At 39.1% G+C, this 60948-nt stretch overlaps 3 protein-coding genes and 1 long non-coding RNA gene across 4 annotated transcripts; 2 read left to right on the top strand and 2 right to left on the bottom strand.

Moving 5' to 3' along the window:
- Positions 1 to 756: 756 nt before the first annotated feature.
- LOC136762783 (uncharacterized) lies at positions 757 to 2914 on the bottom strand. The gene is made up of 3 exons (XR_010820896.1): positions 2844 to 2914; positions 1666 to 2290; positions 757 to 1393 (listed from the first exon to the last, which is right to left on the bottom strand). It is a non-coding gene; the product is annotated as an uncharacterized LOC136762783 (long non-coding RNA).
- Positions 2915 to 2966: 52 nt separating this feature from the next.
- Positions 2967 to 13888, top strand: kiaa1191 (KIAA1191 ortholog). Its single transcript, XM_066716810.1, has 9 exons — positions 2967 to 3131; positions 4060 to 4182; positions 4858 to 4951; positions 5264 to 5451; positions 5558 to 5663; positions 6626 to 6750; positions 12119 to 12222; positions 12348 to 12496; positions 12890 to 13888. Exons 3-9 carry the CDS (start codon positions 4924 to 4926, stop codon positions 13096 to 13098), a joined length of 909 nt encoding a protein of 302 aa, XP_066572907.1. The 5' UTR covers positions 2967 to 3131; positions 4060 to 4182; positions 4858 to 4923; the 3' UTR covers positions 13099 to 13888.
- Positions 13298 to 19870, bottom strand: simc1 (SUMO interacting motifs containing 1). Its single transcript, XM_066716809.1, has 10 exons — positions 19506 to 19870; positions 17096 to 18238; positions 16595 to 16857; positions 15885 to 15954; positions 15542 to 15702; positions 15288 to 15404; positions 14892 to 15023; positions 14645 to 14801; positions 14456 to 14543; positions 13298 to 14365 (listed from the first exon to the last, which is right to left on the bottom strand). The coding sequence occupies exons 1-10, from the start codon at positions 19629 to 19631 to the stop codon at positions 14148 to 14150; spliced, it is 2475 nt and encodes an 824-aa protein (XP_066572906.1). The 5' UTR covers positions 19632 to 19870; the 3' UTR covers positions 13298 to 14147.
- Positions 19871 to 47685: 27815 nt separating this feature from the next.
- adra2db (adrenergic, alpha-2D-, receptor b) lies at positions 47686 to 50247 on the top strand. The gene has a single exon (XM_066716808.1). It carries the CDS (start codon positions 48213 to 48215, stop codon positions 49458 to 49460), a length of 1248 nt encoding a protein of 415 aa, XP_066572905.1. The 5' UTR covers positions 47686 to 48212; the 3' UTR covers positions 49461 to 50247.
- Positions 50248 to 60948: the final 10701 nt, after the last annotated feature.

Below are 60948 nucleotides of genomic sequence, written 5' to 3'. Positions count from 1 at the left end.
TGCAGTTTTGGAGATGCTCTGACCCAGTCGTCTAGCCATCACAATTTGGCCCTTGTCAAAGTTGCTCAGATCCTTACGCTTGCCCATTTTTCCTGCTTCAAACACATCAACTTTGAGGACAAAATGTTCACTTGCTGCCTAATATATCCCACACACTGACAGGTGCCATGATAACGAGATTATCAGTGTTATTCACTTCACCTGTCAGTGGTCATGTTATGAGACGCACCACTGTTGCTAGGGGCGTGTTCTAGCCCAGTACAGCCACGTCATTGGTCAACCGCTGGTGAGCGCTGATTGGATAGATTCTGACTGCCTCAAAAGCAAAGGCCTGACACAAGAGTACATTTAAAAAAGGCCGTTAATATGTATGTATGTATGTATTATGAGGTCCTTCATATTTAAAGTTAGTGCGCTTTATAAATCTTACATCCCATACAGTTTTTGCTTATGTGTTAACAGTATTTGAACGTCATATAACTTTGTAAATCAGCTTTCCTTATAAACATATGTAAACATGAGACATTATCTGATAAAACGCAGGAATTTAGCTTGTATTTTGTTTCAGATCGTCATCTGCCCCGGGAATTCGATTTGGGAGTGTTTTTGTTTACAGAATGTAAATCGTGTTTAGTCCATGTGTGTCAATTGCAACGAACTGAAAGCAGCAAACTAACTGTGCATGGTCCCTAAGTGTCTTAATTTAGTTAAGTAGTTAATTTCAGCTACATATAAATTCAACACAACGTCACTGAGTAACATTTATTTATGTATTTATTTGTTTATTGATCATTTCACCAGGAAATGTACCTATTGAGACAGGGGCCTCATTTACAAGGGGGTCCTGGAACACAGAAAAACAAACAACAAATTATCAAATGTGTGGTTTAACATTTAAAAAGAAAATTCTAAAACAAAATACAAATGAATACTCAATGAACTGTCACTATTTACAGGGGCGGTGGTTCATTTTTGATGAGAGCAACATAATTGGACAGTCAATGGTGACCAACCATGGTTGCTCTTCAGATTGCTTTGCTGAACAGTAGGGGTGCTCAGGACCATTGGATTGTAGCTTTGGTCGTCCAGCAGTCTGACGCCTCTTTGACCCTGCCTTTGAGTTCCTGCAAGCAACTGCTGTGGGTTGACAGGGGATCATTGGACCTGGACATCGGGCTGCTCTTCTCAGAGAGGTAGCTCTCTAGGCTGCTAAGCTGCTTGTTTTGCCCAAAAAAAGAAAAGCTGACAGCAAGAGGGAGGGGTTTGTTTTTAACTCTCTGTATTTCCTTGCCATTGCCACCAACCCGACTGAAGTAGTCATCTTGGCTCAGCCTCATCATGCCCTTGACCATGTTCCTGATGAGCTGACTGGCTGGAAAATCAGGTAGAGTCTCTTTGGAGAGAATGAATAGGCATATTATAAGATGTAAAATAAAAGGGAGAGAGAGTCTCAGTGACACTCAAAATGGAATTCACTGTTTTAAACCTTTTGCAGTTTTGCTACATCACACAGCTTTTTAAAATAATTGTACATTTAACTAAACCCATTCTTGGTCACTTATGACATGCTGATAGTCAGCAACAACACTTGAGGTTGTCTGACCCCTCTGAGAGTCATATTTTAAACCATATACTGTACAGTTACACACGCTTAGTCTACTTCACCTGTTGGATGTCAGATGCTTTGATGTTGCATCCCTGGGCAAGGAATCTCGAACCGCTGGAATGCGTCCCAGCAGCCAAGTGCAACATCCGTCACATGCGCCTCATAGTAGGCTTCCACATGTGTTGTTAGGAGGTCAAACAGCTGGGGCAAATTTAATGCCTTTGTCCTCTGTAGGATCTTGTCCTTTCGGAGCTGCATGGCTGCCTCCACATAATTGTTCATGTCATTATCCCGGGTTGGCATGTCCTCTCTAAAGCTGCGACTGTAAAGTCTTTCTAGGTAGGTCATGAATTTCATGTATCTGCAATTAATTGAATACATGTTTTTCTACTATAGAATGTCAGAAACCATTTTTTGAAAAGTGAGGATATGGTAAGTGTGAATAGAACATAACAGCATGACAGACAGAAATCCCCCCCAAATTCCTAATTGACTGATTCTTAGCTTCCCCTCTGATATACTGCACTAACCTTACAGCAACTGGGTTTTCAAGGGGCTGCAGATAGAGGTGCTCCACCTTTTGCATCTCGCTGACAGAAAGCATGTCTTTTACAATCCTGAAGAGGGTCTGTCTGTCTGTCATGTCTATTCCATGCTCCTTACTCCACAGCCATCTCCACACTGCTTGGAGTAGGTGGAATGTACAAAACATTTATGTGCATTTATGTTTTTGTTCATTATAATATGGACTATCAAAATATGACAGTGCATTTGTCCTAGATAGAAAGTTCAATATGAGAGTTCAAAATGTCCTGATTTCACCTAGAAGAGGGATTCAAAGCTGCTTTCTGACTTCAGATTCTGAAAGGGAATCATACTTTTGCATTTTTGGTGTTTAAGAGATTTTAAGTATAGTATGTTCTTTGAACTACTTTCAAAAACAAGACCAAACCAAGTGGCATACACAATGGAAAATATGTTTAGTTTAAAATGTTGTATTCGTTTTATACTGAAACAAAAAAAAAGGAAAATCTGAAATAGTGCACCAGGAAGTCATTATAGCATATGCTAATCCTTATATAATTTTAAACCAAGTAAGCTTCCGAAATTACTATTAGACATGCTCTGTAGTGGTATGATGCAACCATAGATATAAAATATTTTTGGAATCTAGATAATCAAAGATGCTCTATATAAACATACTTACAAATCAGCCTATACACACATGCACGAATACCTTTTTCCAAGTCCCTGCAGTTGAACGCCCACCTCACAGCCCACCATGTCCGTCCGCCTCCGCGCAGCCACGCCCCCTGTCTCGTCCCCGTCGTGCGTGCGCGTGTAATCTCGCGAGAGCTGCGCTTGCAATGGCCCGCTGTCGCTTCTTTGTGGAAGTCATGGCCGGCCAGCATCATCACCATTATTGTTGTTCGCAGTACACTAAAAAGGGCGACTTCAGTGTGCGGATGAAAAACGTCTCTAATCTGGATTGTTAACCTTAAAACGCTTGGGTGCAGACCGCCAGGTTAGTGGACAGCGTCACGTATGTTGCACTTGTTTGTATGGTATTGATTCATGTAACGGGTTGTTATTGCTGTGATTCATTAGGCCGCTTGACTCCAGACCCGGAGCACCCGGCCTCGGATACTGAGTTTAACAGTGTCGTTGGCAATGTCGGGGATGACGAGAATGTAATGTTTGTGGAAATGCATGGTATTTCTTTTAATCCAGTCGTCTGGGTATTCAAGTCAAGAAACGTTATCATGATTTATATTAACATGCACCTGCTATTAAGGCAGCTATTTATAACTTGTGTGCACCAAAAGCTTTAATATAACATTTCATTATAGAATATTAATATTAGTTATGTTTTCACATTAAACAAACAAGGTGGCACACACTTCATGCATGATCGCAAAGTATAGGCCTACGTATTCGTTTGAGATACAAGTGTCTATGAATGATTGATTAAACTCGAGGTGAACAACCCCCCCACCTCAGCCATTTCTGGATATATCAACTTATATCTGGCAGCACTCACGCCAGGGTACTCTCTGCTATCCGTGACACATCACTTTCTACATGATGAGTTGCCCTCTCTGCTGATCTAGAAAACGGATGATTCAAATATGATCCACATGCATTATCAGTTGTTCCCACCAAGTTGTTCAGAGAGCCGTTTTCACACCCAGCACCTTGGTTTGCAGCTTTTAACTTAAATTTGCATTAAGTAGGGTGAGGCACTGTCCATGCATGCTTTTTTCTGTAACACATTTGTGATAAAGTAAGAAAAGTAAAGTATTGCTATGAACTATGGTTAGGTCATGTATTTGATCAGTAATGCATTTCGTAGATGTTGCATTACAGTCCAGTACTGTATACAGATACCTGTGTTGTCTCCCTGAGCTGTTTCGTGAGACAGGCTGACGTTGCTGTTCGGTCTTTCCCCCCAGCTCATCTTTCCATCCCTGTGGTCCGCGGCTCCCTCACAATGCTCTGGCAACAGGCCCCTCCTCGTCGTCTGGATCATCATCATCAACTCCTCCTGCAGGGATAACTCCATTTTTACCAGTTCGGTAAGTGGAGCTTCAAGTTCGAGTTCATGGGGCATGACCCTCTGTGTATCTAAAAGGAAACTCCAACCATTGATGTTATTGACATGAAGATAACAAGCATTGGCTGTCTGCCCTGTTAATAAGTGACTTAAGGGGCCGTTACACCACCTCTGTAACCTGAACCCTGATTATTCATTAGTCTAGGCTGTCCATATCTCGCACAACACTTCATGCTGCACTGTAGTTTTAACTACTTAACTTACAATGTGTTCTTTAGATTTGTGTCTTAACTAATAGTGCATATTTTTTCTGTTTGTAGATCTTATCTTTTTGGTTCCATTGTTGAGATTATAAATATGAAATCTGATTTTCCACTGGTGGTTTATTTTAACACTAAATAAAACCTGTGTATAGAGAACAATCTATTATAAGAAGAGGCAGGTAAAACTGCTTGAAGAACAGCAACTATCACATGTGAAATTAATGTTATTTATTACCTCACTTACTTTATGTGGGTAGGCTAAAAGTAAATATTACAAATCTGTGTCTGTCTATCTATATATATATATATATATATATATATATATATATATATATATATATATATATAATTTAAGTGTGTGTTAAATGCTTGCTTGTATAAAATGTAAACTGTGATTTAAGTCTTTTAAGTTGAAATTGATGTGTTCATCTTAGGTAAATTTCATAAGGGTTTGTTTGGCACCCTTATTCATCTGCTTCAGCGGGGTCTTCGTCGCAGCCATGGCATCCAGACCAACTGATATGCCAGGTGAGACAGTGGTCTTCCTCAAAGCTAAGTGCCTGTTACTATTGAAGGTGATGGCACAGAAGCATTTTCATGTTTGTGTCTTTGTCAGTAATGGTAATGTTTGCAATGACAGTGTAATACAGTCTATATTATGTACATAAGAGGGGGAACAATTTGAGAGAATATGTTGTCTTGTGCCAGGACTCTTTCCTAGATCCTACAAAAGAACACTTTGAGATGTAAAACTTGTTCTGTGTATTGAAGAAGAACAGTTTAGAGATTTCTCTGTCCAGGCAGTAAATGTTTTGTGTGTGTGTGTGTGTGTGTGTGTAGCCCTGGAATCAGGCACCTCAGAAGGGCTTCTTGGGCAGATGTCCCTCCCGATTGGCATGACCCGCCGTGCGTTCAGTTACGATGATGCCCTGGAGGTACCCTTGACACCCCCACCTTCTGACATCAGCACCAATGTACTGTGGAGGAAACCCCTCATTCCAGAGAGGAAATTCCAGCAATTGTCTGAGGTATTTCTAGCATTTTCTCCTATTCACCTTTTTTTAATCAGCTTTGAGAAGCTTGAGGTGTAAGGTCTAATAACTGTAATAATTGAATCTAATTATTATATTTTAGGTAGGAGAGGAATCCGGAGCCCTGTTGACCCAAGCTGCCGCTAAGCCACCGATTCCTGTAGTGAAGGCTAAAGCCACGTCCATCATTATGAACTCTCTCATCACAAGTAAGTTTTTATTTCGGGATAGATCAACTCAGCAGGCATTCATTCATTCTGCCTGAAACTTCATTCTGCCATTTTCCACCTGCATTACATTCATCAAATGCTTGAATACTATGACAGATGAAAAAGAAAAAACAAAAGAGCCATTAAAATTAAACATAAAATGGTCAAACATAAAATAGTAATACTTTGTAATAAACTTAAATGTTCTAATTCCTGATTGTTTTGTCAGATTTATAAAAATGCAGGTTCAAGAAAACCAAAAAATTTGATTTCCAACATTTCCATAGCATGTGAGACTTTCCACATGAATATTTTTGAAAGAATTTTTGAAAGAAAATTTTTGCTCCAGCTCCGGACAAAACCCTACAGCTCCGAAGCCCTGTAAAAAAACATGTATATACGTACATTTTTCACTTCTCTTCATCTGTAACTACAGCCTACAATATGTATCTGAAGGACAAATGTTACTTATTAGCTTAACATCACAGTTTTCTGGGAATATTTTGATAGCAGTGGGTGGCAATGCTCAGTATGTCTTGGTCTGTTTCTTTCCTCCCCAGTTTAAGGTTAATGCTACATTTTAAAGGGGTTATGGTGCCTTTAACAGCAAGGGTACGTTGTATTTATATAATAACATGGCAAACAAATCATTTAAAATGTAAAGTTCACCAGAATGTATCCAGCTTTACATCATAGTTATTCTTCTAATATTTTGGAAATGTTATTTGTATACTAATTCTTTCAGGCTTCTCATTTAAAATGATTACATTGGTGTGTTTTTAAATGTTATTCTTGTTGGAGAGATTTGCATTTTTCCATGTCAGTCCAAGAGCTGGCAAGAAGGATTTGGAGGGAATGGAATGGGGTCCAGTTAAGGGATTTAAGTGGATGGGATTGAGAAGGACTTTTTTGTGCATCAGCTATTTCTCTCCAATGTGGCTCATGAACTTGTGTTCTTTCAGAGCAGACACAGGAGAGCATCCAGCGCTTTGAGCAGCAGGCAGGCTTGACTGACGCCGGCTACACTCCCCACAAGGGGCTGACTGCTGAGGAGACGCGCTACCACCGGGTGGCCGAAGCGCTGCATGTGAGTATCGGCACTGACGAACCGTTAAGGACCAGCACCTGTTATTATAGCTGGTTTCCACTCTTGTTTGATCAATACATAAGCAATACAAATCTATTTTGTAAAGTATACGCTAGGGCAGGGGTCCCCAATAGCCCCACACTGGCCTGTGTGGCCTGTGTGTTTGGGAATACTCTGATTCTCTGCATATTGCATAGTGAAATAAAAAACAATACCGATTAAAAATAAATGTTAAATGGATGAGGGTAAAGTTTTTTGTTTACGTTGGGTGACTCACTCTCCTTGCCACCATGTCCACACTTCATTAGGAAAAAAACTTTGTCCATTGAGAAAAACAATAAGGAATGAATTGACACTTTCAGTCACCTGCAGTTTATGAATTTAGCATTCAAAGAATTCCAATAACATCAACTCAGTGTACACTCAATGAGTACATTTATATATGTAAAAAGCACAAAGTGCAGACTTTTCCATTCACAGTAAGGGTAAGGAACTAAGCAATCAAAATTTTGACCCATCCGCTAGTCACAAATGGATCCCTCTGTATTGACAGTTTCCCTCTCGAGTAGAAAAGGCAACATGATTGAACTTTCTAATTTACAACCAATTAGTGGGGGGAGTAAAACATCTTTGTAATCCAGGCTTTGGCCTTTTTCTTTTAAATGAATAATACAAATAATACTAGCACATTATGATATTCGTAAGTCTAAGGCATATAATTACATATTTGTACACAATGTGCTGTGCCTGCATTTTTATGCGATTTAAAATATTTTCATAAAATCTAAAACACCATAAATGAAGAGTTAGAAATGTAAATATTTTCTGCATGTAATCTGCATGTTTTAAAAGATTCATGTATACATTAGTGCAGTGAGGCTGGCTGTCTGTCTGACACTGACAGCTGCTGGGGTGTTAAAACATGACACACTGTATGGATTTTGGCTGCACACAACACAGTGGACACCGTCAAACAGCCAAATATCATCATCAAGATGAGGAGGAAGAAGTCAAATTATTCCCCTTCCCAAAAGATCGCCAATTTGCCAGTCAGTGGGCTGTCAACGTGGGTCCTAACATCAGACAGATCAACACATTTCTTGGTCGCGTTCAGTCTGATAAAAGGTCCAACGAATTCAGGTTGTGTAGCAGGCACTTCACCTCAGATATGTATCAACAGGATCTCAAAGCAGAATTAATGAGTGACTAACACAATTCAAGAAAAGTCGAGTCGGATCATACTCGCATACCGTTACAAGCTTACTGATAAACGCACACCGAGGTCTGATTTGTACTCTGCGATTAGCGGTCAAAGTGTTATTTAGTTTATAATAAAGTAAATTATTTGTCAGTGACGGTTAAAATGGGATGATTTACTCTGAGGTAGTGAGTGTCCAGTAACGCTATATTCAGTGAAGTGAGTTCATACACATTGTGATAGGTTTGTTTTTGAACAGGGAAAACGGTACAGAAGTACAGAAGAAAAGGTCCCTTCTCTCAAAGGTGTTTAATTTAGGCTGGTGTCAATGGATGTGGCGATTGATTTTCCTACTGCGAACACAAGAAAGATCTAAATAAGGAGATTAAAATTATCCATTTAATTTACATCCTACATAGATCTATAACAAGATGAACAGAACACCAGCTAAAATGCATATTGTCAAGCAATAAATTCACATTAAAGAAATCTTTACTCTCTCTGGTACACACACATTCAAATTTGAAGTGCTTTATTGTAATGAAAAACCAGTGTTTCCAGTGCTATAATTTAAATATTTATAATGTACTTAAAGTGGACCGTCTATGTTGGCGAAACAGTGTTGATGTTTATTTTGCTATGTTTTGAATATTGCTATAGGCTACCTGTACTGCTATATATTACATTAATTTGATTATTAATATGTTCGTTTAAGTAAAATGTTTTGTGATTTTTTTTCCCCCCATTGTTCAATATTATTTCTTATTTAAAATACGATGTAAAATAATGAACCGACTCGATTCAGATATTTAAAGTTATATACATACATTTCCTCCCCCTTTCTCTCTGGAATGAACAGAGATGCTGTTCGCTGCAGGAATCAAATTATTAGTGTTGCAAGACAGTCACTCCCTGAGTCACGGCAGAGCATTTAAAATGTAGCCTTACTGCTCAAAAAGGTAAAACCTGACATGGTTGCTAGGCCTATATTTATATTGAAACAATATTAATAAGATACAATTCACTTAAATCGGCTTATCCACTGCAATACCTTTTGCTTGTAGACACCAGGCTAGCCTGAAGGCAGTCCAGGCCGTAACTATGTCGCGTTTGTACATAACCTCCTTTTGAAATCCAAAAAGGCACTACCCATAGGGAGAAAAAGTGAGCCACAACCCATACAAAATTGAGAATAACTTTAAAATTGAACATACTGTGTCAGATGCCTAATAGCTGTATATATTACAATTACATACTAACAGAATTAAGATAATGCATTTATAGTACCTCTTAGTGATGGTAACAGATTATTTTGTGCATGCATTCCTGTTTAAAATGGTTTAATATACCAGATTCTGGTATAATGTGTAGGCTATGTATCTGTAAGGTATAAATCTCAAAAGGCCATGCGGTCTGATGGATGTATACCATGCCTGCGGTGGTAACCATCCCTAGAAGTGGTGAAGGGTTAATATGAATGATCACTTTTCTTTAATATGTGTAATCATTTCCTTTATTTTGTGTGTTAGAATAACTTAAGTTACGTGCAAGGAGCACACTGTCCTTTTGTTCAGTGTCTTGTGAACTGAGAACATGCTGAATTAGGTGGAAACAAGACCTTTATACCAGGGGCTGAGTAGCTCCTATATCCTGGGCTGAGATAAAAGGTTCTAGTTTGAGAATTGAGCAAGTTGTGGAATTTTCCCAGGCAGTCACTATTATGCAAAACTGTATTTTATTATTGGTGGTTTTCCTTCGGTATCACTGTCTACCCCAATGGGAAGACAGAGGACCGCCCTCTCCCTGTGTAGAAGGCCTCTTCTGGTGGGTAATAGACCTGCTTGTAACCAGGAAATCTGTGCGGTCCAAACCAGAAGCAGGGTCTCCGCGTGAATTCATCCGTACATAAAGCTGGTTGACTGAAACTCCTGTCGCAAGAATTTCTTTCCAGCAACATGTATATCCCAAGAACTGCACGTCTCGAAGTGGTTTATCCCTTATATATAAGGGCTACTTGCCAGTTGCGAATTGGGAATAAGGCAAGCTGCTTAGGTAAGCCTTCCTTGTGTCCTTACTTTTTTGGGTGGGAGGAAACTAACACACATTAATTGACCTCGTCAGCGCTCATCACTCTTGGTCTTGAAGAGCCACAGCCCTGCAAAACTTGATTGATTGAGTCAATAATTGGTTAATTTAAACAACTACTGTAGGGGCTCAAGGGATCTGAAACCCTGTAGACCCTGTGCCTCTGCAGGACTAGCGATGAGGACTAGTCTCACACTCAAAAAGTCAGTTTATGCTTTGCAATGCTATAGTATGTTTTATAGTGTTTTTTTAAGACGAATTTCCAAGTATGCAGTTTTTGCCTGCATCTTATTAAGTATAATATAAATATAAACTCCACTAAACGCATTAAAAACTGTACTCCAGCGTGCGAGCAGTACAAGTCGTGTGACATCTGTACAATGGCTGTGTGTTTTAGTTCTGCAAAGCCTGAGCAAGTGGGTGTAAGAGGCTAGTGCTGGTAACCAGGCAACCCCGTGGAAGGAGGCAGGTCTGCTTTGAAAAGCAGCAGCCAATCCCAGATCAGCTCGGGGACATGTGATCTGTAGGCCATTTCAGTGGCTTAGCTGAAAAACAGCACAAAAAAGAAAGAAAACATGAGCACTAAGAGGATGGCAATCTGGCATCACATGGAGGAAAATATGCATATTAAAAGGTTTATTTTTCAAATAATTTGATTTATAGATCTATATTGCATGTTCTGTGCGGGGAAAACATTGTTTTATGCAATACAATGTGAAGGGTTTACAATTATGGTCGAGGCCTAGTCTGTTGGTGAAGCCTGGGGCTTAAGTGGCTCATTTATCTGGGGATAGGGCTAGTTCTGTACACTGTGAGCAGTTACTGTTCGTCTAGTTGTAGATTTTCTTAATGATGCATGACAGGAAAATAGTGCATTGTGCCTTTGTTCTGGAACATGCTTATTTCAATGTCTTTAGATCTACACCCTATGTGCCATTATGTACATTTAAACAGAAATGTAGAGGTGTGCTTTTTCATATCTGGTTATGTATATCGGTATCTGTTAATAAATCAACTGCGATTTTCCATCCATGATCATGGTTAGAAGCAGTATGATGTATGTGTATTTAATGAGTAATTGTATGAGATTTGTATTTTTTCAGTATTTATTTTCCTCCTATGTTTAACTTGTGCCAGTTATATTCTGACTCTTTACACTATAGGCATAGGATACAATGTATTTTTCTCTGGTACTTTCAAGTCCAATACTGCTAACCACCCATTCTCTCTAACAAACAATACTGTGGCTGTCAGGATCTTTAAACTGCATTTCAGAGTCCAATTTTATTATAAATTGTAATTTTCCTTTTACTATCAAATATTATATAGTTTTACAAAAATACAAATCTATAAATTAGACCTTTTTAAAACAGTTTAAATAAATCATTAAAGCACATTGTACTATGCATATTCTGCACCTCTGTGTATTTTTCTTTGGTTGTCTCTAAAACAACAAACTTTAAAATTGCATTCCTTATTTTGTTTCACAAAACTACCTTTTGCCCAAATTAATATCTTGAATGTTTACGGACTAAGATATTTTAGGATATTTTTTTTGTTTACATTTGCGGTATTTTGAGGTAGACCTATAGCTCTTGTATAATTTATTCATCACCCCTGCTATATTTGAATGTGTAGAGACAGACTGTCAGAACTATGTTGAATACCTTTTTAAATCTGGATGCATATGTGGCACTGTCAAAATATAAGGGGGAAACAGTCTTTGTGCGTCTGCAAGGCACTCACCTGCTTAAATCGTGTTTGGAATAGACTAGCAATTATGGGTGGAAGATTGCATCTCATTCCTTGCACATAATCTGTACTGGCAGGAATTAATCAAGGTGTGTGCACATATGATCACTAGAGTTTATTTATGATGATTGGCCTGCCTATGTCAGAGTTTAATCTCTATCTTTGTCATTAGGATACACCTGCCAAGTTTCCCAATTATTCTGAACACAGGAGCTTGCTCTAGCAATGCCTAATTTTTAGATGGTTTTAAATATTTTGTGTGACCTGTTTACATTTCCCAAATGCCATCAGTCCCATCTTAACACATTTGTATTCTATTGTGCGTGAGAGCAGAAGCTGAAGATGCAGAGTGGGGATTCCAAAGAGGACAAGCAAGCATCATCAGCACAGTCTACCCCCAGTGGGACCCCCCAAACCTCTCCAAAACAGAAACGCAGGTACAAACCCTCACGTGCATTTTCAACCCACGTTTGTATTGAAATGTGATGTTATTTGCAAAACACCTTGTCCCAAGATTATGAAATGTACTGTTCTGTCTGCTATTCTTCTACTTGATGCTCAGGGGCTGGTTCAGCCAGGGCTCGACAACATCCCTCACCAGTTCTGAGTTCGGCAGTGCCAATTCCAGTGTAGACATGGGCGGAGGGGAAACCGACAAGTGGAGCATCTTTGGGCCTCGACCGGTTGTGCAGAAATCTACCACTGACCCAGGTATGACATTGGATCTGTTCAGTTTAAAACCCTACTACGATGTGCCTGAATCAGTCTGTTGTAGTTTTGGGGCAAGAAGCATTTGTCATGTATTTAAATGGACCCGAATTTAAAACCTCAGACATGACACTGTGCAGTAACATGGTAGAGCACTTTCAATGTAAATAACAGTTTAAATGGTAAATTCCAGTATATTTCATGGGAGCTGATAAAGACAATGTATATGTTTCATTTCTGCATTTAAAGGTGTTTAAAAATAACTGATGGAAATTTGGTTTTCCACTAATGCCATAAGAGTTAGTCCACCTTTTGACTGGTGTCCAGTGCTTGTGTTAGTTGCTTTCTAGGGTCTCCATAAACATACATGGTAATGGAGTGTCACTGTTCTTGCAGGAGGGTATGCCCTGCAGGCGTACCGGGGCGCTCAGAAGCCGACCCCCATGGAGCTAATGAAAGCACAAGCCACCCGGATGGCCGAAGACCCCGCCAACCTGAAACCACCCACGATGGATGTCCCGGGCATGGAGGGCAGGAGGCAAGCTCCCCGCTCGCACAAACTCAAGCCTCGAGACATGAATGTGCTCACCCCTTCTGGCTTCTAGCAACATTCCCTCTGAACAGTCACGCAGGCCTGCTGCTCCCCTCAAACACCCCTCCAGGAACTGCTTGGATACCCACCCTCGACACAAAAGGTGTTACCCCAACCCTGGTGCTTTGTCATAATTCCCATTTCATTCCTTGTCAATCTGAAAAGGATTCATCATTTAGATCTCTTCTAGGAAGCATTATAGATCACCAAAGTAAAAATAAAGTATTTATTTCTCCCTTTACAATGTGACTTTTTTTGTGTGACAAGTGACCTAATTGAATGGTCGGAACCCTCTCATTAATAGCGAGGTAGTGCAGCCAGCAGCACATTGATTGAGTGGTAGTCTCTCAGTGTAGCCGTTCCTCTGCATGGTGGTGGACCACTCGCTCATGTTCCCATTTCCCCCACAGACCCGTTTAACTGGAAGAGTAATTATGCTGATGCTTGTAACAATGACTGTAATGAAATGCTTAGTCAGGGCTACAATGTGGTCTGCTTCCATCTATTATTTAGGTTAGGTGGGGTAGCTAAAATAATTTCATTTATTGGTTGTCTTCAGCATCACCCAAATCGATTTTAGAGGGATCTCCTGTCTACCATTTGAAATTAGTTTTGTGTATATATAAGTGGTAGATAGTTGTGATGCACATAGTACTCTGAAGGATAAGACATTGTGGCATTAACCTTTTAATTTGGACTGTAACTAGTGCAGTTTTGTCTTAAGTGCTCACTTATTTTCATATTTGGTTTTTGAAATTGTATGAGATGTTTGTGATGTCCAAATAAATTAAATCCTAACATGACTATTCTCATTTATACTGTAGGGGAAGATCTGCTTGTGTGTTTATTTAAATATAGCCAAATGAGGGCGGGGGGGTTTGCTCACTTCAAGACTTTCCTGCCTTGAGGGAGAAACAGCCAGTAGATTTGATATGCAGCCATCTGAGTCTGCTCTGCAAAATGTATTCTTGTGTATGAAGTTTTAATTAGTGGTACAAAAATATACAATTTCCCCATTAGAGGTCAGTCTCCCTTCTCATATTAAAACTTTAAAAGCAAGCATTAACTATCCTTAAAAACGACTTCCATTAAGAGAGACTGGAAGAGAGCTGTACGCTCCTCCAGTTGTGAATTCATAGGCGCGCCCAGGGCGTCGGACACTCGGCTGTGAAACCCCCGCGTGGCATCCTGCACGGCACGCAGGCTGATCTTGTCGTGCTCTGTGACGATGGGCAGTGTGCTGGTGCTGGTGCGCTCAGTGACGGAGCATCTCAGGTGAGCTGGGGGGACAGGACACACGACAGGGTCACAGCAGTCCAGTGACAACACGCCCAGGCAGAAACCCTTCCAGAGAGTGTCAGCTTCCTTACCAGCGGTTACCTCCCCATAGCTGACGAACAGCATGAACAGCAGATGCAGAAGTTCATTCCACCGTCGCCACTGGTCTGCAATGCCATCCTGGGGGAAAAGGGAAAACATGATCAGGAAGACAACCATGCAGGTCAGTCAAAGGCTGCATTGCAATGGGTCACAGTGTGCCAGAGTCAGGAAACACCTACTGTAGGATCTGAAGGGAGGGTTGTGTTTTGGAAGAAGTGAAGCAGGAGATTCAGGGACATGGGCATCTTTGTTTTTTGTGGGCAGGCATGGTCCAGCAACAGCTCAGCCAGTTTGCACTGCAGTAACTTGCTCTCCATGGTCTTCAGCAGCAGTAATCTAGGAGCAGGAGAGATGAATGCAGAATTTAACCCAACAGTTAACTGTGTATCGGTTCTACATTGTTACAGATTTTTAATGTGTGCTGACCTGTGGCGTCGGTGGGGAACAATGCTAATGAGTGTGTGGAACATTTCAAGGGAGACTTTACTGGAGCTGCAGGTCGGGGAGCGGTCCACCTCTATGGCCAGGGCCAGCATCTTCTGGAGAAGAAACGCTATCCTGCAGAGGACGACAGGAGATGGGTTCAGATTGTGTAATCAGTTCCATGCATCAGAGAAACTACATTATTTTCAAAAAGTGCGCATTGATTTAGGATTTTAAAGATTACAAACCAGAATGGCCTTCATCCTTTATGTACTAAATACATAAAGGAAACTTTGGGTCATTACTTTTAATGTTTGTTGGTTTATTTACCCAGTACCTTCCAGAAGCCATTGTTGACATTTTCCCACCTCCCATTTTATAAAACCAGTAATGTCTTACTTTAGATTGTCATCTCTTTCCCGTTTCCTCCATTTATCCCCTTCATTGGTCGGTTCCTTGATCTCCGACTCGTTGGAGGCATTTATGACAGCGGTTATAAGCCAATTCACCACATCTCTGTGGGGGTAAGAAAGAAAAAATGAGCCCAAATATAAGAACGTTATGCTGTGTACTGGATCTTCAATTGAACATCATTGTTGGTATCGTATCCCAGTGTTGCTTTCACCGATCTCACAATGGAAGTGTCTGCGCACCTGACGTGTGGAAACTTCCTATCGCAAGAGAGCGTGGCCTTGGCGATGGAGCGGTGTAGTTCCTGCATTGCCAACCTCCTATGGAAGTCATCCTCCAAGGTTTGGACTACATAGGTCAGAAACATGCATAGAACAGCGGGAACTGGCTTTTTCACACGTTCCTAAGAGACAAATTGTAAAACACTGGGTAAAAAAAAAAAAAGAATATAGTAGCCTTCATAGATGTTGAAAGTGGTTTAAAATTTCAAAGCACTTCAGAGGCTTTTTCAGACTCCAGGTATGAGCAAATGAAAAGGGATTTGAATCAGCCAAGCTGGATAATAATTGGCAGGGTGGGTCCTACCTTTTCATCCATTACAGATGTTAGAAGCTCCCAGTCCCACTGTACTGTACTCAGCTTAGCTGGATGTAACCTACAACAGGAAACACAAACCATTTAATTCACTGGATATCTAGTAAAACTACAAAACAAAGCTTGTGCCAATCTTACTGGATATAATTTCCCTGTGAACACATACAGCTGGGTTTGACCTGAGATAGAAAGCAACAATATCTCAAGGCAGGGTTTGCTAGACTTGGGGGACCACTGTCTCTCCAGATTGCTTCATCACATAGAATAAATCACACACACTGTCTAATTTGCTTGGTAAGAACATTGTTTAAGCTAAACTCATTTCAATTGGCCCTGGAATATAGAATTAACCCCATATCAAGTACTGGGCACTTAGGTGAGCCGTTTCAAGAATCAAGGGTCTGGAATTCAACTCGAGTACACTTATGGGAGCGCTTAGATTGAGTGAACAGAATGATTTTCCAGTCAAACTTTTAATAAACGGTTGCTCTTTTCTCACTGACTGAACAATAACATGAAAGGTAGCCACTTTCAGGAACCAAGGACTCAACAGAATAAAGTAAAAAGTAAAGCTAAGGAAAACAGTTAATAATTCTAAACAATTAAGGGTTTGGTTAAAGAAAACTAGAGACACTGGTTGCTAAAGATTAGAATTCAGAAACCCTTCCCCAAGGCACCAAAAAAAAGGCATGTTTACTCACTGCTGGATCTTCATAATTAGGTTGTAGGCCTCAGTCGCCAAGATTTGGCAGTCTGAGTCCAGCAGGAGGTTTCGGAGAACATGGGAGACGATATCACGAGGCGGGTAAAAGCGGGGATGAAGGAAGTCAAACAGAAACTGCAAGGTGCCCTCAGGGTAGTTCTCCTCCATCGTGGTGTGGACAAGACGCAGACTCCGGAGAGACATCGGCTCTGGCTTGCCAGAGTCCTCCTCATCCTCAGACTGACTGAGATCACAATCCTCCTGCAACACCATCAAATAAATATGATCATTAGAATATATTCCATGATAGAAGACCTTTCATTTTTCCTTAGGGCAATTTGAAACCGTACCGTGTACTGGCATACAGGAGGTACAGTAGCCCAAAAGACCATGAAATAATTTCTGGTAATCAAAAAATAATGCAAAATTCTTCAGTTTTATAGTTTTTAAATTAGAACAGATGCAGAACTAAAGAAAATGCTAAATGTGCTCATCCTACCTCCTCTCCCTGAACATCACCTGCCATTCTCCCAGGATAGAGGTCTTGGACAGGCAATCCTGTGAGCAGCTTCAACTTTTTCAGCCCACTTCGGGAAACATAGCAGCGCTCTTTTCGCTTGACACCCCTCACACCCTGTTCTGACTCAGTGTCGGACAGCTCGACACTCCTACTTTCCTCCAGCTTTGGGCTCGGCTGAGGACTCCTACTTGAATGGCTACCACAAGAGTCAAAGACCTGGTCTATCCCATCAGTGGCGAATAAACTACTGGGGCTATCCAAGGTCAGGTCCACATCCTCCTGAAGCCAGTCAGGGGAATCGCCAGCTAGAATCTCAGTGGAGGTCGGGCTACTTGGTTCTCCAACTTTCTGCTCATCAGCAGGAGGACTGGCGAGGAAGGTTGATTCAGGACAATCCTGTTTTACATTCTCCTGCAACTCATCTTGCTTTGGAGAAGGCGTCTTGTTTCCGGTGAGCTCATATAAGCATGTCCACATGCTATCACTGCTTCCGGAGCAGGGCCTCTCAGGTTGACCCTCATCGATTTGCAGGCTTCCATAAGACTCTGCAGAAACTGTTTCCAGGACTGGTTCGTGATAAGCAGGTTGTGGGTTAAATAGTTGTTTGGTATGGTAGGGCTCATTATGTTGGTAGGCGCCCTCCCCTTGTCCTTCTTCCATATCATCTGAAAACACAGCCATGTCTCCATCGCTGGAGTAGCATGGGGTACGACTGCCCAGAGATGCAGAGCCACCGGAGTAGTTTGGGGTGTGCTCACCTATATGCTCAATCTCCTCCTTCTTTTCCTCCTCCCACTGTATGCTGGTAGCAGAACACCACTCCGGGTGCGGCAAATCAAACGGCAACTCGTCCAGGAAGCTGTACTGAGGGAGAGTAGGGGAGGACATGTCTGACTCCAGAAGTTCACTGAGGGATCGTACCGAGGGAATGTCGAGGTCTTCCATTGTCTTCTCGCTCGTTAACTCATCTAGGATCCCGTTCCTCTCCTCCACCTTCAAACACTGTGGTCCTGCATCGGACTTCTCAGGACTGCTCTCACTCAGGTCAACCAGTTCCACAGTTCCTCCTTTCCGTTTTGTAAAAGCCCACGGATGGGAATAATCTGTTAAATCGATCAAAGGCTTAAGGAAAGCACAAAACACAAGAAAGACATGTTTTTTGTTAGTAGCTACAAATATAAGTAACGTAATTATTGAAAGCATTAAAATGAAAAAGCATGTGTGTTTTCTTGCAGATTAACTACAATGAACTACAGGGCAAATCACAGTAATTTAATATATTTGTATTTCTAAACTGTATACTCTATATGATGTTTACAGAAATGTACTTTAAATATCTGAATCTGAGAAAAACCCAGTACATACATTAATTTAATTAAATTTAAAAATACAGCATTGAGGTATTTTTGTTGCAGACAAACCCAAACATGCAACCCAAAGACAAATAAGCGCTTGTTAGCCATAAGAGGACTCATTTAAACACACTACCCTTCCTTTCTTGGAGTTGTCTACAAAACAACATTTCAAAATATTTTCAAATGACACGGTTTCGCTTTTAAGGAAAACAGGTCATTCAATGACATTTGGTGCATTGTGGGCATCATAAGAGACATTCAGAGAGATGATCACTCGAATTTTAACTTTAGTCATGGTTAAAACGCCAGAAAAATACAGTAGCCTATATAGCTAGATCTACAGACTTCAAATTGTCCACAAAAAAAAAAAAAATCCTTCAGGAATTTAGGTGAGTTTCTGTCATCAAAACCATATTATTGAATCTGATACAGCAGTTAAATTATACATATTACAGTGAATATAGTATATTGTAAATCATTTAATCCTTGTCATTTGGACAAAAACAACGTATTCATTATCTAACGACCTTTTTTTTTTCTCTAAGTAATGGGTAAGGTCACTGATTGATTAATAATTCACTTCATAATACTAATATGCAACAGGCATTAAAGCGATGTAAACACCCACCTCTCGGCGCAGAGCGCAGACGCGTTCAAATGAACACGTGATTGCACCTGCAATGGCAGCAGGGTTTGAAAACCGCGGGTGCGAGAACGCGGCTGTTATTATTATAATGCAGAGCGACTGACAGCTGCTGCACAGAGGCCACCTTACTCACACGATTAGACTGAACCCACGACCCTGCACTCATCTGACCTCTTACCAAGACATGTATGCGCTGTTCCTGTACAACAACGGACCAGGGGATGCAGATCTATAATAACAATCATTATTGTTGTTGTTGTTGTTGTTGTTGTTGTCACGTCGCACGCGTGACCTCTGACGCATGCGTGACCCCAGCCCGGGCACTGCGGGGCTACAGCGGATCAATGGCAGCGCAGGGGGAATGAAGAGAAACACAAGCCGGGCTTACCGGAGCAGTGCGTGCCGCGGGGAGCTCGGGGGTCCTCTCACCGTCATCCGAGCCTCTCAAAATACTGAGCACCTCCACGTCCGAGTCCTCCTCGCTGCCGGAGCTGATCGCTATGATGTCTGCCATGGCACTATGCGGAAGTAGCAGGACACAACTTCATAGCTTACACGAAGGCCCAGTAAGAGCACAAACACCGGCCATGCTATACAGCTCGCGTTTAAAGGGCTGTGCGGAGCGGGTGACAGCCGGCCCGGCTCGGCTCGGCTCGGCTCGGCTCCCGGCGCAGGGCTGTCCGCCACGGTGCTCCTGCCAGCTGTCTGCCGCGGTGCTGTTTGGTGTCCCATGATCCCTTGTGAGGCAACAGCGCCGCCGACGCGGAAGGAGGCGACAGCGGGGAGCGGCGTCCTGATGACGAGGGCACTGTCAAAGACTGTCAAAGACTGTTTTTAATGTATACGTTAATTGAGGAAGCAGTGGCGCATGGATGGTGTTTTGGTATACTGATTTGCTTCTATTCTTCAATAGTGTGCTTTTCTATGGATGTTAACAATGGTACTAGTCTGGGGGAAGCCTCCGCAGCGCCATATACGGAAGTTATATGAATCTATATCCCTTAAACACACTGCTAACACTCATACTACCCAAAGTCAATTTTGTACCAATATACATGGCATTGTTGTTTGATTTTAACACGCATAACAAAACTGTTTCTTGAGTATTCATGAACATGTGTGGCGCGCAAAATCGCACAATACACTATACTGTACATTTATATTATGAAATAAGTTTGCAATAAGTACACATATTTCACCTAGATTTATAATTGATTAATTAGACACAAAGAGCCTGCTTGCAGAGGAAGTGTAATCTTTGTATAATCATTGTTTACCCAATAGACAACATTTTTAAACCTGCCAAATATTTACAAAAGGGTGTAATGCAGTGCATGAAACAATATTTCATACATTTTGTATACAGCTTCCTCTTTACAATGCAATGGTAGGCTACATATCAATTTATATTGTATATTGTTAATAATGATTTGTTAGGCATTGTGCTGTGGTGTAATTTGACAGGAGTGTTCCTGTGTATAAATTTAACATTTGAGTAAAGTCTATTGTATCTTAGTAATGTACGTTAATTATATTACTATACTTATAGTACTGTATGATTATAATTAACGTGTCTTTGCTCCAATTCCACACATTATGTAAACAGTGAAGTGAAGTGAAAAATGTATATTACATTATTAAAAAATAAAATAAAAATCAGGACATGAACAGACTTGGTTGGAAATGTTTCCAGCAGAGGGCAATATGCTACAGGACTCCAAATACAATCCCTTGTCAAACTGAGTCTCAGGATTGTGGAAGTGGAGTCATTTATAAGGGGAAAAATAACACTTGTTTTCAGAATTGCCTTTCAACGGAGCATGTTGGATTACAAAAAACTGAGCCTGTGAAGAAAACTGAGATCAGACTTTCAGAACTTCTTTTCAGATTTGAAAAACTCCAAATCAGCAGGAAACTAGGATATTGAAAAAAAAAATATATATATATATATATATATATATATATATACACTCACCTAAAGTATTATTAGGAACACCATACTAATACTGTGTTTGACCCCCTTTCGCCTTCAGAACTGCCTTAATTCTACGTGGCATTGATTCAACAAGGTGCTGAAAGCATTCTTTAGAAATGTTGGCCCATATTGATAGGATAGCATCTTGCAGTTGATGGAGATTTGTGGGATGCACATCCAGGGCACGAAGCTCCCGTTCCACCACATCCCAAAGATGCTCTATTGGGTTGAGATCTGGTGACTGTGGGGGCCAGTTTAGTACAGTGAACTCATTGTCATGTTCAAGAAACCAATTTGAAATGATTCGACCTTTGTGACATGGTGCATTATCCTGCTGGAAGTAGCCATCAGAAGATAGGTACATGGTGGTCATAAAGGGATGGACATGGTCAGAAACAATGCTCAGGTAGGCCGTGGCATTTAAACGATGCCCAATTGGCACTAAGGGGCCTAAAGTGTGCCAAGAAAACATCCCCCACACCATTACACCACCACCACCAGCCTGCACAGTGGTAACAAGGCATGATGGATCCATGTTCTCATTCTGTTTACGCCAAATTCTGACTCTACCATCTGAATGTCTCAACAGAAATCGAGACTCATCAGACCAGGCAACATTTTTAGTCTTCAACTGTCCAATTTTGGTGAGCTTGTGCAAATTGTAGCCTCTTTTTCCTATTTGTAGTGGAGATGAGTGGTTCCCGGTGGGGTCTTCTGCTGTTGTAGCCCATCCGCCTCAAGGTTGTACGTGTTGTGGCTTCACAAATGCTTTGCTGCATACCTCGGTTGTAACGAGTGGTTATTTCAGTCAAAGTTGCTCTTCTATCAGCTTGAATCAGTCGACCCATTCTCCTCTGATCTCTAGCATCAACAAGGCATTTTCGCCCACAGGACTGCCGCATACTGGATGTTTTTCCTTTTTCACACCATTCTTTGTAAACCCTAGAAATGGTTGTGCGTGAAAATCCCAGTAACTGAGCAGATTGTGAAATACTCAGACCGGCCCGTCTGGCACCAACAACCATGCCACGCTCAAAATTGCTTAAATCACCTTTCTTTCCCATTCAGACATTCAGTTTGGAGTTCAGGAGATTGTCTTGACCAGGACCACACCCCTAAATGCATTGAAGCAACTGCCATGTGATTGGTTGGTTAGATAATTGCATTAATGAGAAATTGAACAGGTGTTCCTAATAATCCTTTAGGTGAGTGTATATATATATATATATATATAAAAAAAAGGAATGCCTCTACTGTACCATGTTGATATTTACAACTACTTTCAACTTTATCATTATCTATTTAAGCGTAAACAAATCCAAAATTACAGTGTTTTCGGCAGAGATCAAATACATTACTATGAATATACTCTTTTAAAAATAATTCCAGAGGTCATGTAATCATACTCTGTCTGTATAAGTATTAAATTGCCTACCTTCATAAGATCACTGTTTTCATATTGTGAGTTAGTTTTCTTAGTAAGCCAAATGAAGAGAAAAATAAATAAATCTCGACATTATTGTTGTCGCATGATCACTAAACTGAATGTGACCTCTCTCTGGCTATGTCAGTTTCCTTTCTTTCAGATAAAGTGTTGAATTATAAAGAGTAGAGATTGAAAGCCTTATAAGCCTTGAAAATTCCTTTGTAAGGTCATACACTGTTGCCTTTAGGTCAATTCTACATTATTTCCAAGCAGAAAGAAACAGAAAGAGTGAGGGAGTGAGTATAAATGTGGAGACCTATTTATGAAAGCTGTACGAAAACATTCAATCAATGTACTTTAAATAATCTACAATACAACCACAACACTATTTGAATTCTGCATAAACACCTGCGAAGGCTTTAGACGAATAAATAAGTAACGCCTGTGGTTTGTATAGCAGCACAACAGAATAAAATCCATGCTTGAATGTGAAAGCAATTTAGGTGCTTTCTTGATAGAACACAAATGATAATTGCACAACATCTTTAGTTTTAAGGTGTAGGTCATGTCTGTCCTGGTTTTCTAATCCTTTATTCATACTTTTCCCCCAATTTAAGTGTCAAGAAAACAAGGTCAGTCTGTAATCTAAAGAAGTCTGTTTATCAGACAAATAAGAAACAACCCAGCTAGCACTGAACTGAACTGAACCCTGGCCTTGGGGTCACTGGCTACAGGGGTATACTGAGCTACAGTTGTATAACACTGGTGGGTCAATATAATGCCAAAAGCAACCTGATGTTGGTTCACATATTTATCCTTCTAATCCATCACTTACACAGAGGAGAGGCAAAATAAACGAGCACTGGCTCAGACCAACATCAGATGATCGAGAGCAGTCTCCGTTGTGTTTCTCAAGTAACATATAAAGGTTCTGATGGTGAAAGGTGCTTGCTTTATTTAAAAGTGTATAATATGATAACAGTGGGGTGGATTTCATTTGTATTGCCATCTACAAACTTTACCCCATTTTCCATGGGATGAAGACTAAGCTACCAACAGACTCATTCCAACAGACAACTACAGACATGGCTTTTATCCCTGAAATAGAGAAGCTGGACTGGCAAAGCATCAGAAAAAATGCACAGTACAGAGACAGAAAAAGACACATGCATATCCCAAGAATAAGGGATATTCAAGGTTCAAGACAATTAGTCTGTGAGTAAGAGGAAAACCAGAAACAGATGCCCTCAAAGTCATTTTGATTATAGTGTCCGTTATTGAGCTATCCAAATTAAATAAGGACACTTATCAGTACAGTGACGTGAAATTGAGACAGTTGCTATGAAGGCTAAAATGAATTTAAAATTCCCAGGATTGTCAAAAGTTATCAAAGTGTTCCTTTGAAGGAATATATGTCATAACCATGCAAGATATTTGTTTTTGTTTGTTTGTTTAGAAGATAATCCACCTTGCAAACAAGCCAGGCAGGATATTATTAATTGTGTTTATACATATTCACCCTTCCCAGTTAATGGTATATATTTGCAGAGATTAACTAAAGGTTTTAAAGATCTAAAAACATCAGACAAAGCAAAGCCACCGTCGTCATCTTTTAATTGCAAGAATATAATTTAAAACCAAACTGGATGAAAGAAATACTAAATATATAATTTACAGACTGAAATTGAAACTGTTGCAAACAAAAGATAATAGTTTGAGGGCAAGACTATAAGTACATTTTGCATATTTTTATTTGATATATAATTTTTTAAACGAAACTATTGTATTCATGAAAAATATTTCAATCCCCAAAAGAATACTAGCACCTGTTAAACTCTGAAATGTCAAAGCAATGAAATAAAGACATGTACAGCAAATATTCCTATCATGAATGCCGAATCTCCCCTGCAGTCCTTAAGCTGCTCAAATTGTTGCTTCAATTTTAATTCCTCTTCCCCCTTTTTATTAATATTGAACTCATACATTGGTACAACTGAGAGTTGCATATGAAGTGAACATTGTAAGAAAAGGCTTTTTACATGGTTAACAGAATTAGGCACAAATGACAGATAATAACTCTATATTGTTCACATGGAAACAGTCCAAATGAAGAAAAAACACAACATGAAATGATTACTGTTAATTGTACAGATACTCAGCAGAGGCAGATTTTTCTAGGACATTAAATTATAAGCCTATCAACTTTTTCTCCTCCCGAGTCCTTGCTGCGTGGGTCACAAATTACATCTTGCAGATCCCTGTTTTTCCTTATCTCAGATGTGAATAGCAGGGGTGCTCAGCTCAAGACCAAGGTGCTATTCACAGAGCTTGAATAGGACTCTCAGTGGTTGAGCTGCAGGAGACAGGCTTTGTGGTCACCATTAACAGCGTTCCTGTCCTTTCAAAGCAAAATGAGTAAATAATTGTGCAGTAATTATGTTGGTGGAGATAACAGTTTGTTTGGTTGGAGATTAAAGAAACAACAAAATAATTATGAGACCAGCCATTCTTGTATTATTATTGGAATACATTTGTTACCATTGCTTTCTCCTTTGGATACTTGGTTAAAATGTAACACTAAAATCAAGGCAATATTAGTGTTTTGGGTGCATTATGTAAAAGTTTTAATTTAGTAACAAATACTTTTAAAATTAAGCATTACAAAAAAATAATAATATGGGGAATGCAATAATTTCCCAAAAAGCACATTCTGAAATGTAATATTGGTTGAACAGCAACAGTTTCAAAAGAGACATGGTCTACATGTATCTCAGTGTGGCTGAAATGTCTTAGAATGCTCAAACGTACAGAGATTAAATTAAACTCAAATGAAATGTGAATTCATAATGATTTAAAGGCTCTTATTCATATGGAATTATATTTTAATAAATTTAGTTGATTATATATATATATATATATATATATTTATATATATATATATATATATATATATATATATCATGTCTTCACACATTATTTAATGTTTTTCACAACCTGGCTAGCGTAAGAGGGTATGAATTCATTATGATTCATGGTTTTTAAGGATCTTTTTTTCTCCAGTATGTTAATCATGTCAAATGGTGTTAATCACGTGTACAAATCGGGACTGGCTATATGAATAAAAGCAAACAAAATGTATGGATTAATCACAATTTTGAATTTTAAAATGTATTTGTTCTTGCAGTAATCGGCTTTATGCCAAGTTACGTTTTCTTGTAAAGAATCATGCTTATTTACAAGCTAATCACATGCACTTCATGTTTACAGCCAATTATTTGAAAGTCATGACTTATTCATGTTATTTCCTAATGAACACTGCATGAGCAGACTCTATAGTAAAGTCATACACTATGCATGGTATTTCCTAATTTCCTAAGAGTCCTATTCAAGCTCTGTGAATGCACCTTGGTCTTGAGCTGAGCACCCATTATTGTAAAGTGTTACCAATTAAATTAAATTTAATTTAGGACACTTATAAAATCTCAAAACTTCCAAGCTAGATTACCTTGAGTAAAGGTATAAAAAAACTTGTATTTTTTTATTTTTTATTATTATTTTAAAAATGTGGACATTAGTAACTCCATGCTTTACAATACTGTAACACTTTTCCACCTGCCATTGCAATAAGAAGAGCACATAATGGAATAGTCTATAAATAAATAAATAGCTCGAATGATTGTGGTAATTAACATACACAGTTTTATAGTAAGTGTTTGTTTTTTCACGGTTCCCTCCTCTCCCCCCTCTGTGTGCGATGGCTCTTGGGACACAAACTGTCAGAGAACTGTGGGTTTTCCTAAGCTGTTTCCAAAGCCATTATCTTTCCTTTTATTACTGTTGACAATTCCTGCATTTGTGAGCTAGTTAGAGTAACAGCAACCTGGGCTCTTAGGTTTAGTTAGAAAACCTCCATGTGAATGTGGTTTACTATGGAAGGATTATGTTTTACTGCCATATGGAGTAAAACCAAGAAGTTGCTGCTTTCTTAGTAATAGTTGTCTTACATTCAGGTATGAAAGGTGTCTCAGAGCTGTTAATCACATTGTACACATTGTGTTGATTACTTGATTACATTGTAAAAAGCTGCTTCAAAATATATTCACGTTAAAGTGAAGTGTGTGTTGCCTTTTTCTCATAATTCAATCTGAACAGCACTGACACCCACCGGTGACTTCAACCCCCTAAACAGCGCCGCCTACAGCCCAACTGCAGCACACAGTCAGTCCGTATGGGAACAAACCCAACAGCAAACGGGACGACGCTCTTCATCAGCCGAGACGGAAACAAAACTACAATGCAAGACCCAACACAAATCACATTAAAAACAGTCAACTTTTATAAACCTGTAAAGCTAACAAAAATGGAATGGCAAAATAACAACCAAAAGAGCCCACTTACCGTGAGACAGGTTGTTGTTCATGTAGCCGATACAGCTGCTTTTCACACAAGGCCTGCACTCACGGAATAAACGTGCAGTGCAGCTGCTCATGAAGCAAACACACTCAGGGTTTCAAAGAAAATGTTTGATGTTAAGAAACTACCCGCTGTGTTTTGCTGACGTCATCAGTGCGCGTCCCTCACCGCCCTGCCTGCAGCGCACCTGCGCGGGTGACGTCATCGCCGTCTGCCTTCTTCAGCGACGCGCCTACGGTAACAGCGATAAACGGCCGGTTTTTTACAATTGAGCAGATTGTGTTGAACCCACTTCTGAAAGCCCATTTGAAGCCCAGCTTTTGGGGATCCGCCTGAAAAACAGCGATCCCCTCAAAATCTGCCGACGTGGTAGAGAACCGACCGCCTCTGAAACTCACCCCATCAGAAGCCAGATCCCCGCCTGGGCCTCGACGTGGACCCTCATGGAGAGGCTCAGGGGCCACAGGGACCAGGGGCTCTACCTGCGAGTCCGTGGGGCTGGAAGCTGAGCTGAGTCCGCTGAGCCGCCACGCCAGCAGAGAGAGCCGCGCTTCTTTCCCCGAGTCCAGCTCGCCTTCATCGGCCTCTAATTGGCCTCTAATCCGTGTCTCTGACGTGGGGAAGTAGATGTCCGGTGTGAGAGAAGCGCTACTGTCAGCAAAGAGACATTATCTGTCAACAGAGGGTGTGATAGATGCACTACTGTAAAGAAAGATAAAGAATGTGTCACTAGAGCTGAAGACTGCATGAGATATAATTGTATCGTTGTTATAACATTTGACTAAAAGCCCGCCATGCTGTCACAGCTGAGAGCAGAGCTGATGCTCTTCTAGGCGCCGCTGCGGTCAGACTGAAGAGCGGCCAGACCTGCAGCACCCCGGGGAGAGCTGGAGCTGGAGCTGGAGCAAGAGCTCAGAGCCGTGCTGTTCAAGGGGCCGGGGGCATAAAGAAATTATGAAGTCTCCTCGAAATATAATTATTTTATAGCAAAACAACAATATGAAGTAAATATTGATGAAATGAAAATTAACATAAAGTGTCAATTGCAAAGACCTTACAGAGTTAGAGAGCTGCGTACTAAGTTGTGTACATGGCAATTCGCCCCATCATATCTGCACTTGACTTCACTGGTGACACGATGGTTAAGGCACAGCGCTGTGAGGTGGCCGTTGTGGGTTTGATTCCACAATACTAATAAGACTACTACTAATTATAATCATTTAGCCTGTTATGTTCATAGCGGTTTACCTGAGTAAGGTATTCAAAATCAAAATTATAAAGGCTACGTGAACACTATGCAGAAATAATAGTAGCCTACATGTCTTTAATGTCAAAAACGTAAATGTATTTTATGGCGTCACTCACATTCGGCCACACCTTGCCTACTAGAGGCAAATAGAACATATTATAGCATATGATGTACATAGCTTGTAGATAGCTTTAAATACCATTTGCCACTCATTAATAAGTGCAAACTGGAATGTTGTCACCTTCTCTATCTAGTTTTCATGTCAATGTATTGCAGTGTGATCCCATAACACCATCAGATATCAACACCTAAAAGCCCAAAGCTTAAGCAGGAGACACTAACTTTAAACATATTGTGAAAATAATGTATATATAAAGGCTATTGAGTCCACAGAGAATAATCTACTTGTTGAAAAGAAGACTTGAAAGAGAATATAAAACTCCCATCTACAAGGCCAATTGTAGAACCTCAGCAGCATGTCTGTGAGATATGGGAGGAAAGCAGAGGAAACACATGCAGGCAAACTCCACCCAGACAGAGCCTGGATCCTAGGAGCTGTGAAGCAGGAGCACTAATCCCACCTAAACTGAAGGACTTGAAAATCATACATATGGAACCTAAGCAATTATTGGAGCTGAACCAGAGGAATGTCATCAGGATATGGAATTAAAAACTGTTTGATTTGTATGCTACTAAGCTGCTTGTGGTCTTAGAATAGGGCATACCAACAACAAAATATTTGGAATAACTTAGAGGTAGAACAAGACAGACTCATATAATGGGTAATTTACATACTTTTAAAATATAATTCAATTCAATTGCAGCCATTATATGTGGTTGAGAACAATTTGCTATAATATTAGTAGCAGCTATTGCATTCAATGGAGGAGACAATTCTTTATGTGGAGTTTAAAATGTCACTGCAAGTTTTGAAAAGAAAATTCCAAAGTCAATAAAATAAAACACAATTCTGTGGATGATGTAAGGCACTTTAGAGCAACAGCAATTTATCTGCATGAAATCACAGAGCCCTCCGTTGGTCGATGTGGAAATTAAGCAAAGCCATTTCTTTTAAGAGGAGTAGGTGTATTAATCATAATGTCCTCTCTAAAGCTCACTTTTTTTGAAACTAGGCTAAATTCTCCCTGAAATGGGGCAAGTAATGAATGTTGATTCCACAACATGGTAATACTGCATCAACTGAACATAATCAATCTAGACCTGAGTTATCACAGGCTAGGCTTCAAGATGTCACTGCATATGTAACTTTTACATGAAATACATGAAATGTTCTTTGGGAGCATTATGTTGTCACTTGGATGTTTTAATGAAGGTATGGATACGCTATTGATTTGAATGAAATATGTACTTTCTATAATGATATAACATTGCAGGCATGTTACTGGAATATTTCACTTCTAATTATAATATTATATATATATTTATTTTGACTTCTACTTTTTCTTCACAAAATTCCCTTATTTTTGAAGATTAAGTGGAGATGCATCTTAGTAAGATGTCTGTAAGATTTTCCTGGCCTCAACATTTCCTTTTGAACTGAATCCTTCATTGTTTAACACAATATTAATATTGCAAGTGTTTCAGTTACTTCAAATACTCAGCCAGCATATTTATAAAGTAAAAAAACAAAACATGGTTAAAACTGTTCATAACAGTGATGAAAGAGGAAGTCTCTGAGTCATTGTTTGCATGGTTTGTGACAGTTATAACTTCAAAGAATTGGCAAAATGTTTTCTGGGGGGCTAATTATAATAATATAATGGGTTTATTTAGTTTCCTACTGGCACAGACATGCAAAGGATTGCTCAATTTGAGTTTTAAAGCTTAAGACATTATTATCAATATTGTTATTAGTAGTAGTAGTAGTATAATTATAAAAATAATTCATATTATTGTTATTGAATACACTCCAGGTCGGCTATTGAGATCCCAGGAAGCCAGTTACTTAGTGGTCCTTAAAATACAAAAAAAAAAAAGACATTGAGCATTTAGTTATAGGGCTCCGAAACTGTGGAACGATCTTCCAGCCTCTATAAGAGATGTCCCCTCTGTCTTAGCCTTTAAAGCCTGTAGACTCATCTGTATTTGTAGCCAATAATGCCACCAGTGCACTATGGACATGTAATGCACAATTGTATTTGGAGATGTCCTGCATTGCATGACCAGTACCTGAGCACAATTTTATTTTTGTCTTCCAGCAATAGCCTCCCCTGAAGGGCTGATGACGCACCTTGTCCCCCACCATGGAAGCCCGATGAGGCACAACCCTCCACAGAGCCACCCCACCACGGAGAGCTAACAGTACCCCCACACCCCACCAGAGGGAAGACCACAGCCAGCATGTTAAGAACTTTCTGATTTCCTTGCTGCTGTAACAACTATACTGCTTGGAGGGGTCTTTACACAGGTCCGTTATATTGTGACAGTGGGAGGTAGTACCAGAGGCCAGCAACACTGAGAGACAAGACAGCCTATACAATTCTGAACAGGGTTTATCAAACAACAAATTTAAACATACATAAAAACACCCAATAAATGGCTAGGGTGCAGAGTAGCAAAATAAAAGCACCCACTGCTTGGCTAAAGTAACAACAAAACCAAAAACACCATACAAAATTGATCAGCTTGCAGGCCAGCAATACATGTCCAGGACCAGAAGGTATGAGGGGCGGTGCACATCAGGGGCGTGCAAACAAAGGTGGTCCTTCACATCTTCAGCACTTCACCAAGAAAGTTTCTCTTCATTTGTACTAAAACCATACATACTAAAAAGAGTTAAAAAAATAAACGGGCCCTAATTAAAATAAGAAAAGATTAAAACACTGTGTAAATAAAAATGATTGCACAGCACAACTGGGAGAAATAAAAAGCAGCTGATCTAGCAGAGCAGAAATAAAACCGTTCTATTAACAGATCACGGGCTCTGAATCATCAGATTGAATTAAAGTTTCAGCACTTCCCTGTCTCCATATAGGCTCTCTCTGTCTTCCCTGGCTGGCCGCTCTATCGCCGCAATCTTTGCCCTTCTGCTCCAAGTCCTGAAGGTGCTTCTCTCATTTGCTCATGTAGTTTCTTCTCCCTGTTAGTTTGTGCATTCAAAGGGGCAGGGTCTGCCTGCCTGCCTACCTGTCAGTCCTTTCACTCAGCTACCAGCACCTGCGCTATCCTCAGACCTCTCCCTTTGCACATCCATCTCTCCTTCTGTTGGGTCCATCTCTCCGTCTTGCTTTCCCCAGCACTTCTCTGCGCTCACTTTCTCCAGATCATTGCGGCTGTTGATCTCTCCGTCCATCTGCCAGTCTTTCTTTTTTCTCCCCGTCCCTCTCCAACCTAAATACAAAAAAGCTCCTCCCCATCTACTTCAATCGACCTATCAATTAAAGAGTTATTTCACCTGGCCAATAATGAGCTTCAAACCTACATTCTCAGGTCGCAACCAAAAATACCCCAGTCCTGTCTGCGCACTAAAAAGTGATAAATCAAATGCAACGCATAATAAAAAGAATTTTATAAAACATAAGTATAAAACTGCTTAAATAATAACCACAAATAAGTACATTAATACAAACCACCGTGTTCAAATAAGAAAAGAAAGTGCTTAGACAGACAGTGGGATATAAATAGTCATTCCTGTGACACACTCCCCTACTTTTTCTGTTCCCATCCCGGGGACCACTCTTCCAACTAGAAGTTCAAGGCTATGGCTTTCCTCTTTACGACCAGAGTCAGGTCGAGTTTGCCCCACTACTACCTATGGCCGACAATCCCAGCGTTCAGTCAACTTGTCTCGTCCACCTCTGTGGTTAGTCCAGACCAATACTCGCTCACCTGGTAAAAGAGGCATGTCCCTAGAACCTTTGTCATAGCAGTCTTTATCCCGTTCGGCAGCTCTGGACGTCTGCTCCACTACTTTATCATAAGCCTGGGTCAGTCGTTCATGGTAGGATTGCACCCACTCCTCGGTGCTCACCTCTTCTTGGCCCACCCAGGCTCCCAGTGTCACCTCCATGGACAGTCGAGCTTGGCGGCCAAACATCAGGTAGAACAGTGTATATCCTGTAGTGGAATGAACTGCATTGTTGTATGCATGTATTCTCTCCGGCAGATGCCGCATTCCATTGGCCCTGCTGTTCTACCTGCAAGGTACCAAACATTTGGTTAAACCACTCAAAAGTTGCTTTGGGGGTGATGAGGTGTGGTACGACTTCCTACAGCCGGAATACTTGCAGAGTTCTGCCATTAGTGCGCTATCAATATTAGGGCCCTGGTCTGAATGGAAATGTTCTGAGCAGCCAAATGGCTGGATAATGTGCTACCACAGTGCTTGAACAGAAGTGCTGGCTGCCTGGTCAGGGTGGGGATGGCCCAGCGTACTTGGTAAACAAATGGTAGCTACCAAGATGTTCTGGAATCGGTCAGTGGGTCGACTCAACTTGAGGAAATCAACCGAGATTACCTGTAGGGGGCCTGGGTAATGATGGGACCAGTGGTGCTTTGCCCTGTTGCTGCTTCCTCAGAGTACAGTGCTCACACATGGTATCCCCATCTAATAGAATCCTCTCTGCAACATGTACAGGGTCTTCTCTGCTCCCAAGTGTCCAGACTGGACATGGTAAGCCTCCCATGTCAATTGTTTTTGCGCTTGGGGGACTAGGATCTGGCGATGTACCTCCCGTGTTCCTGGGTGTTGTAAATGCAGCACAAGAAACTCCATCGCAGAAGTCCAATTGGGACAAAAGCCTCACTATTTCTCGGGGTTCTCTGTGATGTTCTTCAGCAGTAGGGACCTCCTTGTGTCCAACATACAATCTGACACATGAGAGTGTTGGGTCTTCATTCTGGAGTACTTCCCATCGTACCAGATCCCAAGAAGACGGCAGCATATTTTGGCTTACTGCAGCCACTTGAGTGAGGGGGCTTTCTCCTGGCTCGGGGGTTCTCCCCAATTCTGTCCTGTAAATGGGACAGTTCGTCAGCATTTATATTAGCCTTCCCAAGCTGGTCCTCTTATTGATAATTTGCAAGTTGAGCAGCCCACTGCTACTCAGTTCCTCCCAGTTTAGCTGTCTGGAGGTGGACTAATGGATTATTATCAATGAAAACCTGGAATTTAGCTCCCCACTAATATTCCTTGAATTTTTCTGTAATAGCCCACTTAAGGGCCTCCAACTTGAATGAGCTATAATTTGCATTCTGTTTGGTAGGGTGGAGGCTTCGGCTTGCGTAGGCCACCACTCTCTCTCATCCATCTTGCACCTGAGCAAGCACAGCGCACAAACCCCACTTACTTGCATTGGTATATAACCAAAAGGGGAGGGAGAAGTCTGCAAATGCAAGTACAGGTGCTTCCATCAACCTTTGTTTTAATTTCAGAAAGGCCTTAACTTTCTTCAGCACGCCGGTCAATAAGGCACAGAGTGGCCTCGCAATCTCTGCAAAGCCTTCAATGAAGCAGCGGTAGTAGCCTGCAAAGCCTTGAAATTCCATCACCTGTTGTACAGTTTGGGGTACAGCCCTGTCTCTCATGCTGTCCACCTTCTCAGGGTCAGGGATATCTCATAATTTAATATATTAGTACCATAGCATTAAAACATCAATACATAATGAACATAATCTAACCCTAAAACCTAACCATAACCCTGTTATACATGTGATTAACATAAGAACTCAGATGAAGTGCATGACATATCCATATGTTTATCTTGTGGTATTCATATATTAATTCATGAGGAATCACAGTACCTTATCGTAAAGTGTGACCGTTTTTGTTTTTTTCTCCGCCGTCCCTAATGGTTTATTTAATGTTGGATTAGTTTATTTTAGTTCATTTAAACTGTTAAAGGTTCATTCATCTATTTTATTTTTAATTTTGTTTTAGTCTGTTTATCACTATGTAAAGCAATCTGTGACTACCCTCCGGAAGGCGCTATCAAACTTTAATATCATAATTTTAGCATATGTACTAATAAAAATATACCAAACCACAGAAAATTGTGTTGAGAATCTATATCTATCTATCTATCTATTGTGTTTTCAGAAGGTGTCTGTACTGTGTAGGTAGGGGGTGTTATTTCTCTGTTATGGGTTGTGTGGATTTGTGTGGAATGTGCATTGTGTTGTTTATATGTTTAATATTCATATTCAAATTATTTAATAAAGGTTTGTCTATCTTAATCATTTCAGTGTCAATATGTAGTCAGTATCCCACTCAGTCTGCACAGAGTATGTCTGTCAGAATCCCAGAGAGCATTGTGCCTGATAACAGTTTGGAAACAAAGGTCATCCCATCTCTAGTCCTGCTTGAAATCTGTTCTGCATCTTGTTAATTTTTACTGGGCTCTGAGCTCTGAGCTTTATTACATTAGACTGCAAAGGTTGTTACTTGTGGCGCCAGCATTTTCCACTTCGGCTCAGTAAGCATCGTCCCCCAAGCTTTTAAGAGTTCACAAATGTTACTGAGGTAGCCTTATTAGGCTGCCATACAGAGCTTCTCTTGTACTGGCATGTCCAAATCCTCTGTAAAGTAATATCTGTTGGCACATGCAATGTACGCATTTCAGGAGAATCAAAAACCCAATGTATATGCAGATTTGAAAACCAGGTTATGCGCATATTACAAAATACTTAAGATACTTAAAATAAAATTAAAAGTACAAAAGCTGCTCATGCTACTTTCCCCAAACCTGCTGAAAGTTGTTAAAAATGTAGTAGAGCTTTATATATATAAAGTTTAATAATCACTATGCTTACAGTTAATAAAATCCAAACAAAGCCATGATATAAAAGCTCTATATACTGTATTTAAGGCCAAGAAGTATTTAACCCCCCCACCCACCTTTTAATTAATGTCCAGCAGTTTTAATATCTAAAGACTTTGGACTTAAAGAAATAGTCATGGAAACTAAAACAGTAGCATTCGCAATGCAGATATCTGAAAATAGCTCAAGTGGCACAGTTTTGGACACTCTGTACCTTACATTTAATTTTAAGAATTGTTAAGTACCCCCATGTGGAGTCTGATTGGAATAAAAAGTTACTACAGACGGAATAATGAAATTATTTAATGACCCTAAAAAAAAACATCCCGGTACTTAATTCAATTCAGAGCAGTACTGTACATAAGAAATTGAATAATATACAATTTCATAAAGAGCCATAATGCTCCTCCTTGGTTTCTGTACAGAGGAATTAGGAAGGGAAATTAACTGCTGAAATGCAATTTTCAATTTCACATCTTGATATATTCATTCTCGAATATGACACCTACGCTGCCTCTTTATAGGATGCTCCAGATGGCTAAAGTCTAATTGAGCTGGTACAAAATATAATGCACATTTTGCAATATGAGTAACAGAGTTTGCCCATGAGAAAATACAACAACAAAACCATTTTGCAGCTATAAGAAGAGATCATTATCTCATTCTTCTGACTGGAGGCAGGCCTTCGTGAATCCAGTTCAGACACTAATCAAGTAATGCCCAGTCAATACCAGTCTGGACTTTTGTCAGTTGATCGCCTTGTGGATCATATGTTCATCAACTGAGATTGTGTTCAAACACGCTGATATTTAAAATGTAATTGATAGAAGCTGGCCTCATTGGCTTCACCTATAATACCTTGGAGTTTAATTTGTTCTTTTTTTGGGGAGTAAAGAAGTTTGAGAAGGAATTGGTGTTCAAGGCACAATAGACAATCCTCTATCTAAACTGTTGTGCAATAGAAAGTGTCCTGTTGACAGGTATTATTGTCACGGGTGGCAGTGAACACTGAACCCAAACCTAGTCCCGCTACGCCACCCCAGTTTAGTTTAATTACGCGAGATGGGAACTCACTACCACCCAAGTAGTCCCCCATGCAGGTTTGGCAAAATCTCATGACATACACCACGGACACAAGCAGTCAATAAAACAATGTATTACTCTAATTGATTAGATGATAGCCACAATACACAATCACAACAGGGGCAACTAGCAGGGCACGAAGTCTGTTAGTCCCACAAGTATTTTTCTCCAACAGTTAAAATTGCCTTTAATTTGTCTGGGCGAATAAAATATTAAAACCAATATAAAAGCTAAAAGTAGAAAAAAAAACTATACTAAAAACCCTAACTAAAACTAAGCCCAGAACCATACCCCCTAATCCCTGAGTTCACTAGCAGCAATATACAAGGGAGAATGAAAGGAAAAGAGAATAAATAGTCCTGATGCACAGTCCTATATACGGTAATGGCCACCAGTCCCAGTCCCAGTCCCAATCCGGCCTGTCCTGCTGTCCTGCTGTCCTGCTGCGGCTCTACGGTCACGATTACTGCTGGTGTCCACAAGCTGCCTTTCTTTGCTGCTTCTCTGCTGCTCTCTCTTCCTCTGGTCAGGGCAGCTTTCATCATGCTGAGCGCCAACAGGTGAGGTGGCTGTGAGTGAAGGGTGGGGTGCTGTTTAGTGAAACAGGTGTGCCACATTAGCTGTCAGTGTCCCGTGTATTCAAGCATAAGTGAAAATAAGTGAAGAATTACACAGAACCCCTGGCATCCTCTGTGACACTATTAACATTAATTACAAATCAATTTAAAGGATTATTTTATTGTGGGAAAAATGCTTAATTCACAATAATATTTCAACCAAACCAAGGATCATATACAGAAGAGTGTGTTTCGATAACAACGGCTGAGGTAAAATTAAAGTTAGAATAAGCACAATACTTTCAATGCAGTTGTTTCAATGTCACTCATGAATTGACAAATGAGTTCTTAAGTGGATTTTCAGCCAAAGCCTCCCTTTAAGCTCATTGTTTCAAGTGAAACGACGTGAAAAGGGTAAAATGATAATGCCAAACTCACTTGTTATGTTTAATATCTGAAAGCTGTTTAAAATATCATTGTAGAGCTATGAAGTGCAATTAAATATAAAGCCAACACACACAGAGATAATTACAGCAGATGACTCCTATGATAAGAACAAAGAAAGCACTTCAATGTTAGAATGATAAAGGAAGTCATCAAATAATCAAATACATGAGAAATGGTTTAACGATCTGATCATGTGACAGTGATATTTCTCAGAGAGGTTTGCAATTTTTACAATTTCAAACTGTATATATTTGTATTAAATTAATGCAATAATATATACTTGAGGGGAAGCTTTTCAAATTATGTGTTCTTTAAATGTGGTCACATACTGGTCAAACTGTAAATAAAACACACTTAAAGTATTTATTAGAAATCACACTTATTCCCATGACTGAAGGATAAATCACACTACAGAAGGGGTCATTTACACAAGCTACAAAGTACTCTTTGTCATGAATCTGACCCTTTATCATTGATTTTATCAATGTAATTTAAGTAACATGCTATTAGTGTAATTCAATTCTTCCAGTACATTGTAATTAGGTTTATCATTAATATTACCAGTATGTAGTATTGCAGTATACATTTGACTACATAACTCATCCTGTATTAAGGTGACTTTTTGCTTGAAAAAAAAAACAGCGATATATAAAAAGGGAAGTGTTTGCTTTAAGGACTTAAAAGAGTTTTACAATACTGGTACTTGTGTTATATTATTACACGTATCACATATATCAATTATAACATATCTAAGGTTAATAATACATATGTTTTATATGTTTTATGTGCAACAGTACAGCTTAAAATGGTTGAATAGCAGTATATAGTACATAGGATGGCATTTTATTGTAATGTTGATTGCCTTTGATCCTTTACCCTTATTTTAATACGTTTTACAAAGGAAGGTTAATGGTGGTTTTATAAGGGCTATTCCATTTAAAGCTGTGTGGTTTGAACCAGCAGTGCAATTCATTAGGAAGCGACTTGTGGACAAATACGGTGAAGGCTTTTGACCTGCCAGTTCATGGAAAGAAAGCCATGCTTTTTTTTCCTTCTGGTATACCCTAAATGATTAGTCACATAACAGTAACTCTTAAAAAAGAAACATTGATACAATACAGAAAACCTATTAGTTGTGGAATAGTTCTCCTATTTTCCTATACATATATTTACACCTCTTTGTGTTCATCCAACATTAAATAATTGCTTTTTAACTGCTTGTTTCATACACACATACACACAAAAACTCCAAAAGATAACCAAGCAAATAAAATAGGAAATAAATATTGACAATATAATCATCCAAAAACATACCAACTAAACTAACAAGAAAAAATACCCCAAAACACACTTACACACAAACAAGTTGATATTCTCATCCACAGACAAACGTGAATCTTAATGTACAGTAGTTTACCGTTCAATAACTATTTCTTATTTAATTCTTCACGTGTTGCATATTTAACTGTGTATGTTTTTTTGTGTGGTTTTTTTTAGCACTTTTGTAGTATATTTGACCATAAGAAATATGATTTGGATCAGCAATTCCCATAGGTGGGTATGAAGATACTACTAGTTTAAAGCAGTGAGTCATGCTTGAGTCATACAGCACAGAAAAACGAAACAAAAAACATTATAAATATTTCACTACCTGTCGATTTAAATGCATTTGTCCTTGGTCTCAGCCTTCATTAATCTTATGTCAGATTCATAATCCAGAATTGCCCTAACATGTAGGTTGAATTATTCTCCCACAATATTCTTTGACAGATCTCAAATCAGCATGTCTTATCATCTCCCTCTTGTCTGTGAGTTCTTGTGCAGTTAACACATCTGAATTTACTGCAAAAATATAAAAGTGGTCGTGTTGTGGCCTGCCTGGATTATTCATTTTAATGTGTTTGTTCTGAGGTCATGCTTTCAGTTAAAGTGATCTGAGAAATAATAATGTGCAAAGTGTAAAGGTGAAATCATTTTATATTAACTCTCATTCAGAAAATATGGATACTGTATAGCAGACTAATACTTTTGATATAACCTTAAACTTTATAAGAAGAAGTAGTCGTCATTTTATCTCATGTTTAATAGCTGGTTTTATGAGGATGACTAAAATTGAAACTATAACTCTTCTGTTACTTCTTTTCATTGCAGTCCTTCTTACAAGTTTACAAGGCATGTTAATAACAGAATGGATACTATCTATTTTAAACAGTTGTCTGGGATCAGTTTCACGTTTAAAAGTACTGAGGAAAACAAAATTAGAGAAATGGTCTTTGAATACTTGAGGTAAGCATCTAGACACACAAAGAAAACACCGTCTGTAATCAAATACATTTGTGCGGACAACTGAGATATTTGTGTGAGATAGCAGGTTGTTTTGGACTAGAAGAGTATTGTGCAATAGTCCCAGTGGTTACTATGTTTGTGGATTGAAGCAAGTTAGCTGATACACGATCCTCCAGCACCACGTCCAGCCACTCAGCTGAGTGTAAGATGTAAGATGGCACCAGACACAATATCAATACTATTAGTATTCCATAATACTGCCATTTCATTGAGTGTGACCTGAAAGTGGTCCACAACTGCTTTTAGCTTCTCCCTCTCTCCCTCTTTTTGGACATGTTTTGCCTGTGCTCCCTTATATTGAACATTGTCCTCATTATCAGGCACTGTGGTAATCTATCTACTTATGTTGTTCTTTGTGTGTTTCTAAAAATACTGCTTAATGAAAAACACCTTGGATAGATCAGCGGCAATATCCATTTCCCACACTTTAACATACTGAACTAACTATAAATAAGACAACAAATCTATCAGCATTTGGGAGTGCATGCCTTTGAAAGCTAGCAAGGTGTATTTCACTATGCAAGCATTTTTTGTTTGTTTGTTACTTAAGCCTTAAAAAGCATAACTCTCCCTTTTCTACCTTTAATGTAGATTTAGGTAACTGTAAAGCACAGGCATTATACAAAACAAATGGTACTGCAGCTGCAATTTTCTGATTTCTAAATGGCTTAAGGACATCATGTTTCACCTCTGTTTGATTATGTAATGACACTACCTTTAGGTTCCACCTTGGCTTCAGGACTATGAATCATGTTTCAAACATCCTGCCTGAAACATGTCTATTTATCTCATACAGGTTCCTAACAGGTAACATCCGTTAATAATCTTAATGTCAGTGCATTATGATGTTATACTATGCCTGAAGGTATGAAAATACAAATTAAATATCTGTATACACACTGGACGAGATTGCAGAACCGAGTTGAAAGAAATGAATTTGTCTGAGAGGGCGGTGCTGAGTAAGTTCAAGTAATGAATTGATCTTATGCTACGTAATTGATCTTCAAAGGATATTCATATATGGTGAGACGTTTTCTGTACTATGTAGTATTTCAGGTTATTTTGGAGCTGTTAAGTGTATGCTGTAAACAATTTAACAATTACATTCCACATTAAACATTTCTGACTTTGTAATTAAAATAACTTGTGGGCAAAGTTATTCAATTGACCTTTGACCTTGAAGATCAGGCCCAAAATAAATCACAGGTAGTCAAAATGTCTTCAGCTATGTTTTGCTTGAGCACCTTAAAATGTAATGTGTTATTATTGTTATTTTTGAAATGTTTGAATAATGTACTGCCAGTAGCTTGTTTGCAGGAGGCACGTTCGGTTAGATGAGACATTTTTGCATGCCCATAAATATATAAAGCTTTCACCAGAGGTTACACAAATACACAAATTCCACAAAAGTTAGACAAGATTTATATCCCAGAATATGGAACCTATAACTCCAGTGCCAATATAGACCCTTAGAAAAATCTGTATCATATATGATATTTAATATACAATCTAAGAGCATAAGGGCACAATGCATAATTTTCATAATGAGAAATATAAAAAGGACAAATTGTTCTACTTTGTGGGTGTAATTATACTATACTCACAGGTTTTCCTTGGCACTTACTTTGCATTGACTGCCCAGACACATATGTGGCTGCCAACATAGTAATGAATCAATAAGCAATGGCAAATTGTATGTTTTTATTTTATATAATTTTACAGAAGTAGCACCTTCAGGTTTTCTGTTTAAAATGTGTTGAGGTTCATCATATGAAATATAAACATTAACATCATCATATGAAATATGTTATTTGTTTGAGGCAAGCATCAAGTAATAACAAGACAATTACTTAAAGTATTATTTTGCCAATGGAATCGATAGGTTGCGGATGCAACCCTCAGTTATCTGAAAAAGGGTTTCTGCACACTTCCGTAGGAACCTGATTTTGGTCCCTGCACACATCACTCAAACAGGTCCCTTCCCACGTCCTGTTCTATAAAACGTGACATCTGCACAGGTTCATCCTCTTTTGCCAGGAGCAGGACTCCTGCGTGGCCTTGCAACCCTTGGGCAGTGCTTCCTTTTTCAGATAACCGGGGTTGCATTCGCAACCTATCTTTACCTTTCAAGTCAGAAGCACTGCCCAAGGGGGAGGGGTTACTGTATAACCAAGCTGTCGCAAGGGAGGAGGCAGCGAGCTGATAAGGGAGCCTGCCCCGAGGCGTACCGCTATGCAGCCATGGGAACACAACTCCAGACAGTAACCTCAGGGGCCCAATAGGGCTGCATCTGGCCGCCCAGGAGCGAGGACCACAGTCACACTCTTACCGGGAACTGTCTGCAATCAGCATATACAAAGCGGGGCTACAGAGGTCAACTCTTACGCCCTCCGCTTACAGTAGCAAGACCGGCTGCTCTACTAGTGCAGCTAGGAGTGAGGCCGTAATCTACTTGCACAATATATGGCGCGGGCATTCAAGCAACTTGTGCAGCATCTGTGGAGGGGGCCCGTGGGTGCCGCTCTACTGTTCGCCCTTGTTGGTCATGTGCACACGTGGGGGCGCACACGCGGGCAGGCGCAGGGTAAGCAGCTGCCGTGGCAGGTGCAGTCACGGCAGCAGGCACAGCAGCGGGCAAAGCAAGAGAAGTTGGCAAGGGGGGCGCAGCTGTCTCTGAGGTTGTGTGCCTGGAGGAGGAGACAGAGGGGATCCGAGAGAGGCAGAGATCCAGGGCTCCAGAGCCCTCTGCTGTCACTCGTCGGAGTCGGGGATCGCTGGACATGGCGGCCAGACCAGACATAGGACCTCCCAACTCCAGGTGGGCAAGGTGCATTGGCCGCAAGCGGCACAGTGGCGGGGGCGGGAGGAGGAAGGGGGGCTCTCCAACAAGCATGCAGCAGGGGCGCTGGTCAGTGTTTGCATCAGGGGGCACACAACAACTGGGATGCCGCCGCACCTAGTGGGACTGGCCGCTATAAGGGCGTCTCAGGTCCAGCAAAATGGCAAAAGAGGAAGAACCTGCGCAGACGTCACCTTTTATACAACAGGAAGTGGGAAGGGACCTGTTTGAGTGACGTGCGCAGGGGCCAATGGCAGCTTTGATAGAGTGATGTTTCGATCGGGTTCCTAGTGTGCAGAAACCCCTTGGGCAGTGCTTCCAACTTGAAAGATAATAATTGTAAGACACTATGTGATTCATGCTGTTTTGTCTAATCTTTTGGGCACTGAACTCAGACATGCAATCTATTTTTTAATTCACAGTTGGAATTAAGACAACAGCAGAATTAGACTTGTGCCCCTCAGTTTGATGAGTTCCATTAATGCTGCTGACATTGTCTATGAATTTAATATTAAAACACTTTAAGTGCTAAGAATATAAAGAACAATTCTATACTATTCCCAATTTCAATGAATATCCCATGCTATCAAACAAATAATAAAAAAATGCATATGATTAATTTCTATTCAATTGTTTTAACATGTATAATACTATTTTCTTAATATAAGAAAAGTTAATCTCCCACCACATAACATTAAAAAAATCTAGCTGTTTGAATGACTGCATTATAGTATGATCAATCTCTATTTCAGATGGTCTAATGTCAGGGTAAGCCCACTACACACAGCACAATTTGTGCAGAATAAAATTAGCTTTTTATAGTGCTTGTCTTGCTTTGATGTTTAATTTGCACATAATAATTTGTAGTTTTGCTGTACTCAAAGTGAACTAGAATAAGTTGGATAGTAAATCTACATTGAAAAATAAGCACTTAAGTAATGCCTTTGCTAAGCCAAATCTCTAATTATTCTCTTCCCTTCCTCCTGAATTCAAGAGGAGCCTCTTTTGTGTGCATTGTTTCATTCAAACTGCCTTTTAAGTTAAACCCCAAAAGATAGAAAAGGTCTTACAGCAGAAGCTTAATATGAACATTTTTAAACTTCAAAAGTCTATTTGTTATTCAAAAGTTCTACAGAAATAGTGATATATAATCAGTTTACAGAACTCTAGCCCTCTGGGTAATAAGGCAATAAAGGCACTCCCTTCTGACTGGTGAGTAACTGTTAGTTTGTATGGGCAAGTTATAATCAAATAACTTTTCTGTGATTCAACAACCTTGCTTTCAGGGGCTGGGATGGGTTTTATGTAGAACTGCAGAAGTTACACATGCCTTTAAACAAGACTGGCATGGTTTGAAAAATATGCCATAACTGCCTCTTCACCCTCCTGTAGCGATTGCCATTTGAATAAATACAGAAATGGAAAGACATCCACAGACTTAATAAACTGGGTATTGTTTGTTTTTTAATTTAAATGATGCAAAAGGAAGAACTAGACTAAGATACACAAGTAGAACAATTCATCGATTACACTTTCAGAAAGGGCCATTGTAAAACGCTGGTCAGCAGGAAGCATTGGCTTTGGAAACTAATGTAATACATGGACTGTAAAATGTAGTATTTGAAAGAAGAAAATCAATACATATTCTCACTAAAAAGCCAACAGAGCTTGCTATTAATCTGATGTAGTCACACTTTACACACAGTGCGAATACATCTATAGACAACCTTCTGGGCACTGTACACTAAGACAGAAATTGTGAATACTATGTATCTGATAAGGAGTAAAAACAATGAGCACTATCTGTCATGACCTTGAGGGACATGTATTGAGATCTGTCTGTTCCTAAATATCAACCTTGAGATAACGGAGCAGATGCACACAGACCACCTGCAACACAAGCGCCCTTTTCTCACTGTCCTGGAAGGGTAGTTGTGAGGCTCGTAGCTATTTTAATAGAACGCAAAACAAATTGAATTAGGCAAGTTGGTTCAGTGTGCAATTCGTTCTTCACTTCCTAACGTGTTGACCTGTGTGTTTCTGTTCACTATACTTTGTTACACTTCAGTGAGAAAGACAGTGACAACATGCATCCCCCCCATGTGATAAATGAGGCCTTGCGTGATACAAGGCTTGCATGAAGTCTTGGGGCTAAAGAACCCATCAGTACTTGATGCTGCAGCTCCACCCTTGACCTTGGAAACCAATCAGGCCTGGTACTGACTACATGTGTATAAGAATAGTGTATTGTTTTAGACAGGGGAATGTGCTTTAAAAAGACTGTAGGACAGAGGGTGATGCAGAATTCAATTCTAAGGTCCCACGTGGGCTCACAAAATACCTGATTATACTTTTATACCTACATGCAGGCTAGCTACTCCCAGAATAGACAGCTTATGGTTAGTTAAATAATAGAATTCAGTGTTCATGTGTAAAATCACAAATACATTACATTTAATCTCAAATCATATGAATATGCCATTTTTTTTATTTGCAAAATACCCTGTCTGTATTTATGAAATAATTAAGTTGCTTTCCAGGTAAATTCAAATTAATAATGCACATTAATTACATTAACAATAAATGAGTGTTTAGTTGGAATTAGATTTATACTTGAGAATATTTAATGACTTTTATCACTATAAGTCAATTTCTAAGTTAAATATATTCAATAAGATAATTGTAGGGATATAACAAAAGCCAACTGAGTTTAATTAACATCCATTCTCTAACATTTTAATTGCCTACTTTAAGTTCTAAATGTATTAACTTTTCCATCTATTTAGTATGTTAAATTACACGCTGTTCCATTTTAGATAATATTTCCTCATTTCCCAAGATAAATTATCTTAACAAAATGCAATCACTGTAGATGGGCCAATTTTTACAGCATTGCAAATTTTAATCTCAGAAAAGGGACTTTATTTGTTATTTCTTTCAGCATTTTGCTAGAGAAGCGAGGGGATACATTAATAGCATGACTGTAATTCCTATTAAGCACATTTTTCTATCCCTCTTTTCTTCAGTTATCCACTTACAAAGTCAAAGTAATTTGAAAGACTCTTCCTATTGATGTTGTTGAGTAACCTAGCACATCCTGTATTTTCTGTCTTCAGGACAAAAGTCTTCAAGCAGTAAAACAATGTAATCACCCTGCCCTGAATCAGATGTTTTGGATGGTAGTGCACAGGTTTTATGGGATATTGCTGTTTTGATCACATTATCATTACTGGTGACTAATAATAGTGCTGATTATGAGAGTTATAATAATAACAGACAGAAGCATCCGTGATCCTAAGAGAGTTTTTCAATTGGAGAAACAGTCCCAACTTTAGGAAATTTGAGTCAGGCTTTTCTCCTTTCCTAAGAAACTTCAGCTGAATGAGTTTCAGGACATACAAATGCTTTGAGATGTCATTCTTTTGTAATTATAACCCTTCCTGCTTCCCCTTTCAGACAGGTCATTGATTTTACCCTCAAATGAATGTGTTTCATCTTGTATCACCTAAAATATGGCTTTTGTCAAGGTTTTGGACAGAAACCAAAAACAGAAATATAATTATGATTACGAAACCTAACAAGATAATTTATTGAGTGCTAAAGGGCATTTGCAGACCAAAAGCTCAAACATTGAACATTGTTCCATCCATCCATCCAACATTTTCAATATTCGCTTCATGAAGTGAATTCGCAGTGTGCAAAATAGGGTACAGGCTGTTCGTGTAGAGTGGGCTTATTACTGAAATCATAATGGATTTGTATATTGAAAAATCCTGAGACCACATTATATTGAACATCAATAACTGGTTGTCAGTCCTCTTCACTGACAGATACATCATCATTATTTTTATCATTATTAGAAACAGCCACATTTATTGAGAATCACTAGTAGATTTAGGTCTATCAGTTTATGTTGCATAATTCTGGTTGAATGATAGCAAAACATTTGTTCGGTTGTAGGTTATGATAAATGAGCATGAATTAAACTCAAATCCTCAAATCTTTCAATCCAGGACATTTTTCATTGGAGAGTGATATGTGCCTTGGTTTCCTATATTATTCTTGATAGGACTGTTTAAATTGCATTACCCTTGATGATGAATTTGAATTTGCAGTCAAACCTCAGATTAATCACAATAAACATAATTTACTACCCTCTCTGTACACATATTGGAATGATGGTTTTGCAAAACAAAATGAAAAGTTTAATTGTTATTACATCCCCAGTCAGTCGCAAGGCAAGAAATTGTGACAGCCTGTGAGTTTACACTGCTTTGTGTCTGTGAAACATTATACAAATAACAAGCCTTTAAATGACCTCAGAACCAGAATACTGGTGGAACAGTGAATAGGGAGGGATGTTCCAGTATATTACATTTGGGAATTATATCACATCATTGAACTTTGTGGAGTCTAATAAATTATACGTGTGGTGATTATCAGCCAAAACAGCCTAAAAGACCCAGAATGTTAAATGCATAATGCTTATTTAAAGATTGCAAGTCATATACTTGAAATGTATTATATAATTATATTATATAATTTATTAAGATAGCATTCCTTACTTAAATACCTTTTCTGAGACTTAATTAATCCTTCTCTACTACTATCATGCTGATAGCTAGGTAATTAAGTGTTAATTCAACCTAAAAAAATTGATCAACTTTTGTAAAGATGACAAATGTTCTTTCTTTTTTAAATAATGAAATAAATTGTGTGTGTGTGTGTGTGTGTCAGAGAGAGAGAGTGAGAGAGAGATTAATTTACGTCCCTCCAGTAAATAGGGTATGAAATTGCACTATAGATGGGGCATCTTAAGGTATCATTATTCCAGTTGTAGATCCAATAATATGTTCTTTCATAAAATGTATCCATTTCCTAAACAAGTTCAGGGCATGATTAGTACACATTCACTTAAAATAAATGTCAAACTGCACTTGTTACTGGTTCAATGGAGCTAAACGATGTTCTATGGAACACTTACTTCATTTGAAAATGCAATATATCTCTGTGTGTGATCACACAGATAAATCAGATACAGAGATACAGCGAAATCACCTTATTTTTGCATTTCGTTTTATAATATAGACGAAAATCATCAGCTCGACTTCCAAAGAAACAACAACACCTCAAGGCTGTGACAGTAGCTGACTTAACACTACAAAAGCAAGAAGACAGATAAGAGAACAAAATCAGGCATTGCTGTGATCTGATCAGTGATGCCTAGTAGCACAATCTGATTTTGTAACGGACTTAACAATAAATACCCTTTCCGAATCAATTAATCAATCAATCAATCAATCAATCAATCACAGACTGTGTACTTGCATACTTTGAACTGCAGTGGAAACTCTCCGGGGGAAATGTGTGTTCTTAAGTAAGTCGGCTGTGATATGGGTTGGTCCTCAGGATGATGTCACTCCTCCTGCCTGGGAAGGCTGTTCACAGCCGATAGACACAGTTAACAGAGTGTGGTCAGATGTGAAAACAGCTCCATGTGCTTTCGTCTCCTGCCTTCAATAACAGGATATGCATGGGCTTAGCAGCAGCCAGATAAAAGCACACAGAAGACGAGAAAAAGACGGGCAAAAGACAGATAAAGAAAATGACCATCCGGTTCTTGGAATAGCATCACATAAGAAAAAGGAAAAACAAAAGGAAGGCGTTTCTATTTAAAACTTGGGAAAATGAAAAACGTCAGTCAATGGAAAAGTGCACTTCATTTCGACCGAAGAACTCCTATGCCGTAACTGCCAGAAGATACACCTGTGGATGATTTTTTTTTTGTTTTTTTTTTGTACTTTTTGCGCAATGCATTACTTACTCCATCACGTTGAACGGACTCTGCAAATGAACTCATCTCACAGAACTAAAAATGGCCAATGCATAATGAATCCGTTGTATCTGAGAGTGATTTTCTTATAAAATGAAGTTTCTAAAGCTGCACGGAGAACCGCAGCTGCTCTGAAAATGTGACCAGCATGGAGGTCACCCAACAGACACTTGGCGTGTCCAATGCCTCGCAGGATGCCAACAGCACCGGCCCCCCGACCCCTCCACACTCACCGACAGCGGCGGCTCTCATCGTCCTGGTGGTGACCGTGATCATCCTGGTCACCATCGTGGGGAATGTGCTGGTGGTGGTGGCCGTGTTCACCAGCCGTGCGCTGCGGGCTCCCCAGAACCTGTTCCTGGTCTCCCTGGCGTCTGCGGACATCCTGGTGGCCACTTTGGTCATCCCCTTCTCGCTTGCCAATGAAGTCATGGGCTACTGGTACTTTGGCAGCACCTGGTGCGCTTTCTACCTGGCTTTGGACGTGCTCTTCTGCACTTCCTCCATTGTCCACCTCTGTGCCATCAGCTTGGACCGATACTGGTCGGTGACCAAAGCGGTCAGCTATAATTTAAAACGGACCCCCAAAAGGATCAAAGGCATGATAGCCGTGGTCTGGGTGATTTCAGCTGTCATCTCTTTCCCACCTCTGATGATGAAAAAGCACGACGAGCTTGTGTGCCTCCTGAACGACGAGACCTGGTACATCCTCTCATCCTGCGTGGTCTCTTTCTTTGCGCCGTGCGTAATCATGATCTTGGTATACTGTAAGATATACAGGGTTGCCAAACAGCGATCTTCTACCGTTTTTGTGGCCAAAAATGGACTGGAAAGACAGCCCTCGCAGTCCGAGACCTGTTTTGTGCAGAAGGATAAGTTCGAGATGGAGAGTCCAAGCAGTCAGAGCTCCGGCAGCAACCAGAGGCAGGAGGAACTGGAGGATATCGATTTGGAGGAGAGCATTACTTCGGATAGCAAGCCCAGAAACTCTCGCTTCTCCAAAAGGAGGAAAGTGGAGGGTTCCCACTGCTGTCCGAAACAAAGCAGCCGGCTGTCTTGGGCTTCCAATCGAGCCTCTCAACTTTTCCAGGAGCAAAAGACGAGACAACACTCAATCTCCAAAACGAAAGTGGCGCAGTTGCGGGAGAAGAGGTTCACTTTTGTCCTGGCTGTAGTGATGGGGGTGTTTGTCCTGTGCTGGTTTCCATTTTTCTTCACCTACAGTTTGCAGGCTGTGTGTGAGAAAGCATGCAACGTCCCAAATACACTTTTCAACCTTTTCTTCTGGATTGGTTATTGCAACAGCTCTGTGAACCCTATCATTTATACAATTTTTAACAGGGACTTCAGGAAAGCGTTTAAAAAAATCATATGCAGGACAGCAAGGCGCACTTAAGGAGTGTCACATTGTGTTTCGAGTTTATAGGCTAATGTAAAGTATTTAAACATGTGAATAGAATCGTCTATTTCAAATTTAACTGTAAATAATTATTGATTTAAAAATATAAAGTACTAGTAACCTACTACATTCCTTTGTAGGAAATAAAAGCTGTGTAAATTCTGAAATTGTGATTGTTATTCTGATAGAACAAAGGCACTTAATGGTTTGAATCACAAACAGATCATTTAACAAAAGTAAATAAAATGCTTTATTACCTGCTGACATCCTATAATATTGAGTCATTTACTGACAAATAATCAGTTAAACCATGTAAACCACCCAAAAGGTTACACTGTTGTATGGGTTAGCAATTGCAGGTTTAACAAGTTCCTATTTGCGTTTTATTTTGGCACAGTCAGCGATAGGAATCTTAATAATGCAATGTTATAATGCAAATCATATATAATGTATGCTAAACTAAATGTTTTCTTTTGATAAACTTACGAAGGACATTCAGTGTATTGTTTTTAATATTTTGGAACATTTCTGAAGTAGGCTACATTTTCATGAATTGCATATGAATAGTTTGTGGTTAAAACAATGTCGATGTTATGCAATCGTCACTATTTACATACAACACAAAACAGACCTACTTTCCAACAATTGTGAAATTATGAAAAAGACAAACGAAAATCGATGTCGCATTTTTGATTACCAAATCACTTCCCAAGTGTTTCCTTTGTTTATATACATGACTTGATTTATGTTTATATGTTATTGTAATTAAAAAGCTATTTATTCAGATCGTTTAAATTATGCATTATCTGTTGTGGCTAGACTGCACTCTAGATTTTATTTTATTATATATTTTTTTAGGCTACATGATTGTTTTCAAAAACTATTGTTCGCGATTATTATTATTATAAAGATTATTATCATCGTCATCTTGTTCAGCGTGAAATTGCATATATTAAGTGCTTTCTATTATTATTATTATTATTATTATTATTATTATTATTATTATTATAACCTACTGTATATGTTGGAAGCTTTCCCAGTGTATCCACGAGTTTATGGTCTGTTTCATGGTTGAACTCATTTTGACAGCAAAACATTTCCAAACGCAAATTATTTTTTTTATTTACTTGTACCTGCTTTAAAAAGAGTAACAGAATATGAAATTCAGGGCTTCCGTGACGTAGACATATACACAATATATGGCACCCCCTTCTTGGTTGCGACTCATCCAATTTTGCATCACTGCATGTGATGGTATTCAGATAAACTATTTCACGTAAACATATTGAATTTCCACTACCAAATTTCATATTTATCTTTCTCAGTTATCAGTAGTTGTTGTTACGAAGTGGCATATTTTTTTGTATTGATTATTATTATTATTATTATTATTATTATTATTAATAATAATAATAATAATAATAATAATAATAATAATCATAATAATAATCATAATAATGTGAAATACAATAGTATACATAAAATAATTCAGAAAGGTTTTTACGTGGTATCAAGCAGATTCACTATAAGAAGTTTGATGTGTATCTCAAAAGCTGTGGGAGGAGTTAATAATAATATAATGTTATAGTAATTAAACAACAATAGTATTATGATTACTTTTATTATTATTAATAATAACATGAATCATATTATTATTAATGTCTTATATTATTATTATTATTATTATTATTATTATTATTATTATTATTATTATTGTAATTGTACACAGACATGAGTTGTGAAACAGCATTTTTGACAAATATTTTTGACCATTTCTTCCACAAAAGACGTGATTCTATGAGTAGCTCTCCGTGGTCCTGAAAAACAGTCTTCCACTTATTTGTGAACCCCAATTTCCTTCATCTTTTTGACATTCTTAAGTCTCATCTCAGTGCCAAGAGATATCTACTCAACGCTTGTAACAGCTAGCCAGGTTTTTAAATCCAGTGGGTAATACGACAGAAGTAGATCAGTAGAAAGTTGTGATGTAGTTTTTTCAAAGTGAGGACCACAAAGAGTCACATTCCACTTTGGACTTTGGGAATGGAGCAAAGTGAATTGAACTCCCACCGATTCTGCATTTAGCAGTTGTTGTAGTGGGTTCACAGTGAAATTAAATCAACGTATTAAAGGAAGTTATACTGAGATTTATTTTTAAATATGCTATTTCATCATTTTTTTTTAAGTACAAACAGGGAATTGTTTTTTTATTAAGTTACATATGGGGTCCATAAAACAGAGAAAAAAGTCTTTTAGATTTTAGATTTTTCTTTCTGCTGTAGTCTAACAAATTGATTCCAGAGATAAAGCTAATTGGCTCATTTCTTGGAAAACAATGGTTCTTCTTTTGTTTCAGTGTTGAATACATAATGTAACATCCAGAGACAAGGTCATGTTTTTTTAGTGGAAGTGAACAATTATAGTGCAGAAAAAAAAGTTTGAATTTGATTAAATGTTTTTGGTTAGAGAAAAAAAAACTAATGTTCATAGCAAAACTTTCCCCTCAAAGAAGAGTAAGAGTCCAAACATTGAATACAATAGTCAATTGGTTGGCACTACTTCCATCTCCAAAACCTCTTGTGCATCTTCTGTGAGCAGCATTCCTAATGCAAATGTTCTGTTTATAAATTCTTGAGTCTGAACCATTGCCTTGACCCCAGGAAAATACTTGCTGAGAATATACAGCATGTACTTTTTCAGGAAGATGAGGAATTTAGCTTTACTCAAATACAAGAAAGAAAACATTGTCTTGATGTCTGTGTAAGACTTGCACAAATTATCAAATGATATTATCTGTTTCAATATACTGTCAACATATGGAACAGTGCCTTCATAGTAAACTAATTGTGTTTATGTTACCTTTTGCTGCTCTGTGGGTGAAACCCCACACATAAATTTGAAGGTTTCATATTGAAAATCCAGGTGAACCTGCTACATCAAATTATTGTACACTTTAAAGGACTCAATCAGTAACCAAATGTGCTTTTAAACACCAAAGGCAAATTCAATTAAAAAGATAAATAAAAACAAAATAACATTAACATTACATAATAACATAAAAAACTTTCATAAATCCCTGTTTCCTCCTGAGACGTGGCTGACTGATACTGGTCTGCTATCAGATACTGTGAGGTTAAGCAATGGAGAAGGTCTGAAGTGGTCATTCTGAAGTGGCAGCACCTGTTGGACAATGGTAATCACTCACTCCCACACAATAACACACTGGGAACTTACTCACTGGTGTGACAATAGTTTTGACAGCGATAAATCTGACATTTGGGACCTTCTTTATTTTGTTTAAAATGTAAGCCCTAAAACTGATCGTTATTGTATGCAGCTGGATGTAATATAATATTTTACACACGTATATTTATCCAAACAGTTCTCTTGTGTAAGGGGTTAGAGTTATGTATCTTTGAAATTACTGAGGAGGCACAGATTCAATTTGCTTAATTAGGTAGGAGATGTGATGACTGAAAATAATCAATTAAATGCAAAAAAGACACTAACTTTAATTAGAAGCATCTCAACAAAGGGATAGGAAACATGGGAAATAAAGAAATTAGAGTTGCACCACAAATACAGTGACTGTGCATGTAAAATGCATTGTGCTTTTAATTAATGCAATGTAATGAGCAATACAACACAAAAGTCATGTCTATGAGGTTCAAAACACTTGAAAAACTAGAATTTGGTTTAACATCAGCAAAGAGGGGGCACAAAATAAAATGCAATTGTCACATTTACCATGTTGTGTAATTGGTTTTTGGTCCAGACAAAACATTGCCAAGTCACTTACTGGTCCATCAACATTTCAAGCTGCATCCTGATTGCATAGCTTCTGAGATCTAATGATATCAGGTTTCAAGGTGGAATATCTGTTAGCAAATTGTTTTTTCTTTACCAGTTATCTCTCTTCACTGGAACATGATGACTTGTGGGGTGAGGCTTTATTGTGCTTTTTTGAGTCAGCTGTGCACGTGCTGTAACGCCTGACATGCATTCAAGTTACATCAAGAACACACTGGGCAGCCACTGCTGATTTATGGAGCCCACCCATAAAGACCAGTTCACATATTGTATCAGTAGTTAGCAGAGACAATAGTAATATCTTTATACAGTGAGGGAAAAAAGTATTTGATCCCCTGCTGATTTTGTATGTTTGCCCACTGACAAAGAAATGATCAGTCTATCATTTTAATGGTAGGTGTATTTTAACAGTGAGAGACAGAATAACAACAAAAAAATCCTGAAAAACGCATTTAAAAAAAGTTATAAATTGATTTGCATGTTAATGAGGGAAATAAGTATTTGATCCCCTATCAATCAGCAAGATTTCTGGCTCCCAGGTGTCTTTTATACAGGAAACAAGCTGAGATTAGGAGCACTCTCTTAAAGGGACTGCTCCTAATCTCAGCTCATTACCTGTATAAAAGACACCTGTCCACAGAAGCAATCAATCAATCAGATTCCAAACTCTCCACCATGGCCAAGACCAAAGAGCTGTCCAAGGATGTCAGGGACAAGATTGTAGACCTACACAAGGCTGGAATGGGCTACAAGACCATCGCCAAGCAGCTTGGTGAGAAGGTGACAACAGTTGGTGCGATTATTCGCAAATGGAAGAAACACAAATTAACTGTCAGTCTCCCTCGGTCTGGGGCTCCATGCAAGATCTCACCTCGTGGAGTTTCAATGATCATGAGAACGTGAGGAATCAGCCCAGAACTACACGGGAGGATCTTGTTAATGATCTCAAGGCAGCTGGGACCATAGTCACCAAGAAACAATTGGTAACACACTACGCTGTGAAGGACTGAAATCCTGCAGCGCCCGCAAGGTCCCCCTGCTCAAGAAAGGACATGTACAGGCCCGTCTGAAGTTTGCCAATGAACATCTGAATGATTCAGAGGAGAACTGGGTGAAAGTGTTGTGGTCAGATGAGACCAAAATCGAGCTCTTTGGCATCAACTCAACTCGCCGTGTTTGGAGGAGGAATGACCCCAAGAACACCATCCCCACCGTCAAACATGGAGGTGGACACATTATGCTTTGGGGGTGTTTTTCTGCTAAGGGGACAGGACAACTGCACCGCATCAAAGGGACGATGGACGGGGCCATGTACCGTCAAATCTTGGGTGAGAACCTCCTTCCCTCAGCCAGGGCATTGAAAATGGGTCGTGGATGGGTATTCCAGCATGACAATGACCCAAAACACACAGCCAAGGCAACAAAGGAGTGGCTCAAGAAGAAGCACATTAAGGTCCTGGAGTGGCCTAGCCAGTCTCCAGACCTTAATCCCATAGAAAATCTGTGGAGGGAGCTGAAGGTTCGAGTTGCCAAACGTCAGCCTCGAAACCTTAATGACTTGGAGAGGATCTGCAAAGAGGAGTGGGACAAAATCCCTCCTGAGATGTGTGCAAACCTGGTGGCCAACTACAAGAAACGTCTGACCTCTGTGATTGCCAACAAGGGTTTTGCCACCAAGTACTAAGTCGAAGGGCTCAAATACTTATTTCCCTCATTAACATGCAAATCAATTTATAACTTTTTTTTAAAATGCGTTTTTCTGGATTTTTTTGTTGTTATTCTGTCTCTCACTGTTAAAATACACCTACCATTAAAATTATAGATTAATTATATTAATCAGCAGGGGATCAAATACTTTTTTCCCTCACTGTAGTTGCTGTGGGAATTCAGACCTTGTACTTTTGTATAAACAAAATTCATAATAAAGAGTAGACTAGTCTCAATGATGAATGCATGCTATAGTATCATTGACAGCTAAAAGATTCAATACAAAAACATAGTATGAAATATACTTTGATTTTCATTTACTCTAAGTGGCAGGTAACATAATTTTCATAAACTTAGATTATTGTGGAATATAAGCACCTGTTTGGGGAATTCAATATAAAACATATGAAGTGAGTGCTTGGGTGTGCTGCAACAAACTGATGACATGAACTGCAATAATTTCAGGTTGCTTGATGTTTATAAGTCAGCAGTTATGGAAGAGCCACAGCAAGCAAATTTAAGATTGTGGATTCAATTATGAACAGTTATGGAACATTTAGGTAAGCTTGCAACTTAATCATATTACATTTTCAATAAATACACCAAATGTACTATATTCATGGAATTAACTGGATAATATTAGAGTGAAGTAATTTAAATGTACAACAGATGGTGAACAAAAGCAAGACATATTATTTGTTTAACTAATTCATGAAGTTCAAGGCTTTGTATTCATTCTTATCCCTTTCATGCATAGAGGACACTTCAATGGACAGTTTTTGTTAAAGGATAATCTGATATGGAAACTGTTTTGACATTACAAATGCATGGTAACCTATCTCTTGGACATTTACTGGTATTAGAAAGGCTGCTATATACTGGTGTCTGCTGGTTACTACAAAAACAATAAGGTCAAATTAAATACATTTGTGCAGGGAAGTTCAGTAGCACCGAGTGCCTCAGGGAGTTTTGTAAAATCCTTTAACAGAAAGAGCAGAGCAGGTAAAATATATATTCAAAGATTATAATGTTTAGAGAGTAATATGGAATATGTCTTGTTCAATAACTAACTTTATTTTTGATGTAAAACCATATGTCCACTGGACGCCGTGCAATACAATGATTAATTCTGCATGTTATGCCTATGTTGACGTTTAAGCTTAAGCAAATTGTTTTTGATAAATAGACTAATTTTATAATAATAATGCAAACAGTTGCCATGATGCAGCTGGTACATGCAAAACAAACTGCACCTGCATGCAGTAAAACCAGTATTTGTATAATCTCAAATGCAAACCAGAGCTCAACATTCAAATTCCTTAACATGACATAATGTTTTTTACTTTTAGAAAACAGAGGATCTAATAGAAATTTCATGAAAAGCTCTGATAAATGTAGCTCTTTGTGTTATACTAAGCCTTCAAGGGTATTTCATGGGAAAGGAATTGTGATAAAGCAAAGCACTTACAAGCAAGAATGAAATATTAAGCAGTTACACCGCGGGAGGAACAAAAATAATCAATAAGTTATGAAGGTATGTCTGAGAATACAGTCTCTTACAAAATGCGAAAGGAAATACATTTTCAAAGGAAAGAATATTGTTTCAACTCCTGAGGTCCATACAAATCAAACAAACACACTCAAGTACAATCAATCCTCCCTCATCTTCAAACTTAGGAAATTTCTCTCTCTCTCTCTCTCTCTCTCTCTCTCTCTCGCTCTACTGTATCTATATAGCGAGAAATTTCATAGGTTTGAAGAGGAGGGAGGATTCATTGTACCAGAGTGTGATTGTCCGATATGTCTATATTGTGGCACAATGTGGGGATGTACACGGCTACCTTCCTTCCTTCCGATTCTGTTGGTCTTTTCTTTAGTGATGCAGCCCTTGTTTTACTTCTGATCTCTTTTCTCCACACAGTCATGCCGTTGCCTTGTTCACAGGCTTGTGTTGATTCTCTCCTCTGGGCTTCATGAGGGACTATTTTAAACTCAGGCCTTAGGGCAATGGACACTGAGCCAAGTTGTGGTAGGTGAGTTGACAGTGACAAATGAAAGGAGGACTGGTGACACTTTTCACTGTGATATGCAAAATGTGCTCATAGTGTAAATATGTAGCATGACAAAAACTATAGGAATATAAATATGAACGTATTGGCATAATTTGTCATCTTAAGTGTGAGTGCTTACATACAATACATTTGTGCATTCCTTGCAATGATTTCCCATTTCCCTATTGTTATTATTATCATCATCAAAAGAGAGAAACATCATCAGAACATTTCTCTTTTAACAATGTGTAAGCACAGATGAAAGCCCTGGCCCTCACAGTAGCACAGCTTTACGCTTTCTCAAGGATCTGTGTCTTTGTGAAGGGAAAAAGTTCCCACTCCCTTGTCGTAAGGAATGATAAACAAAGAATTGTTTAGGAAATGGCCGGGGTTGCATTAACCTTTGCACTTGACATAATGGGAAACCCAGACCTAAGGAACAATTGCTTCCACATATAGAAAAAAAAAGGACTACAGCTGCATTCTTGCAACAGGAAGGAAAATTACGAATTTCTATTCACCCAAAGAGAATCTTTACAGCTGTGTGAAGCTGAATGGGCGATTATATTTATTAAAGAAGAGAGAAAGCATCACTGCCAGATATGTTTAAGAAAACCAATAGCAGACTTGCCTGTACTGTAATCAGTGTGCTGTTTAAAAACAGGATTGACTGATTTCTTTTAAATTTGTGATGGCCCATTCAAATTTGGTATTGTTTGGTGTTTTTGGAGCGGGAATGTGTTTTATTTAGAGGTGCAGTATGTGCCAAAAATGATCTCATTATAAATAACCTTTAGTTTTATTTTTTTATACCTATTTTATAACTGGGACATTTTTCACGAATTGAGGACAGACAGCCTCCACACACTGCATGCGTTACTGTGTGTGTGCATTGCGACAGTGGTCTCTGCTAGATTATTAACCAGAGAGCCAGCTGGGGATTTCACCTCATCAGATGCTATCAGTTTGAGTAATTTTGAACAGCCACTGCGTACTGACAGAAAGTGGCACAGTCTGGAGTTTAACAAGCAGTCTTCAGACTGAAGGAATCATTCTGCTGTTCAGACAGAGGCTTTCATCAGATCAGTTTTAAATAAAATGTCATTATAGCTTTTACATACGTTGCTTTGACATCAAGCTAAATATTATTGGTGGAGTGCATTTTTCAATTATCATTTTCAATCATATACTGCAGGCTGCTTCATTTCCAGAGCATTTGAAGAATATAACGGCAAAATATGTTGCTTAATTCTATTCCTCATAAACCATTGTGTGCACAATCTAAAGTGTGGCAATTCCAGCCAGCTGAAAATTGTGTTTTTGAAACCTTGCTACATGACATTAAAGCATCAATTACAGCTAGGTTGATCCACTGAGAGACACTTCAACAAATTAATGGATGCATTATACAACTTAATTTCTCACTTTTTGTTTCAATCGCCAAGCCAGAATCCTATCATGGTTTCATTACATAACCATTTTTGTAATTATGAAAGGAAGCAGGAAGTGAGGGTAAAAAAACAATCCATCAAAAAAGCTCACGTGACTGTCAAGTAAAAATAACAGTTTAATCTCACAAAGACAATAATATTCAACGCACCAGAAGACTGTTTTTTCACTAAATCAACTATTTTGGATGCCTGGTTCTCCTCACTCCTGTGATGTAATCTAGAACTGAAATGGCTCAGAATGCATAATATGGTCATGTAACCCTATTGGCAATTAAGTCAGTCCTGACACCATTGACCACAGTAGTAATGAATAAATACATCTTGATTACGCTGAGGGTTCAGCAAAGAATTACCTCAGATGTCTATATCTTATCAGACTGAAGAGCAATGCAGAAACAATAGGGACCAAGTTCTGGCGGGATGGGAGGAAGAATGCAAAACAGGCTACTTGATAAGGGTCTCTAACTAACAAGACGATACTATAAACAAGGCCTGATAAATGTGCTGTATTCCTGCATGACACCAGGCAGCATTAACCTTGAAGAAATCTAACTAAAGAAGGAAAGCAAAGGAGAAGTGGATGTTTGGTATCTGTGTCATTTACACAAGCAACTGGCATAGACAAAAAAGCAATTGGCTATTGTTTTGCTTTATCTGGAAGGAAGATTTATGACCAGCTATCTGGGATAGACAGCACAAGCACATATTCAGTCATGAATGTAAGCTGGGAATTTCTTTAGAGAAGGCTTGGCTTTCATTCCATCCCCGGTGACCGCCAATTTTTGCAACAACTGAATGAAAGGAAGCAGATCCGATGCCAAAACTGAGGAAACCTGTCCTGTTTACTAAAAATATTATCTCCAGGTTCTTTAGGTCCATGATAATTTCATAGATAAGCTACTCTCTCCACAAATTAAAATTAATCCATCCTATCCACACCTATTAATGAGGTATACATATAAGGAAGTGTGTCCAAATCTAGTTCTCTGGTGTCACATCCCTGGACGCCATTAGAACATTTTAGAACCAAGACATTTAAGGATCCATCTGCTTTAATTTACAAAAAAAAAAGTTTAGGGCACTATAGCTGTCACTGAAACCTATGTATGAATTATGGTTGATTTTCCAACTGATTGGATTGGGCTGTAATCCTTTCAGTTCCTGTCTGTTCCATAAACACAGTTTCACATGAGGAATGCGTTGGTGTCTGCCATGCTCAATGAAAAGGGATTAACAGATCCCTACAGGGTGTATTACAATATTCTACCCAACATACTGGCTTTCCATTCTCCCACTTCTTTACTCAAACCATTTCCTTAAGACCCTTTAATTTAACCACATATATACATCATATATATCAGCAGCAGCAGCCTTTCAGGATCCATTGCTGGATGAAGGCCTCCATAAGATGTTTCCACCTGTTTCGATGCACAACGTCTCTTTTCCAGGTTCTGCCAGCATAACCTTCATCGTCCCTTCATTTATGTGGTCTTCTTCTTTTGTAATCTCTTGGAACACGTTTTATAGTTTATTTTTAGTTTGAGAACAATGAACAAAAGCAAGAGCAGAATAAATTAACAAGTGAATTAAACAAATAAGGAATTCACAAATATGTAAAAACAGAACCGCAAAACACACTGACACATTGATGAACAAAAACATAATATAAAATGACATTCAATATCAACATATTTTCTCACTGTGCATGAGCAATAGGCAACATTTCATTTGTGTGGATGTTGGGCACAACATGTAATTTGTGACGCGCACTGTACACCTGTACTGTAGTTACTGTAGCGATGAGCAGTTTTTCCACTGAAGACACAGAGGGTGTGAATAAACCTGGAGCTGCACCTGCGCAAACCTGTGCCGGACAGGCTTTCTTTACACTGTGCCATAACGGTGATGAGTTGACAATGCTGGTTAGCTCATTTAGAATCAATATGCAATATAGGCTGGAAATTTAAAAATTACTACAGTCAAATTTGACTTTTTATGTGCAACTGAAGGATGCTAAAAGCAAGTTAGATTGGTTTGCTGCAGTTTTTAGGGGATATTCAAACATATTCAACTGATATACATGCTAGATTAAATTAATAGAGCTCGGGTATTAATCTGAACATACACTCACCTAAAGGATTATTAGGAACACCATACTAATACTGTGTTTGACCCCCTTTCGCCTTCAGAACTGCCTTAATTCTACGTGGCATTGATTCAACAAGGTGCTGAAAGCATTCTTTAGAAATGTTGGCCCATATTGATAGGATAGCATCTTGCAGTTGATGGAGATTTGTGGGATGCACATCCAGGGCACGAAGCTCCCGTTCCACCACATCCCAAAGATGCTCTATTGGGTTGAGATCTGGTGACTGTGGGGGCCAGTTTAGTACAGTGAACTCATTGTCATGTTCAAGAAACCAATTTGAAATGATGATTTGACCTTTGTGACATGGTGCATTATCC

Source organism: Amia ocellicauda, chromosome 11 (assembly GCF_036373705.1).
Source record: "Amia ocellicauda isolate fAmiCal2 chromosome 11, fAmiCal2.hap1, whole genome shotgun sequence".
In the NCBI taxonomy this organism is placed as follows: domain Eukaryota; kingdom Metazoa; phylum Chordata; class Actinopteri; order Amiiformes; family Amiidae; genus Amia; species Amia ocellicauda.
The sequence above is the reverse complement of the archived record's forward strand: the minus strand, read 5'-3'. Positions and strand labels throughout refer to the sequence as shown.

Coding starts and splice junctions, on each gene's coding strand:
- kiaa1191 (XM_066716810.1), top strand. CDS start 4,924: ATGGCATCCAGACCAACTGATATGCCAG. Junction 5,664..6,625: donor TATGAACTCTCTCATCACAA/GTAAGTTTTTAT, acceptor GTGTTCTTTCAG/AGCAGACACAGGAGAGCATC. Junction 6,751..12,118: donor GGGTGGCCGAAGCGCTGCAT/GTGAGTATCGGC, acceptor GCGTGAGAGCAG/AAGCTGAAGATGCAGAGTGG.
- simc1 (XM_066716809.1), bottom strand. CDS start 19,631: ATGGCAGACATCATAGCGATCAGCTCCGGCAGCGAGGAGGACTCGGAC. Junction 15,955..16,594: donor CTAATTATGAAGATCCAGCA/GTGAGTAAACAT, acceptor TTCCTGTTGTAG/GTTACATCCAGCTAAGCTGA. Junction 15,405..15,541: donor AGGAAGTTTCCACACGTCAG/GTGCGCAGACAC, acceptor TTACCCCCACAG/AGATGTGGTGAATTGGCTTA.
- adra2db (XM_066716808.1), top strand. CDS start 48,213: ATGGAGGTCACCCAACAGACACTTGGCGTGTCCAATGCCTCGCAGGAT.